This window comes from Micromesistius poutassou (genome assembly GCF_964030765.1).
Source record: "Micromesistius poutassou genome assembly, chromosome: 22".
Taxonomy (NCBI): Eukaryota; Metazoa; Chordata; class Actinopteri; order Gadiformes; family Gadidae; genus Micromesistius; species Micromesistius poutassou.
The window spans coordinates 11,529,365-11,600,057 of record NC_140292.1 but is presented as its reverse complement, the minus strand read 5'-3'; the positions used below and the strand labels follow the sequence as shown (position 1 = coordinate 11,600,057).

At 44.3% G+C, this 70,693-nt stretch overlaps 6 protein-coding genes and 1 pseudogene across 7 annotated transcripts; 3 read left to right on the top strand and 4 right to left on the bottom strand.

The window, feature by feature from the left end:
• Positions 1–20,566: 20,566 nt before the first annotated feature.
• LOC311367938 (ubiquitin carboxyl-terminal hydrolase 29-like) lies at positions 20,567–22,141 on the bottom strand (the record flags this gene model as incomplete). The annotated part of the gene is made up of 4 exons (XM_084486811.1): positions 20,567–20,624; positions 20,739–20,874; positions 20,989–21,061; positions 22,094–22,141. 4 exons carry the CDS (start codon positions 22,139–22,141, stop codon positions 20,567–20,569), a joined length of 315 nt encoding a protein of 104 aa, XP_084342937.1.
• Positions 22,142–30,861: 8,720 nt separating this feature from the next.
• LOC311367880 (torsin-1A-like) lies at positions 30,862–35,693 on the top strand (annotated as a pseudogene). The gene is made up of 5 exons (XR_014684231.1): positions 30,862–31,121; positions 32,533–32,798; positions 32,901–33,076; positions 33,202–33,320; positions 34,432–35,693. The product of XR_014684231.1 is annotated as a torsin-1A-like (transcript).
• Positions 35,694–35,842: 149 nt separating this feature from the next.
• On the bottom strand, positions 35,843–39,136 carry nsa2 (NSA2 ribosome biogenesis homolog). The gene is made up of 6 exons (XM_084486742.1): positions 39,000–39,136; positions 37,670–37,857; positions 37,326–37,476; positions 36,775–36,954; positions 36,250–36,442; positions 35,843–36,048 (listed from the first exon to the last, which is right to left on the bottom strand). The coding sequence occupies exons 1-6, from the start codon at positions 39,000–39,002 to the stop codon at positions 35,981–35,983; spliced, it is 783 nt and encodes a 260-aa protein (XP_084342868.1). The 5' UTR covers positions 39,003–39,136; the 3' UTR covers positions 35,843–35,980.
• Positions 39,137–39,442: 306 nt separating this feature from the next.
• Positions 39,443–45,516, top strand: gfm2 (GTP dependent ribosome recycling factor mitochondrial 2). The gene is made up of 20 exons (XM_084486638.1): positions 39,443–39,615; positions 39,703–39,787; positions 39,929–39,974; positions 40,061–40,158; positions 40,269–40,394; positions 40,621–40,709; positions 40,822–40,910; positions 40,990–41,050; positions 41,212–41,397; positions 41,520–41,600; positions 41,742–41,890; positions 42,071–42,211; positions 42,540–42,639; positions 42,991–43,165; positions 43,363–43,439; positions 43,557–43,695; positions 43,947–44,132; positions 44,454–44,569; positions 44,694–44,876; positions 45,326–45,516. Exons 1-20 carry the CDS (start codon positions 39,568–39,570, stop codon positions 45,452–45,454), a joined length of 2,304 nt encoding a protein of 767 aa, XP_084342764.1. The 5' UTR covers positions 39,443–39,567; the 3' UTR covers positions 45,455–45,516.
• Positions 45,517–45,622: 106 nt separating this feature from the next.
• LOC311367810 (beta-hexosaminidase subunit beta-like) lies at positions 45,623–51,403 on the bottom strand. Its single transcript, XM_084486640.1, has 14 exons — positions 51,048–51,403; positions 50,786–50,934; positions 50,470–50,535; positions 50,169–50,215; positions 49,458–49,568; positions 49,237–49,338; positions 48,966–49,098; positions 48,143–48,323; positions 47,961–48,047; positions 47,483–47,555; positions 46,987–47,167; positions 46,437–46,527; positions 46,223–46,327; positions 45,623–45,941 (listed from the first exon to the last, which is right to left on the bottom strand). Exons 1-14 carry the CDS (start codon positions 51,281–51,283, stop codon positions 45,878–45,880), a joined length of 1,626 nt encoding a protein of 541 aa, XP_084342766.1. The 5' UTR covers positions 51,284–51,403; the 3' UTR covers positions 45,623–45,877.
• An 891-nt stretch (positions 51,404–52,294) lies between these two features.
• Positions 52,295–58,101, bottom strand: LOC311367809 (beta-hexosaminidase subunit beta-like). The gene is made up of 14 exons (XM_084486639.1): positions 57,783–58,101; positions 57,473–57,621; positions 57,153–57,218; positions 56,660–56,706; positions 56,355–56,465; positions 56,143–56,244; positions 55,880–56,012; positions 55,299–55,479; positions 54,979–55,065; positions 54,587–54,659; positions 54,318–54,492; positions 53,747–53,837; positions 53,538–53,642; positions 52,295–52,643 (listed from the first exon to the last, which is right to left on the bottom strand). The coding sequence occupies exons 1-14, from the start codon at positions 58,034–58,036 to the stop codon at positions 52,580–52,582; spliced, it is 1,638 nt and encodes a 545-aa protein (XP_084342765.1). The 5' UTR covers positions 58,037–58,101; the 3' UTR covers positions 52,295–52,579.
• Positions 58,102–59,347: 1,246 nt separating this feature from the next.
• enc1 (ectodermal-neural cortex 1) lies at positions 59,348–66,783 on the top strand. The gene is made up of 3 exons (XM_084486462.1): positions 59,348–59,445; positions 61,325–63,146; positions 64,286–66,783. Exon 2 carries the CDS (start codon positions 61,331–61,333, stop codon positions 63,104–63,106), a length of 1,776 nt encoding a protein of 591 aa, XP_084342588.1. The 5' UTR covers positions 59,348–59,445; positions 61,325–61,330; the 3' UTR covers positions 63,107–63,146; positions 64,286–66,783.
• Positions 66,784–70,693: the final 3,910 nt, after the last annotated feature.

Below are 70,693 nucleotides of genomic sequence, written 5' to 3'. Positions count from 1 at the left end.
ATTGAAGCTTGCCACCCCCTTCCTCAAACCGTAACTGTATGTATTTATGTAGGTTAGTGTATGCATGTATATATGCAAACACACTGTATGTATATCATTTTGTTTGTTACTCTTAAAAATGTGAGAAGGGGGGGCTTGATATAAGCTGAAGCTTCTGCCCCTACCCTTTGGTCACCACCAATAAATTCATTCATTCATTCATTTCATGCTAACAGTAGGTAAGTGTTTGAATGCATTGAGAGAGACGCTCTTCAAAGCTCAGCCATATCAAACCCAGAGGGGACTGTAGTGGTGGAAGGGTCCTCTGGGGTCTCAGGGAGGGGGGCCTCATTCTGGAATGGGGGGGCTTTCTTCTTTCTTTGTGGAGTTCTGTAATTATCTCCTGAGAGACGAACTTCTCCGTCATGTGCGCTCCAGGAGGAGTTTGACTTGCCAGGGGTTTGGCGTGTGTGTGTGTGTGTGTGTTTGAGTGTTCATGGGTATTTGTGTGCCCCTTGAGTATGTGTGCGTGAAAAAGAGCCTCTCTCTCTCTCTCTCTCTCTCTCTCTCTCTCTCTCCTCTCTCTCTCTCTCTCTCTCTCTCTCTCTCTCTCTCTCTCTCTCTCTCTCTCTCTCTCTCTCTCTCTCTCTCTCTCTCTCGTTATTATTTCGGAACAAAAACAAACAGTGATTCCATCCTTAAGGGTTTACTGGAACCAGTTCAGAGACACATGTTGAACCTGACCTAGCTTTCTGCACAAAAAACCTGCTTATTAAAATATCTCACCAACCCAAACACACACAAACGAACATACGCACACACACACACACACACACACACAGAAACGGTCACTTTCTCTGCGTAAGGACAGAGAAAGATAGCTAGCTGACGACACAACCCGATCAACGTTCGATAAAACATAGAAATTCTAAACGCAAACTTTCGTGATGAAAGATTTAAAAACGTAATGCGTTCTTAAACGTCTTCTTTGTCCTCGTGCGTGAAGGTGTTTTCAGTGTGTGTGTGTGCATGTTTGTGTCTTGCGTGCATGTGTATATCTTTTGTAGCGGAATGTGTTTCCCGTGTTTTCAGTGTGTGTGTGTTTTCAGAGTGTGTGTGTGTGAGTGTGTGTGTGTGTGTGTGTGTGTGTGTGTGTGTGTGTGTGTGTGTGTGTGTGTGTGTGTGTGTGTGAAAATTAGCAATTGAGTTGAAAGGGATGTGCATGAAGTGTGTGTGCAAATAGAGAGAGATGCACCATGAAATGAGAGTATGTTTAAATACAGGCACACACACACACACACACATATATGCACACACAATTCCATGCACACACACAAACACACACACACACACACTGATATGTGTACACACAAGTGCATGCACACCGACACACACACACACACACACACACTGATATGTGTACACACAAGTCCATGCACACACACAACCTCACCCATATATGTTTACACTAATAGACACAGATTATATATATACACAAACACACTCACACACATTCATACTCTAGACCACAGGTTATATATTACAATAGGTTAGGACGGTGGCTACACTAAAGTACTACCAGCTACGTATTCTCCATTCTAACCGGAAATGGGAAACTGGACTGGTCGTCATGGAATAAGGTTGATTCATCCATCCATCCATGTCAGCAAAACACACACACACACACACTTTCGTTCTGTAGCAACAATACCAGTGGCAATACAAGTAGATTGTAGGAGAGAAATATGTAGAGAATATGTATATTACAATAATGTATATAAATATTGGTCCAACATGAGGAACTGTACAATCAATCTGAATGTGGTGACACAATCACACGCTCAGGAAACTGCTGACAAAGCAAAAAATAAAAATAAATGTGTGTGTGTGTGTGTGTGTGTGTGTGTGTGTGTGTGTAAAGGATGGCTGGTCTCAGCAGCCTCACCTGGTCTGAGTCAGTCTGATTGGACTCTGGGGCTGGGGGAGGCTGCACACCTGTTGCTCGTTGACCAATCAGTGGTCGGTTCGTCGACTACTGTTGCCGTGGCAACAATACCGACGGTATGACAGTAAAAAGGGTTGAAAAGAAGATAAAAAAACGAAAACAGCCATTTTTGAGGGAAAGTTCCCACAGTAATGGACGACATGCTAAAGTGGTGCTACTCGGCGGACTCTGGCAGTTGCTAGCGTTGAAGCGCTCATGGCGTTTCAGGGGGGTGGGGGAGGGGGATGGGTGCTGGCAAAGGACAAAAATAGAAACTGTCAATCCTCGAAGTGTGAACTTCGAAAAAAAGGAAGAGAAAAAAAATACTATTCATCTTTCATCAAACGCAATCCAGAATCATAAAGAGAGAGAGAGAGAGAGAGAGAGAGAGAGAGAGAGAGAGAGAGAGAGAGAGAGAGAGAGAGAGTCAGGAGAGTCAGGCCGGAACCTTCCAGAGGGAACAGTGCGCTGGAGGAGGTCACCTTAAGAACCTTTAAGAGAGTCAAAGTGAATCCCCTGTTTGGAAACATAATAGTACTGTGGGTGCGTGTGTGTGTGTGTGTGTGTGTGTGTGCGTGTGTGCGTGTGTGTGTGTGTGTGCGTGTGTGTGTGTGTGTGTGTGTGTGTAAAAGAGAGACGACTTGTAAGGAACTGCGGTAAAGGGCAAGTGAGCATTGCATATTTAACGGACATTAAAAAGATATATATGGAAACAGAAAATCTTTTCTTCTGAGGGTGGAGAAAGCTGTGAAGGTTTCAGGACTACGGACAGAGACAGCTGCTCCATCAAACCTTACAACTGATGGAAGTAGAAATCTGATCAATTTGTGTATTTGGCCGTCAGTGGGATTGGGGTAATTTCTTATAACAAGACTTAATTAACAACAATTAACAAAAAAGCTTTTTTAAATTCAGTCCTCAATGTAATTAAGGTCAAACTTTTGTTATCCTTCTGGTTTAATTACGTGTGATATACACTACGCAAATTTATCCCAATCGCAAAATAGCCAATCAGATTCAAGAACATGAGGAGATATGATTCAACAGGCCCAGTGCTCTCATAGGAGTCATAATTACAGAGCCATCGCATACTCTATAAACAATTAGGGAAATTGAGAGGACTGTGTGTGTGTGAGTGCACACACACACACACACACCCCCCCACACACACACACACACACACACACACACACACACACACACAAATCTCCCTCTCACTCCCACTGACACATATACACACACAGATCTGCATCAGACATACACACACACACACACACACACACACAAACAGAGATGTCACTCACCCTCCTGAGGGCCACTTCATCAGAGTGAGAACAGGGCAGAGACAGGACTGTTTTTATCCATTTGTTACTGTTACTGTAAGTGACACACACCAACACACACACACTTTGATTTTTCCGTCCTAATTTTCCATCCTAACCCTCACAGGGGCCCTGTGAGGATCATGGGGAGGGGGGGGGCCCAATAGAAGAGAGGGAGTGGGTGATATGTATATGATACATAACCCCCACTCCAGCATATGCACCCTGGTCTACCCTTTCCAAGGGGCTACACGCCAAATTCATTAGCGCCAAGACGTTGGCAGGGGCCCCTTAATGAGCGGGCCCCTTAACGAGATACCCCTCAATGAAAGGCCCCTTAATGAGATACCCCTTAATGAGAGGCCCCTTAATGAGAGGCCCCTTAACGAGATACCCCTTAATGAGAGGCCCCTTAACGAGATACTCCTTCACAAGAGACCCCTTAATGAGAGGCCCTTAGAGTTAATCCATCTTCAACCTTTAAGAAAAAAAAATTTGGGGGTGAACGGTGAATCTGTGAAATTTATTTTTAAATGTAGAACATCTTCAATTCTAATTTTTAAAAAAGCCTTCGGCTAATTAGCGTAGCACCGGCTATCCCACTGATTTGTGATTGGTAACAAAAATACAAACATTGGCGAGATCTGCTCTAAATCTTCTCCGGGGAGGAAGGAAATAAATAAAGGCTAAAGCAGAAACACCCCCACAAAAAATGCTATGAACAATAAATTGTGGTCCATTGCCAAAGTACAAAAGACTACAGCGTTTGGTTATAAATAACCCACTGTGGTTTCGCTGTACAGACCGAAGAGAGTTTAGTGTCCTAAAAATATTCCATTAAACCTTCTTTGCCTGTAGCTATAGCCACATACTACGCCTGAAGCTAGCATGAAGCTAACATTTATTTTCCTTTATCCTCGTGTGTCTCTCCTACAACAAAAGTCATTCAACTACAATGAATAGAGCGTACTTTTATTTGGTTTCTTTCAAAAATGTTTCAGTTGTGTTGATCCGAGAATTTCAAAATAATTCATTTGCCAAAGGCTGATTCATCTGAAACAACAGGGGAGAAAAAAACAGAATAACTCAAACTAATGCCTGCGTTCCACTGCAATAGCTTTAGCCGATGGCTTTCACTAAATCCCCTTTGATAAATGTTTGTGTTTAAGCCGCTAACCAATCAAACTGAAGTGTGTATCCTTGTGACTAAATCATCCTCGTCCGTCTTGATCCTTCTACCGTTATTCTTTTTACTTTATTTTCTCTTACGTATCTATTTCATTTTATTACTTCATTTTATTGTATGTTTGCTTTAGCTTTCTGCTAAAGTTTGCGTCCAGAGTACTCATAGTATTCTTGGCATTGACTAAATTTTGGAATTCATTTTATGTCAGAGAAAATAGACCTAACAATTTACTTTTTATATAAGAAATATGTCTTACAATTTCCCTAGAATCTATGTATCGCTATCACCAAATGACTATTAGCCCATAGATCTGTTGTGCCAGTGCATTGAGCAAGTCAAAAACTGGATGTGCCAAAATTTCATTCAACTAAAGAGGACAAAAGCGAGATAATTGTATTTGGTGCTAAAATGGAAAGGCTTACAGTAACCCAACACCTTCACTCTATGTCCCTGAAAACCTCAAAGCCAGAAATCTAGGGGTTATCATGGATTCTGATTTACATTTCGACAGTCACATCAAAACAGTTACAAAATCTGGATATTATCACCTTAAAAACATAGCAAGACTTAGAGGGCTCATGTCCACCGAAGACTTACAAAAACTTGTACATGCCTTTATCACTAGTAAGCTTGATTACTGCAATGGTCTCCTTACAGGTCTCCCAAAAGGCAACTACAGCTTGTTCAGAATGCTGCTAATGCTACGGGAGCGTACCTATGTTCCCCGGGTCCTATGTTCCCCGGTCACGACAAATTTGCACGCTGACTCCTAACCCTAACCATAACCATAACTGTGACCGTGACCCTAACTCTTACCCTAACTGGACTGGTGGACTTCAAATCCTTGGTCAATATTCAATTAAAATATGTTACGCTTAATGCATACTACTTATGCATTCAACAACAGCGATTTTTTTGCCAGGCAGCCTCCCTGTTTCTATTAATGGTTACGGTGTTCCCTTTGTGAGTTATTATATGCTTGTACTCCTCATAGACCTCCACAAGCAGCTTCTGTTCGCCGCTGGAAAAGATCCCACTCAGTCCTTTTCGGACATTTGATCCATGATTCGACATTCATGGTTCTGGGCTGGTTCCATATCTCATGAACGCGCGTAATCCAGGATAACGTTAGCCTGGTTTGAACTAACCTGAGCAAGGCGCGGCTGAACTGCCTTGATGGAACGGCTTTAGCCTCAAGTGGAAGTTGGCGCTAGTTCTAACTGGGCTTAATCAACTAATGGTAAATGGATAAATAAATGGTAAATAAATGGATGAACTATGGATGAACTAAGCGCCTTGTCTCTTGCTGGACTGTTGTTAGATCAAACTCTGCTGTGGGGTGTTGGTGGGGTGAGTGCTGTCCGTAGGGAGGATTAATCACTACTAATCTAGACCAGTGTCTCTCAACTGGTGGGTCTCAGACTTGGATTGGTCATGGAGTGTGTGGTCCAAAAAATTTACTAATAATAATAAAAAATGTTTTTTTTATTTTTTTCTTCCGCTTCTTCTATTTCTTTATTGCTAGAGTAATGTGGTTTGAATACAGGTAATACAGGTCACTAATGATTAAATCTTTAGCCTTGTAGCATAATTGCTTAAGTTATATTTTGTCCAAATTGACGCTGCTGATTCACTGTGCCTCATTGGCTATATCCTAAGCCAATCAGAGTGATTTTTACAGTCCATCATCACTATCTGCCTAAGTCATCTACTTAGGCCTTTTTGACACTAAATACAAGGTGATTTCAGTGTCCCTGTCTGTTTCAATAAAGTTTTTAGACGGACGGGTTAAAAGATAAATAACTAAACATAAACGCTCACACTTGAAGCTGGGGCGAGACGGGTAAATGAGTGGACTATTATCAAAGGAGATGAAGGCGTAGCTCCGAGACGCTAACGCTAACCTGGGTTGCTAATGGCAGACGCTGGGAAAACTAACAGAATCAGCACAATTGTTTGTGTCTCGGCTCAGAGCGCTTATGAAGAGAGGCAGGAGTCACAAACCTCCTCAAGAGACTAAAGCAGGTGGGGGGAGGGGGCTGAACATTTTAGCTGTATGCAATTGAAATCATGGCTTCATTCAAAGAGAGAGAAGAAAGCGAGAGTGTAAGTGTGTGTAGGTGGGGTGCGGTGGTGGGGGAGGTGGGTGAAACAAACAACGTTATTTCAGGTGAACACTATAGACGAGAGAGAGAGAGAGAGAGAGAGAGAGAGAGAGAGAGAGAGAGAGAGAGAGAATTGTGAAATAAGCATCAATAACTCTGAGCATTAACGCATATTTCACGCACACCAGTCTCCGTAGCGGTGCAGCGCCTAGCAGTGCGGTATCAAGCTAGCAGCTGGTGTGGCCGTGGGCACTGAAACACACACACACACACACACACACACACACACACACACACCAGGGTGGTGTGGCTCAGAGTGCTGTGGTTAAGACTCATTGCCTGGGGGCCCCTGCTACCAAGTGGCTGTCAATTACACAGACAGACAGACAGACAGACAGACAGACAGACAGACAGACATTCATTGACACAAACACCGGGCACACGCATACACATGGACACACAAAAACTAACACAAACATAACACCTGGCAAGAGAAAGAGAGACAATCATTGTGTCTCTCATGCATACATTTGCGCGCACACATACACACAAACACACACACACACACACACACACGCCAAACCCCTGGCAAATGAAACTCCTCCTGGAGCGCACATGACGGAGAAGTTCGTCTCTCAGGAGATAATTACAGAAATCCACAAAGAAAGAAGAAAGCCCCCCCATTCCAGAATGAGGCCCCCCTCCCTGAGACCCCAGAGGACCCTTCCACCACTACAGTCCTCTCTGGGTTTGATATGGCTGAGCTTTGAAGAGCGTCTCTCTCAATGCATCCTACTGTAACTTAATACGTAATAAATAATAATATATAATAAATAATAAATAATGAAAATATTAGAAGGGGCAGGGGAGAAGGGGCGGGATTAAATAAGTGTGAACTTCTTCCCTCTCCTTTTCGAACATGTTATTCCTATCCGCAAGTGGTTGTTGTGTTGAAATGTTTGAAATGAAAATCAATCAATCAATAACTACTGTTAGCGTGGAAAATAAACATCGCTTGAAAAAAAAACCGGAAAGATAACAATGGCCTGAACTAATTAACGCCCAATCCTTCATTTTCCAGAGTGAATTGTAATAAAAAACGTTGTTGTTAACCAACCTCTTCATAGCGAAAGGCAAGGTCTTGTAAATCGTCTAAAAGAGTGGTTTAATGTGGGTCAATAGTTATTCACACCGCATGTTTCATTGGACCCAGGGTAAATTCTGTGTTATTGTGAACTACTTAATCTCTAGGTGTTATCTGATTGATGTTTGTTTAAACAAAACGTGTGTTGGATCCAAACTATTGGCCTGATTCTGGTGTCAGAGTTTGGTAAAAGTTGAGAAACGATGACAGAGGCTATGAAACTCTCCTGGAGCCGTCACCTTATCGTGGTAATACTGTTCAACTACCGCCTCATTTGAGGTAAGGGTAAGTTCCACCCTTACCTCAAATGAGGAGGTAGTCGAACGCTGGAAGGAACACTTTAAGGAACTCCGACTAACACGCCCTCTATGATGGAGGCAGAGATCGAGGTTGATGGTGATTCATCGTCAATTTCCCTGGTGGAAGTCACTGAGGTAGTTAAACATCTCTGCAGTGGCATCGATGAGATCCAGCCAGAAATGCTAAAAGCTCTGAACGTTGAGGGGCTGTCATGGTCTATGACATGACATCCCTATTCAACATTGCGTGGGAGTCTGGTACAGTGCCAAAGGAGTGGAAAACCGGGGTGGTGGTTCCCCTGTTCAAAAAGGGGGTCTAGAGAGTGTGTGCCAATTACTGGGATATCACACTTCTCAGCCTCCCTGGTAAAGTCTGTAAAGGTGTTTGAAAGGAGGGTTTGGCCAATCGTCAAACCTCAGATTGAAGAGGAACAATGCGGTTTCCTCCCTGGACATGGAACTACGGACCAGCTCTTCACTCTCGCAAGGACCCTGGAGGGGGCCTAGGAGTATGCCCATCCGGTCTATATGTGTTTTGGGGATCTCGAGAAGGCGTATGACTGGGTCCCCCGGGAGAAACTGTGCTCCAATCTCTACTCTGACAGCGAGAGCTGTGTCCACGTTCTCGGCAGCCAGTCAATTCCGTTCCCGGTGGGTGTTGGCCTCCGCCAGGGCTGCGCTTTGTCACCAATCCTGTTTGTGATATTCATGGACAGGATGTCGAGGCGTAGTCGTGGTGGGGAGGGGTTGCAGTTCGGTGGTCTTAGGATCTTATCACTGCGGCCTGTGACCTTCAGCACTCAATGATTTGGCTGGCTGCCGAGCATGAAGCGGCTGGGATCAGCACTGCTAAATCTGAGGCCATGACTCTTAGCAGGAGACCGGTGGATTGCCTACTCCGGGTAGGAAATGAGTTCTTAGCCCAAGTGAAGGAGTTCAAGTACCTCAGGGTCTTGTTCGCGACTGATGGAGCGTGAGATTGGCTGGAGAATCGGAGCAGCTGGGGCGGTATTGCGTTCGCTTTACCACACCATTGTAACGAAAAGAGCCGCAAGGCAAAGCTCTCGATCTACTGGTCGATCTTCGTTCCTATCCTTACCTATGGTCATGAGGGATGGGTGATGACCGAAAGGACGAGATTGTGGGTACGTGAGTACCCTTTCCCAGGCTGGTGGCCAGGGAAAGGGAAGTCTGGGGCCCCCTGCTTGAGCGGCTGCCCCTGTGACCCAACCCCGGATAAGCAGAAGATGATGAGGATGATGAAGTTGAGGCTATGAAACTAAGTTTTGATCCTGATGTATAATCTGATGGGGGACAATGGAATCTAAATAGCTTCTAACTCAATTATCTTAAAACACTGTGACCATTTCAAATGTCAGTGTCATCTGTCGTCGTCATCTTTTTAATGGAACATGTTGAAAAAAAGTTTAAAAATCTTACGCATCTTACTAGATACTTATCAAGAGGGGGGGAAGCCAAATAAAATTAAAACTTGTATCTGTTGGGATGATGTGTACAAATCCTGGATCTTTCCAGATTTTGAGCTGTACATTTCTGTATTCTGTTTAAGTGTGTCTTATGATTAATACAGCTAGTGTTTAAATGTTTAATCCACTCATCATCGATGCATTTCTAAAAAATAACAATATGGAATGGCACACTGCGCTACAGTACATTAATTTTGAAGCAAATGCCAGGCAATGAAAATAACTCTTTTTCCTCCTAAAACGCTATTGTAGCAAAATCGCAAAGGTTGTGTTTGTGTAAGTTTTTGTTTCTTTTCCTTTAACAGCACTGCTGTGTGTAAAAACATGCTGGCAGTTTGACACGGCAGTGACAGACCGTAGAGCGGTGGTGTGATCCCACAGCCGGACCAGCCAGCCAGAGTTGAAGAGGTGTAGTGTATCACAGCGGAAGCAAAGCATTACAATGATTGACAGGTGGTTAGCTTGGCTCTAAGATCCCCCCCTGCTTTACACCTGATAAGTCCCGTCTTCAAGGCAACGCTGACTTTAAGGCAAGACAACTTTATTTATATAGCACTTTTCATACACGAGGCAGACTCAAAGTGCTTCACATTGAAACATAGTCATACAATAAAATGTAATAAAAAAACAAACCCGACCATGACTGAACCTCCTTCCTCGAGGACTCATGCTGCTGACTCTCAGAGTACTGTTACCAGAGCAACAACAACAACAACAACTGCTGCTGGATCTAACGCCGTGGTGGATAACGACCACGAGGAAAACAAGTTACAGGACGGAAACAACAAGCAGCGCTGCCTCCTCTCCTGATTCATCTCATTGTGAGGATCTGAGGCTCGCTAACAGCTAGTCAGTGAGGCCTCTCTGGTGGTCCAGCCCTCTCTCAGTCTGCATCAGATAAAGAGAAGGACCGGAGGCTTCCTCTGCTTTAGAGACGGCTCTGGTTCATGTGAGGCAGCTGGTTGGAATACTGCGGATGGTTACGATCAGGGGGAGAAATGTGAGGAGTGAGATGGAGGGAGAGGAGTGAGATAGAATGAGAGGAGTGAGATGGAAGGAGTGGAGTGAGATGGAGGGAGAGGAGTGAGATAGAAGGAGAGGAGTGAGATAGAGGGAGAGGAGTGAGATGGAGGGAGAGGAGTGAGATGGAAATATGCAAGGACAGCAATCCAAAGTTCAACAAACTGAAGAGAAATGTGTCACTGATGGGGAACTCAAAGCTTGTTTGGCGGTGCAGTGAGAGAGATGTCGCTGTGTCTTTTTCAGTTACAAACAGAGAGAGACAGAAAGACCGTCTGCCTTTCATCAGCAGCGGTGTGGCTCATTAAACGACCATCTGGTGACTGACTCATTCACCAGGAGGCCACACACACCAGCTCCACACACACACACCAGCACCGTGTTCCACACACCAGCACCGTGTTCCACACACCAGCACCGTGTTCCACACACACACACCAGCACCGTGTTCCACACACCAGCTCCACACACACACACACCAGCACCGTGTTCCACACACCAGCACTGTGTTCCACACACACACACACACACACACACACACCAGCACCGTGTTCCACACACACACACACACCAGCACCGTGTTCCACACACCAGCACCGTGTTCCACACACCAGCACCGTGTTCCACACACACACACACACACACACACACCAGCACCGTGTTCCACACACACACACACACACACACACACCAGCACCGTGTTCCACACACCAGCACTGTGTTCCACACACACACACACACACACACACACACCAGCACCGTGTTCCACACACCAGCACCGTGTTCCACACACACACACACACACACACACACACCAGCACCGTGTTCCACACACACACACACACACACACCAGCACCGTGTTCCACACACACACACACACACACACACACACACACCAGCACCGTGTTCCACACACCAGCACCGTGTTCCACACACACACACACACACACACACCAGCACCGTGTTCCACACACACACACCAGCACCGTGTTCCACACATGCAGTCTACGTTTCGAGAGAGAGAGAGAGAGAGAGAGAGAGAGAGAGAGAGAGAGAGAGAGAGAGAGAGAGAGAGAGACTTAAAATACATATTTTGAAGACGTTTACCCGGGTGGATTACTGGATGACAAACACAATCATATGAAGCCGGGAGGTGAGGGAACATATTTTTTTACTACTTACTGAATCCATGTATGCTTTAGTAAGACGCCTGTGTGCTTTAGTAAATGGCCCTTCTCTGTTAAGCCCTACTGGCTACAAGCTACTATTGGCGACTAATAATTGCCTACTTGTTGATTACATATTAAGGGTTTGTAATGTGTAGTTATCTAGCTATTAAAGCGTGACAACTACCCGTTCTGAAGTTTGAATACAACTTTAATAATTAGACTTCTGTTAGCATTCTTTAATTCACAACACAATCTAACTATGCCTTCTGTTATTGATTTGATTGAGCGAAATAAAACATACTACACCTTTAAATACCCACACTGAATATGCTAGACTAAGATATGTCATATTCAGAACAAAAATAAATGTATTGTGCGCAGTGGGAAAGATTATTATCCTCGCCCAGAGACATGGGTTTGAATCCCAGCTCCGGAGATGGTTCAAATCCTAAATTCCTAAAGCCGGCATGTGAGTCATTAAAAGCGTGCATGCAATGTGTGCGTGTGTTTCCGAAAGTGCGCATGCTTTAGAGAAGCATTTTGTCACCCTCTTAAAGTAATGGCCTAAGTCATATTTTCAAGTTGTTCAGAAAACAGAAAAAACTGAACCATATATAGAGTATAATATACTCTATATTGAGCATGGAGCGCTACGTTCTGTGTGCTCCGTTTATAAAATAAGAAATCACCCAAACATGTTTCACAAACAATCTAAATATTTAGAAACATGCAAATGTAAAAACGTTAAAAGTCAAGTCCTTCTGAGTCATCGCTCACTTGAGTCTAAAGTCGTGAACACCAAGTCAAAGTCAAGACGAGTCTTTTGTCAATGGAGGTCTCCCTCCCTCGACCCAATGACTTTGGGTCATTACAGAGAGAGATGACCCAAAGAGAGAGAGAGAGAGAGAAGGGCGAAAAGAAGTGTACTGAAAGGACCGGGATGGTGTACTGAAAACCGCCAAGTGTGGATCGATGCACACTTTTCGTACTCAACGGCCGCCATCTTAGCTACGTAGAGTTCACCGTTCAAAGCGGGATGTTTATTGCGGGGGAGGAGCCACGGCGGCCGTCGAGATCGTAATTTCCGGTTAGTGCACCACGGAATATTGGATTTGGAACAACATGTAAATCAGCGCACTTAGTCAGTGCGGATAGTGTACTACGTTTAAGTGTACTCATGGAAGTATGGATATTGGAACACAGCACTCGAGTCGCTGGTAACCATTGTTTAAAATTGTTAACTTATAATTATGTATTTCCCCTGCAATAATCCTCTCCAATTAAGCATGAGTGTTCCTTTTCATTCTTTCGCCCACATAGTGATTAAGTATTGTCCACAACGACGACAGAAATAATAGTTATTATCCTATAATGGCTAACATATAATCAGGGCCAAGTGTGATCAGCCGTTACAAGCCGTTTTGAAAATCTGCCTCTTCTGACATCACAAGTGGGCGTGTCCACCTAGATGTATGACGGATAGATGAGCAATGTTTGCTACAGTCCACTGGGTAGGCTGGTAGACTGATCTATCCAGCCTACATCTAGGTGGACACGCCCACTTGTGTTGTCAGAAGAGGCAGATTTTCGGCTTGTAACGGCTAATCCCACTCACACCGGGTGGTATAATATGTCACCTTTAAGACTCAAGACTCTTTAAGACTCGAGACTGAGATGAATGAGAAACTTTAGTGTAGGAGTAGGTCAGAAAAAGAGCTTATGCTGGACTGTGTAGGAACACACGTTGTGTATCTATACATGAGGACAATCCTCTGATCCTCTGCCGCTGTGCGTATGTGACAGTGTGTAGTGAGTGAGTGAGAGAGACAGAGAGTGTGAGTGCGTGAGAGAGTGTGAGTGAGTGTGTGTTGCAGTTGTGATGGTGTGTTGGTAGGACTTTGTGACTTTGGGAGGACGTCTTGACTTTGTGGGGTCCGTCGACGGTAACGCTAAGCTAAGCTAACGCTAACCGGCCGACAGACGCTTATCTGGAGTTGGTTTATCAGCCGCTTGGACCGCAACGCTCCGATGGAAAATGACTCATTTAACCTCAGACACACACACACATGCGCACACGCACACAACTGGGTCAACCCATGGAAGAAGAAGTTTCCCATCAGGCTAGGGAGAGACTGATTGCAGGATGGCTAGCTTTGTACATCAGAAATGAGAAGCGCTAAAACTGTGTGTGTGTGTGTGTGTGTGTGTGTGTGTGTGTGTGTGTGTGTGTGTGTGTGTGTGTGTGTGTGTGTGTGTACACTTTTCTATCAATATGAATAAGAACCTGTCAATATAATAATGATCACTAGATTCAAACCAGATGTTCACAGTTCAACATATACCATTGCTCAGTATCTCTTCTTCATTGCGCTCTTGCATTAAATAAAAACAATGTATAATGCATGTGACAAAAACAAAATATATTAATTTAAGTGTTAAGTGAATATCTGTTGAGTTTGTTGGCATTTGTCCCACACAAGCAATAAGCCACCAAAGAATATAGCATAGCACTTCTAAAACAAGTAGACTTGACTTTGTTTTGCGAGATCTAGACTTTGATTTGGGCTCTAAGGGACTGGCTGGCGATCGGGGTGGTGGATGTGCCCTGGAGATGGTGGGTGGGTGGGAATTTGAGTGCTTGTCCGTGTGTGTGAGGCTGCCGGGGACGACATGTGCCCTGGAGATGGTGGGGGGCGGGGCTAGAGTGAGAGTGCATGTTGGCCAGCGCTGCACCGGGCAGGGTGCATGTAACAGGTCCTTGGACGGAGTCAGGGTTGTGCTTGGCAAAAAGGCGGTTTTAATCGCAGGAAGTCATAACAGTGTAACAGTAAACAAGATCATAGCACGTAAAGCAGCCTGGTTGCTGCTAGCCATTGTCCATGCAACAGCCCTCGTTCATGATGTCCTCCACCTACTGCAAGACAAAGCAGGCACATAAATACACAATGCCTGGCAGGTCTGATTGCGCGCCGGTGCCGGCAATCAGACCCAATCAACCCGGCAGACCTTAGCCCTCACACTAGAGAACCAGACCCTTAGCCCTCACACCAGAGGACCAGACCCTTAGCCCTCACACTAGAGATCCAGACCCTTAGCCCTCACACTAGAGAACCAGACCCTTAGCCCTCACACTAGAGGACCAGACCCTTAGCCCTCACACTAGAGAACCAGACCCTTAGCCCTCACACTAGAGAACCAGACCCATAGCCCTCACACTAGAGAACCAGACCCTTAGCCCTCACACTAGAGAACCAGACCCTTAGCCCTCACACTAGAGGACCAGACCCTTAGCCCTCACACTAGAGAACCAGACCCTTAGCCCTCACACTAGAGAACCAGACCCTTAGTCCTCACCAGGCTTGGAATTTCGTCATTTTAGGGGCAAGGCCATTTGGCCTTCCCGTTCACATTTTTTTTAAGGGCACAAAGGCCACATGACAGGGCACAAAGGCTGTTAAATTACGCTGGTTTAACCTTTCAGATTAATACCTTAACATTCTCATTCACCAAGAAACATTAATTATGTATTAAAACACGTGTCACTTAAAACAATAGAAGTCTATAATGGTGAATTATAGTTGAATAAACATCTAAAGTTAGATAAATATAATTTCCACTTGCCTGATGATCTCCAATAAGGATGTGCATGTAACCATCAATAACCTGCATTGAAAAAAATTAATTAACAATAGTAATAGAAACAATAATAAATACATAAACAATTGTAACTGTTAACTTTTAATACATATTCAATGTATTAAAATGTATTGAGTCTCTTACGTCATCAGCCAGCCAGTTAGACTCATGTGTCCGGAAAGACGTATCAAATATTTGATATGGCCCAGCCACTGCTTCCACTTGGCCATGATCTTCAGCAGCCCACAGCATTTCAACTGAAAGCACAACATGAATGTTAAACCACGAGGCAAGGAGAGTCAACGGGAACTCATTTGGACCAGAAAAATGTTGAATAAACAGCTCATATAACAGTGTTTGTCCAATCTTGTTTCATTAGGGATGTTCTTAATATATTAGTTTCCGTTTTTTCATTTGTCAAGCAATGGAACTTACTTTGAGGAATACACCATCACTATACTTAATCTTCTTTACACACATCTGGAGAAAAGTGGCGATCATGCCAGGTTGCTCTTTGTTGATTTCTCCTCAGCATTTAAACCTCACTTTCTGACTGAGAAATTACTGAGCAACTTCAGCCTTGATCCTAGCGCGAATAGTCGCATCTTGGAAACAAGACAGCAGACTTTAAGATTTAGCCACACCTACCGCCCAGGCGTGTGAGAAGGCTGAATGTTTTAGCGCAGTGATTGTTTAACCTGCTGGGGTAGGCCTAGGAAGGTTACAGCAGGTGTAGCCTACTTTGTACTTCATTCTTGAAATAGACCTTTTACAATAATAAAAACTATAATATAGATATTTGAAAATCAGTACATTATGCATATATTGTTCAGTAGTAGCCTAGTAGCCTATTATGGCATATTATTTAATTAATGTTTTCCAATGTTGTATTGTGATGCTTTGTTTTGCTGAATTAACACTCTGAGCATAAGCAGCGTTGGCTGACTTTCCCGTCCACCGTTTCCCACTGGACCATAGCCTTCCTGCAGCACTGGTGTTTAAAGGGGGAGCTGGCACTGTGCTCTGCCACTGCATGTGTAGGCTTTTTATCTATATTTCTTACCGTTAGAGGTGGTGGTCCCCGAAAGGTCTGGATGACAAATGAATGTAGTGGTCTACACCTTAAATCAAAGGTCGGGAGCCACTGTTCTAGCGCACTGGTCGTGTAGGCCTATAGCCAACATCGTTACACTGCATACTTACATTGAAGACACACTTGAGGCCTTCCAATTTATTGGGACAGCCAGTAGTATTTTATTATAAACCTTTTTAGTCTATATTACGTGATCCCCAAATAATATAATAATTCCACTAGCGACATCTGTGTGAGAACAGCGACCTCTGGTGGCAACTCAGTGTAAAGAAGTCTTCTTAACTCTTCAACTGATTTCATTATGCAGCAGTAGTCCTAGTACTATATGTTATATTTGATCTCACATTCACAAAGATCAGTATTTAACAGATGGGAGGTTTGGAAGCGTGTTGGTCCAGAAGTGTATAGAGCGACTCCTCATCTTCTGGCTCTGGCGGCTAGCCACATCTGCGACCCCCATGACCCCCAGACCCTCACCGTCACAGGTAGGCTACAAGAGTCGGCAGTTGTCTGTTCAATGCAGTAATTCAGACAGAAAATAGCTGATTTTGATGCACTGGGAATATGGTATATTTGAAGATACGGAATCAGGTACAGTCGGTTCACCTAAAAAGATTATTAAACACAAGTCGTCAGACTGTTTATATTAATTGTGAGCAGTTCACTAATAAACACATAAGCCTAACCCTAGCCTGTATGTAGAGAACTGTTTACTGTCCCAGTACACATGGGGATGCTTTTTACTGAATGTTTGTAGCTACAAATAAATTATTTATATTGGGAAAATCGTTTAATTTGTCACGTTTTCATTAGTCATTTTTGTGATATGGTATAATGAAAGATTACTGTTCTGATTTCACTTTAGGCAGTTGTATCTCATTACATGTAATAAAAACATACTCTTCTTCTGTCCTACGCCTCAAAGGTCCATAGTCCGCTCTAAGGATGTTGTTTCTGTTCTGCAGGCTATTTTCATTCTGTTAGGCCAGGCATGTCCAAGGGGTTAATTTTATATGGCCCGCGGCTCCCTTACAAAAATGTATTATTCATGTCTCCAACTTCCAAACGAAATTTTTCATTCATAAAAGTTGAAGTTGCAATTTCTCAATTTCACCTCATGGTGGCAGTGTAACAGTATGATAAAACAAATGTTGGTTTATAGTGAATTTCCCCAAATGTTTGACCTGTAACATGGTACATTATTTATTTAGTTCCACTTGTCATTTATTGTTGGTTCCGATGGGGCGCTAATTGGGGTCGCACACGCCCAGACTTCCTCTCGTTTGGCAGTTTGGAAAGGGGCTAAGTTGGATTTATGAGTCCTACATCATAAAGGTTTTGTTATAGCCGTTGTCTCATTGTTTTCATGACACATACAGTATATATTTTTCATGGTGTATGAATGTTTACTATGGGTTCCGCTGTTCGCGGATCGGCAAATATGCAAATGAGTGTAATAAGATCCGAATTGAATGAAAGGTATTCAAGTAGGAGCTAACGGGCTAATGATGCTGTCGTAGGGATGTCAGCGCTATCTCCAACGGCCCGCGTGTGACGCGCCCTGTTGTCCTAGGTTACAGGATAAATGCTGTCAGATCCGTTCCACGTCTCCTCTGCATTACCGGCCAACTAGTCACACGAAGACCTGTGAACATTAATGTAACAGGCTGATCGAAGTCTGTTACAGCAGCACCGTTCTGGCTCTGGCGGCTGGCCACATCTGCGACCCCCATGACCCCCAGACCCTCACCGCCACAGGTAGGCGACAAGAGTCGGCAGTTGTTTGTTCAACGCAGTGATTCTGACAGAAAATAGCTGATTTTGATGCACTGGGAATATGGTATATTTAAGCAATAGATCACGACAGGCTGTGGTATACGGTCATTATACCACAGTTAAGGGGCGTTGTCCGTCCCGGCGCAGCGGAGGGACGGCGACCCCCTTCACTGTGGTATAATGAGCGTATACCACTGACTGAAGTGATCTATTGCTTTTATAAAACGGTTACGTAAGTATGGCGAAATGAAAGTCATAGACGCCCTCAATTTTGAAAAAGCTAGAAAGTCGGAAAAGCATTTTTTTAACAATACAAAAAAGTAGTCCCTCGTGGCTGCCGGCAAAGTGTACGGCGGTTGCTATGCAACACACTGTGGCATCCTTCAGAGAGAAGGCTAGAGACGGTAGCTCGGTTCACCGGCAATTTAGCCTACTGTCGAGTTCACTCTGGCACTGTGTGCCTATTGCTTTACAACATTTCCACCCTCTCCATCAATCAACATGTTTTTTAGGCTTTAGTGAACTATGGCTATGCTATTGCTTTTATATATAAATGAACAACAGTTCAAGTTAGGCGCGGAGTGATACTGAACTCCGTAAGCTGAACGGGCGCCATAGCTGTGTGTCTACGCTCATTATGCAACAGTTGGGAACCAATCAGATCGCTTGATTTAAGCCACCCGATTTATATTTGAAGATACGGAATCAGGTACAGTCGGTTAACCTAAAAAGATTATTAAACGCAAGTCGTCAGACTGTTTAGCATATTAATTGTAAGCAGTTCACTAATAAACACAGAAAAGTCTCCATGAAGCTTGTTGGCTACGATGACTGTGGTTGTTGTGTGTTGGTCCGATATCACGGTGCGCTCCAGGCGACCCGTAACTCGTGTCTCCACAACCTTCGACCCTGGAGCGGCAGTCAAACCCGTAACTCTCCACCGTCAACTCGAACCAGATCCATCTACTGCCACTCACAGCTTCTGACGGCCCACACAAACAACACGGCGGCCTCTGCTGGTAGGCTACTATCTATAAAGTCAAATCAATCGGTTGGTAGGACATGTTTTCAACGTCCATACGGCCTTTTCATGGGAGAGCCATTTTAAGTCCTGGTAACTAATCCGAGGAAATGATCTATTTTGATCTTTGATTGTTGTTTGGATGTTCCTCAAATCTACTGCTCAAACGATGCAGAGATGTGGTCGATGTAAACCTGTGTTGTGTGGTTGATGTGATTAAAGGGTGAGGCTGGAGACTGAAGAAACGGACCAAACACACGAGATGACAAGTAAACACATTTATTAATGACCTATGTTATTATGATTTACTCTGGTGATTATTATTGATTATATTATTGAAATTATATTAGTATTACTATCATGAACATTTTAATTGTTATTATATTATTTATACATCAAACACATTATTTAGAAAAATATAAACCAGAGCCAAATTATCATATATTAGTTCCACAGGTGAACTTATTTTTAGTTACATTATATACAGTGCTATTATGTTATTATATATATACAGTTTATATATTATTCACAATTATTATTATTATTATACATACATAATAATAATTAGGGATGGGCATGATTAATCGATCATTGATGGTTAATAATTTTGTCGATCATGTGATATTTTTATCAGTCAAAAGGAGGTTGTGTTGCGATTATTATTTGAATAAGAATAAAGATATTGTCTTTTTGAATTGTTTCAAAACGTTTAAGAGGACCAAAAGTTCATTGTTCGGCTTTTACGAGTACCGCTTAGGCCTACATTTGTTATTATTTAGTAGTTGTTCCCTTAAATTGGTTTGTATGATTATTGTTGGCGATAAGTTCTTATTCTATAATACAGATTTTGTCTTTTTGAATTGTTTCCTGTGTTTAAGAGCACATTGTTTGTCATTTACAAGCACTGCATAGGCATCATTGAGAAAAACATGCAGTATTTAGAATTGTCTACCACCGGGAATCTTTTAAATAGCCTATAGAAAGATAACGATTCAATCGATAATTGATTGTTAATTTTTATCGATGATTGATCAAGAAAATATCTTAAGATGCCCATCCCTGATAATAATATTATTATTATTATACATAGTAATAATGTGCTCCTCATTATTATTATTATTATTATACAAAATAATAATGTGATCCTCATTATGATCAGTCTTAGCGTCCACAGAGGGGGGCTGAGGGCCCCTAGAGGGGGCTGTAGAGGGGGGGCTGAGGGCCCCTAGAGGGGGCTGTAGAGGGGGGCTGAGGGCCCCTAGAGGGGGCTGTAGAGGGGGGCCGCAGGGCGTGGCCCCTAGAGGGGGCTGTAGAGGCTCCACCAATCAGACGCTCTCCTGGGCCTCACAGGTCTCCGTCTCTCTGGGCTCCAGACGGCTCCTGGTCTCCCTCTCCTGCTCCGCTGGTGGAATAAGACAATAAGGAGTCAGTCTTTCAGTAAGTTCAGTGAGTAAAACAGACTTTGAGTTTAAAAAGTTGCATTGGCTGTTGTAGAGAGTAACGTTTAAAGTATCACCTTAGGACGTAAAACAAAATGTAGGCAGTCTTCTCTCTGGTCCTCAGGACCAGCGTCTCCGCAGGCGTCACGCAGGCGTCGTTGAGGGTGAACCATCCGGCGCCGTCCTCTGCAGCGACGTCACTGATGTAGTGACCTGGGGGACACAAGACATCCATTACCTCACTGTCTCCCAGCGCGGGACGGGTCTAGTGTCTAACGCATGTGCCAGGTACAGATGTACATTCTTCACTATGAAAGCTTCAGTTACCGGTGTCGATGCTCTTCCCGAGGTGAGAGACCATCCCTGACAGACGGTAGGCGCTCTGGTTGCTGTGGTCCTTCTGTAGAGAAACAGGATTAATTTGTCAGAGAACCTAACACTTACCCTACTCTACCTAAACACATGATGAAACAGAGGGCATTTTTACACTGCCAAGCAGGTACGGTCGCTGCTTGGCAGATGTTGCAATTTCACTGTCTTGCCTGTGTGAAACCGAAGGGGTGTATTCCCCCTTGGTCAAGGAGCCGGCTTCCTGGGTTCATTGGAGCAGGCGGGACTACGCACGGAGACCTCTTTCCAATAATTTGCACACTCCGAATGTTTCTTTTTCTTTTGTTATTCAAGCCACTCACATGCAAGAATGAGTAGAATACATAGAGTGTAGGCTACAAACGCCATTAACTATTTACTAGTGCAAAAACGCCAACACATTCCCTATTTTGCTGACCACATGTTTGTTATCCTGACGAAAGCCTGGTAGGGAAAGTTCCTTTGCTTCTTTCGTAGATCGTACCATCTTTCTCAGTCTTTGTTAATTGCGACCACCTTCCCTCCCATGATGGTCAGCAGTTCGCCGATTTCACCGTCTCTCCAGGTAGAACTACTCATATTGATTTCGCTGCGTTGTCTCTGTTGTAGAGACAACGCAGCAACACCTCTACCCAGGTCCTGCCCCTAGTACCGCAATGTCGTCTAATTGCATTTACATGAAACTGGAACCCCCAATATGTGTAGGGTTCCAGAGGTGACATTGGGGTGTGAAATCAAGACTGTATATTACCTCGGTCACTGTCAACTCGCAGACCATGCCGGGAAAAAGTTTCAATTAGGACAGGCATATTTGGCAGTGTAAAAACGCTTCAAGCTTCTCTGTTACATCCTCACTTGAATCTGTCCATGTTCTGTCCCACTTTGTACTACAGCTCTCCCTCTGCCCCCTCTCACCACATGCCCTTCCTGAAGATCTCTGTCCCTGTCTCCTGCACTGTCAAGATGATCCACTGCTGCTGAGAAACATACCAACAATCATGTTTTGTACACAACTGACAAACCCAAGCGGTGAGGCATGAGATCTCAATCTCTCTTTTCTTACCCGTGTTTGCACTTGGTTTGGCTCCAGGTGCGATGTCCCACTCTCCATCACTTGCTCTACAACACATTCCATTCATCATGATTAATTGGATATTGAGGATCATAAGTGAAACACTAAAATGATTTAGTGTTTAGTGTTTAAGGCTTTCCTCATCTCTTACCTCAATGGGTCCATCCCAGCTGCAGCACCCTGCTCTCCGACGAGGGAGGCCAGAGACAGCCACGGAGGAATGCTGACGGCATCCGTCACCTTCCTCAACCGCGCCCCGTCATGGTGGAAGCGCTTCACGTGGAGCAGTAACACTCTGTGGACACATACATGGTTCATCGTTAGATGGCTGCATGCACACACGCGCCCGCACGTATGAAAAGGCTGCTTCAAGGCAACATGGGAGACAACAGACTCCGGTTCGTGGCTCACCTTGGCAGAGTGAGGAAATGCCGAACCACTGATGCCTGGCGTCCGGAGCACTGCCGGCAGGTGCACTCCAACTCTGAAGGCTGAGGGAAAGTGAGTATCAATGGCCCAGCGTAATGGATAAGCGATTATTATTGGCTAAGGCAGAGTCATGTTTCATGGTAGCCAATCGGAGCCAGTGTTTTTACACACAAGCCAGGATATGCGTGCCACACGCACACACGAACACCAAACAGATTCGATGAAGCGGTAGCAAATGGCAAGTCCAGAGCAATCCGATGAAAAGTTGGCATTTTCAAGGTGGCGATATATAAACACTAATTCATTGAGGTCAAAGGCAAGAACATGCATGTAAAGTGTACATTATGTCCCGGAGCGAAGACTTTGTTGACGCATCTAATGAAGCATCTCACAACGACACACATCTATAAAGCTACTTTTTTTTTTTACAGGCTTCGATTTTATTTTTAGGCTCCGATTTCCAGCCCTAAACACAACGGTGTACTGACTTTGAAGTAGAGTTGGAGGCCGGCTGTCAACGACGGCTGGAGGTCCAGGGACAGGTGGTTCTGCTCCTCCTCCTGGAAGACCTCGTCTCCACAGCTTTAAGACGGGCAGAGATCAGAACATCTTAAACCGTTACAACACAGCAGACCACATCATGATGCCAAAAGTGGAGCAGTGATTGACTCTGATTTCCATCATTGAACGATGGAGGCACTATAGTGGTACTATGTGACATGAATAATCCATTCAACAGAGTCGAGCGTTACCTGAGGCAGGTGCGGACACACTGCAGTCTGAACTCAAAGTTCTGGACGGGGCAGATGTAGCTGGGTGACGCGGAGGTCTCCTGCAGGGTCTCACCTTCCATCTTCATCTTCATGAAGAGGAGGAGCAGGAACTCATGAGCATCCTGTCAGAAACCACAAGTTCAGTTGACATGTGTTCACTTCTCAACCGCTGCATTAGCCAAGAGATAAGGAGTCATCGGCTGTACCTGCTCAGAGCAATGCTTGTACTCCTCGTTGAACTCAGCCAGACTGCTCTTGATGGACCACAGGAGACGGCGCTTGCCTTTGTAGGAGCCCTCACCCTGCTGGGATTTATAGAGCTCCCCCAAGGACCTGGGGAACAGCATATGAAGACCAAGGGCATTAAGTATACTTAATATTGTACAGTGGAGCATTCAATTTGACAGTAAATCGTCCAAGCTGTACTGTAGTGTGTGAGGGCTAAGGGTCTTGATCTCTTCTAGTGTGAGGGCTAACTGGTTCTCTAGTGTGAGGGCTAAGGGTCTGGTTCTCTAGTGTGAGGGCTAAGGGTCTGGTTCTCTAATGTGAGGGCTAAGGGTCTGGTTCTCTACCTCAGCAGCTTCAGTGTGGTTCTTCCCCGGGGGCTCCAGAGGTCCTCCTGCCCCGTGATGTCCCTGCAGAAGCAGGGCAGGCTGTAGAGACACTGCAGGGCCGCGTTCAGGAAGCAGCTGTTGCCAATGTTGGGCAGCCTGGAGAAAACACATCCACATCATTAGTCAATGTACCAGCCTGTAGGATTTAGTAGGGAATATTAGGTTTGAAAGAAGAGACAAGTAATGTGCTTGAAGTGTAAATCTCTACAAATATAACCAGAACCCCTTAAACTATGGACTATAAGGGGGTGAAGGCATCAGCGGCCCCAAACAGAGGCTGCTTGTATTCATGTTTATTCTCTAAAGAAGCAGCTTCAGAGATGTCCTTCCTGTATCTTACCCTCGGGCCTGCTGGCGTTGCTGGGTCTTTCTCCTTCCAGAGGAGGCCCGCACCTGGCTGCTCTCGGCCCGCTGAGGCTGACTGCACCACACAGGGACCAGGGGAACAGAGAGGGAAACACAGCCATGAGGAGGAAAGTAACGTCACCTGTTAGCAAAATGGATTCACTCATTCATCGGTTTCTATTTGATGTCTAAAGCCTGTCCCGGTGACGTACCGCTGCAGAGATGAGAAGACTGGTGGGGAGGAGACATCGCTGCTGCTGGGGGTGGTGACATCTGGAAGATTCAGGATTCCTGTTGGAGAGGGAGAGGAGGGGAGGGAGGGAGAAGGAGACACAGTTATTGGGGAGATACCAGAGGACAGAAGAACAGGAGCAGGGAACAGAACTGGGACGGATGTGGCAGTGGAGACAGGAGAAGATGGGGACGAGAAGAGAGAGGTGGGGCGATGAGAAACAGGGAGGGATGTAGTGGGGGAGACACAGGAAGAGGGGAGAGATGTAGTGGGGGAGACAGGAGAAGAGGGGGGGGATGTAGTGGGGGAGACACTGGAAGAGGGGAAGGATGTAGTGGGGGAGACAGGAGAAGAGGGGAAGGATGTAGTGGGGGAGAGAGGAGAAGAGGGGAGAGATGTAGTGGGGGAGACAGGAGAAGAGGGGAGAGATGTAGTGGGGGAGACACAGGAAGAGGGGAGAGATGTAGTGGGGGAGTAAGGAGAAGAGGGGAGAGATGTAGTGGGGGAGACAGGAGAAGAGGGGAGAGATGTAGTGGGGGAGACAGGAGAAGAGGGGAGAGATGTAGTGGGGGAGTCAGGAGAAGAGGGGAGAGATGTAGTGGGGGAGTCAGGAGAAGAGGGGAGAGATGTAGTGGGGGAGACAGGAGAAGAGGGGAGAGATGTAGTGGGGGAGTAAGGAGAAGAGGGGAGAGATGTAGTGGGGGAGTCAGGAGAAGAGGGGAGAGATGTAGTGGGGGAGACAGGAGAAGAGGGGAGAGATGTAGTGGGGGAGACAGGAGAAGAGGGGAGAGATGTAGTGGGGGAGAAAGAGGGTTCCCTCTGTGTTAGCGATACAACCACAGAAGGGGCCGGGCAGTGGTCAGCTGCTCCTCCATCTTCCTCCATGGCGCGCTGTTTGAAGAAAGATGAGAATTATTTATAATATCACAATATTTTAATGATGATGGGGAAAATAATTATGATACATGATTGATTCAAAAATCAATAAATAAAAGAAAACACAAGCAGTTATTAAACATATGTTCAAACTTTTGAACTACTATTACTATTTGAATTACTATTAATTATTGTATTGCACACACAGTATACAATATGCTGTGGGAATGTTTAAGCCAATTACCAATAGAAAATAAATGACAAAAAAGTAAAGTAGATCGATATAACACAATATATAACCACAGCAAATACAAGCTGATTTATCATCTATAAGACTTGAGCTCATTTCTCATACTCTTCTTTTAGCACCAACAAAGTCCCGGATGTCTGCTCCTCTCCTCTTGCCCATGTTGACTCTGAATGAAATATAATCAGAGTTCAAGAAAGTAGCCATTAGATAGGCCTTCCATTCATTCCAGTTTGGGATTGCATTTATGTAATTACCCGATGAGTAACCCGATATTTACGGCCAACACTGAAACCTTATTTTAATAAATTACATTAAAAAAAAACTGGCCGCAGGCTGCATTGACCCTTTCTAAGGGCGCACTCCATAGTTGCCCTGTACCGTACAAGTCCGATTGCCCCCCACTGTGCCGCTGGCCTGTGCTCACACTAGGCAATCTCAACTGGGCCTTAAATGGTCACTGCAGCCTGCGGCCGTCACAACGTCCAGGTCGCTAACACGTGTTCAAAGAACAACAAATAAGAAGCTGGCGACCAGATGTTTGTTTTTAAAATATAATTGATTAAAATAAGGTTTCAGTGTTGGCCGTAAATATCGGGTTACTCATCGGGATTATTACATAAATGCATGACCAATAATTGTATTGTTTCATAATTTGATTAAAGGTTTCCATCGCAACCTCAAGGAAAACTTCCCAGGTGTAACATTCAAGAGTTATGATTAAGATTTCATTTTACCTGTCTGGAGCAACAGCCACCGATGTTTGCTTTCGTCTTCGACAAGTAGAGTCAAGTAGATATAATGATCAACCAACGAATAATTAGCAACAATTAGCAACAATCAGCAAAGACAACCTGGGGCAGCGTGTGTCCGCGTGGAGTCTCAGTTGAATGAGGCACTGATGCTGTCGTCAAGGGGACCTCAGCACCTCTCAAAACAAGCCTTATATGGTACGAGATGGATTGTTTTAAATGCTAAATGTTACGGGATGAGACGGTGATGTGGAGATCCATCTCATTACCTTATTTGGTAATGAGATGGCATTTCAAATTAATCGAATAAAGGGATGGATGCTAGCCTATCGTTATAATCATGCTTCATATTGTATTATTATCGCTAACCATCGCTGTCCATCAAGCATGGTAGGCCACCTATGTCAAAGTCTGCCCACATAATCATAACAAATTGAAAATGATTGAAAAAGAAAGATAGGGTTTGATATGAAACATTGAGGGCCAGATGTCTCCGAGCTCTGACCTCAGGGGCCCGGGCCACCTCATCTGCTCAACTACTAGAATAAGACCCCTGCTTGCTAGGATTCCTTAGTGGGCCAACAGGGGGCGCTATTGCCATTAAATAATATCCCAGTCAGTGTGAGTCCCACATGATTGAAAATGTGTTCCGCTCTGTACAATTAATATCCAATACAGAATACAATGATTTGCAAATCATTTGCAACATATATTCAATTAAATACACTACAAATACAAGATATTTAATGTTCTAACTGATAAACTTTGTTGTTTTTTTGCCAATATTCACTCATTTTGAATTTGATGCCAGCAACATAAAAAAAAACTGGGATAGGGGCAACAAAAGACTGGGAACAGGTTAATTGGAAACAGGTGAGTGTCTTGATTGGGTATAAAAGAAGCATCCCAGAAAGGCTCAGTCGTTCACAAGCAAGGATGGGGCGAGGTTCACCACTTTGTGAATAACTGTGGGAGCAAATAGCCCAACAGTTTAAGAACAACCTTTCTCAACGTGCAATTGCAAGGAATTTAGGGATTTCATCATGTACGATCTATAATATTGTCTATAATATTGTATAATATGTTTCAGTAAGCAACAAACTGTACAGTTTAAGCTTTCATCAACCGACTGCTATTGCCATCTTAACTGCATAATCTTTTTGTTTTTTACACCCATTAAAATATATTACAATCAAATTATTTAATGTATTTTAAATTTAAACCACAGACAGAAATATTGACACTATCAATTTGAGAAAAATGTGTTTTATGCCAACTGTGCGATTGTACATTTCTGTTTGTCATGTTCAGTCTTTGTCTTGTGTCTTATGTCTTGGGTTTAGTGTTTGTTCTCCCCCTGTCCACAAGAGGTCCGTAGACTTTTCCCCTCACTTCAGTCCCTCCTCCTCGCCCCGATGGTCTTGGGGTGTGTGAGAACGAGTAGGGGGTTGGGAGGGCGGCTGGAGTGCCGTGGTCTCTGGGGGGATCAACGCCTCTGTAAGGACCGGGAAGAGGAGGCCGAGATGGAGTCTACATTCTTGACAGCCGATTGGCAGTTCTAGAGTGCCCCCATCACTTCAAGGCCAGTGTAGGTGAAGAGCGTTGGGTAGCGCAGGTTGGATGGGTAGTTGTGCCGAGCAGAGGGTCCTAGGTGGCGTCTTCTCCGGTTAGATATCCTGAGGATGGTTGAGCTACGGCACAAAGCTCCGATGGGCGGGAGGAGAAGTAGTTGTCCTCGATGGACTCTCACTGAGAGACTCCCTGTGTCTTTGTTTGACCACGTCTTTGGAACATTGGAACATGAACAATAATAATCATGTACTGACCTATGGTTAGCACTCCACATGCTGAAATATAACTGTGGAAAATCAAAGGGATTATATTGTAAAATAATGACCTTTATCATTGGGGATTTGGGTTGGCTCTTTCCTAAATGCCTTCATATGTGAAGAGAATGGTCTTATGGTCTGATAATTTATCATACGTTTCAGGACTGTAATGGTGTCCTTTTAACAATGGACAAGGGTGATCAATTACTTAGGGAAAGTATGTTTTTATCCATTGACTGCTATTGTGCGCCTTAACTCATAATTGTAATGTTTTTCCACCAATAAAAGTCAATTTGACTTCAAGTGATTTCATGTTTTTCTACACAACAAATTTGAGTGCTACCTGCAATGTGCAATTGTACATTTCTATGTTGAAGTTATTGAAAAATATTTTTATTTCGATAGGCGGTTTGTTACATCATGTCTAATTATGATTAATTGTATATTAGCCTACTATAGCTATATTGAAAGGTATAATTTAACCGTTTGATTCCAATGCATAACCTGGTGGGCGTCCAAAGAGCTCAACCTTTTAATACCAAAAAATAAGTATTTTCAGATGTTACTCCAGTATAATTAAAGTGCAGTTCAATGATAATTAAAAAAAATAAGTAACTATTTCTTATAACTCATGTAAAGTCCTCCATTTTGAAACAAATGCTGACCTTCAGTTTCAAACATTAAATCATCTTTTTCAATTGACCGCGACTGTATTTACTGTGCCTTATTGTAGCTCTGTTCTAACTTCCATCAGTGCATGAGGGACAGGTTTCAGAGCTGTGTGTTGGTGTGTTTCCACTCAAAAAGGGAGATTATTTGTGTTGGCTACCACTGACAATAGGGCTATAGCAACCGTACCACCATGCAATATATTGTAGCATATATATTAAATAGATACTACTTTATAACTACTTGAATAGATATCCTTAGAAGTATAGCTGCAGATATTACCAGTTAATGATGTTGGCAAAAGTAGGCCTAGCAGAACAGACACAGACACACACCTTGTGAAGTTATTGTAATTTGTCATTAAGTGGCTACGCAGTATTAATTATGTTGTGAATTCCGAATGGGCTGGTTCTTCAAACTACTTGGTACAGTCGCCTTATGACTTCCAAGAGCGCTCCACACAATGGGTGAGGTAACCGACGAATGACAGCAGTTGCTATCTGTTTCCATTCTGATAACATCCTCATCCAGATGAGAGAGTGTATACTAGGGAAATAAATCAATGCCATAATGTCTTGTATTTTAAAAGAATCGGCTAAATTAAGGAAATCAAAAAATAAACACATTTGAATTCATAACATCCGAATATTATGCTTTGAAAACGAGGTATCCAAAATAATTGATTTTGAATTTACCTCTTTGAAATTGAAATGCAGCATTTTACGTTGTTCAATTAAAAAAAGACAATTTCATAAAAAAAATAAATCACTAATTCAGATAGGGCCTCATCATATGGCACATCAAAGCAGAAAGGGAACAACAGAAAGGGAACACTTTTTAGCTTAATGCAACAGCTTCATGAATCAGAAAATGCACATAAAAACCATCAACTTCTCTCTATTACTTGTACAACCCTTAAACAAATATTTTTTTCTGTACGTAAGATTGGAGAGGTAGGTATGCTTCATAAGAATTAAACCACAATCCAGTCTGTCAACATGTTGAGTAATGGAGACATGTTACACCCTTTCTGAAATTGTAGCAGGAATGCAGAGGTGTGTCCTTGTGGGGTGCCAGTGAGATGTTTTCACGAAGAGAGAAACTGAAACTAGTCGATGTTTTGGGATTGATCCGCCCACCCCTACGCAGCAGTGTTTAAGAAGTTAGTATGCCAGCAAAAAACGTTGTGAACCATATTGTGGTTTTATATATTCAGTATATTCAGTTTACCCAGCAGGCAAACTGAATAGAAACAACTGACTATAAACAAAACCATGATCATGGACGATATAAGTACGCTTGGGTAAACTCTGAGTTCTTAACTGTAACATGCAGAGACATTGAATTTGATGGCAGCTGAAAATAAGTTTTGCCTAGCGTCAGTGATTAAAATGGTGGGCGCCGATCAAAATAAAGCTGCTAGTTAAATGAAACTTAGGTTGGTTGAATTATTGTAAATAATAATGCTTTATAGATCTATGTTTGGTAATGAACAGTGTGACGTATGGGTTATTTAAGGGAAGCTTAGTAGTGAGCTACTATAAGTTGGCTGAAGAGCCAATGGTTACGGGGATTGTTATGCTGATACTTGTAGCAAGCAAGTTAATGTTTCAGTCTCATGTTATTTCCATGCTATCCCATCAAAGTCGTTGGGTCAAAAGGGTGTCAATCACATTTGGCTGTTTGTTGTTGGTTGTATTTGGTTATGATGTGAAAGAATACAAGTAGGCCTACGTTCACTCAGTACGGTATAAAAGTATGTGATAAGTATGCCAGCGAAAGACGCTGCGAACCATATCGTGTTTTCATATTCCCAACAGAAAAATAAATGCGCTGCACCAGAGTGATCAACCTGATTATGTAAACATGAACATTAGTCAAAAAACATTGTATGGTTTATGGGCATATGTCTAACTACTTCATCGCTGTAACACTTCCTGATAGCACCAGACCATCCGGACTGGTTTGACAAGTGACCGCGCCTGTTGGCTCCGACACGGACCAGAGTTAAACTAATGTGTTCTGGTAGCTCAAGAGGGGACACTTTGCTTTCACATCACATTCTTATCTTATTTAAAATGAATTCCAGAAATCAACTCGGAGTAGGCCTACTTTTGCTGATGTTAGTGTGCACTGGCAGGACTGATGCTCTGGGATTCTCTTCTTTTACAAGGATTCTCAGTGATTGGTATAACAAATTAACAACCCCCAACGAAGACTGTAACGGGGTTTGGATTTCCTTTGACAAAAGAGGTAGGATAAAACATTAAAGGGCTGCCATGTAGGAGTGTGTCTTTATTATTTCCTCTGTTCAGTTGTCATATTGAAAAAGGGGAAGATCTTTTCATTATTTATCCATTCGTATTTTGAATGCTCAGTGTATTTTCAGAATAACTATACATCAAACGTTTCCCAGTTCCATCATTGTTTATCTTGGTTCTTTAAGTCCTACTATGTTACAGCAGACCTTCTGTGGGGAGGCGGCACAGAGCCTGGGTACGTGGCCCAAAAAGTGACCGACCGTTTTTGTAGTAAAAATAACCTGTTGATAAGGACTGGATAGGTTGTAATAGGGAACAGAGCAGGTAAATAATGCAGTAATTATTTTTTTATTTTACAACTCACTCGTAAATCAGGTTAATTACAAATAGTCTAGTTCCCAAATAGGCCTATAATATAGCTTTGACAGGCTGTGCTCCTGTTGATGGTAATCCTTATTTGGCGGATGACCACTTTATGGCGCCAAGACGATAGTTACATTATTATAACACTAGTTCTATGATTGTAAGTGATGCCTAGAGGCAACGCCTGGAAGATCACAGCAGGGCACCAGCATGCGGTAAACCAGTTCCCACAGCTAGCCACTGTCAAGAATGTAATATAATATATAATAATAATTTATAAATTATTTTAGTCTGTGCTTTATTTTGACCACATGTTTGAAGATAACATCAGTACTCATTGGACCACTATGTAGTGCTAACACCAGTTATGAATGGCTTCTTCTTCACATACTGGTCAACACAACACCATATAAGGTTGTATGAGTTTGAAGATAAGTCAGACACTACAAACATGGCCTCTTTGCCATTTCCGCCCAGGTTTACCTGGGTCAATTAAAACCTGTAGGCGTGGCTTATTTACCACTCCGCCCACTTCCAAAATAAACAGAATTCTTACCTGTGTTTGATAGACCGAAACCACAATACAACAAAGGATTCAAATTATTTTTTCTTCAGATGCAAAATGGATTCCATCCCCTCTGACTTCTTGGGAACTACAAGGTAGTGGGAGTAAAACCTTTGAAATCACTTTTAAGAGACGACCACAACAGGGCGCTGGTGCTCTGATGAACATAGCTCTTTAGGTACGATGTACTGCGTCTTTTATGTCTTAAACAGGCTAGGAAAAATATTCTGCTTCAGGTCGGTATCAAGTTGGAGCCAACCGCCACAGCTTCCAGAGGCCACCAGGCGCTACTGTTGTGGCTGATGTGGCGGCGGCAGACCCTCCTGATCTGAGTTCACACATACAGTTTCAAAATCATTGACTAGGGATTATTTGATTATTTCACTGTTAGGACCAATGCCGATGACTAAGTTATGCATTATTACTTGGCATCTCAAGCAGCTGTGTGCCTTTTTCTTTGCCCTTTCACTTTAAGGTTTGGAGGATGACCTGGGAACAAATCTCTTTGGTCAACACATAGCTGCAGAGGTCATCATGAAAGCTGTGACTGGATTCATGAACAATGACAACCCACAGAAGCCTCTGGTCCTCTCTTTCCATGGGACTGCTGGCACAGGAAAGACTTTTGCCAGTCAGCTGATTGTCAAAAACATCTACAAGAAGGGGATGGACAGCCGCTTTGTCCATTACTTTAACTGTGCACATGATTTCCAGCATGCAAGTCAAGTGGAAACCTATAAGGTAGTCTGAATAATGTGTTTGTGGTTCTGCAGGCCGGTGCCAGTAGCAGTTGACTGGTGCATGTTGTCCATTCTCTAATAGCGGTCTCCCATTCCTCCACAGTCTCAGTTACAGCATTGGATCAGAGGAAATGTCACCAACTGTGCCCGTTCCATGTTCATCTTTGATGAGATGGACAAGATGCATCCTGACCTGATTGACAGCATAAAGCCATTTATGGATTACCTTCACAAGCTGGATGGCGTGTCATATCGGAAGGCCATCTTCATCTTCCTCAGGTGAATACATTCAACGTTATGCATAGTTCAATTTGAACAATCGCGATTCCTGGAAAAAGGGTAGAAAAAGTCTTATGCACCTCATGCACAGGGGACTTAAACATGTTTGCTTACATTCCTGACAGTAATGCTGGGGGAGAAATCATCAGACAGACCACTTTGGATTCCTTGAATGCAGGAAAAGAGAGAAAGGAAATCAAACTGAAGGACGTGGAGAGGGCCCTCTCTTCATCTTTGTTCACTCGTAAGTCTGATACTTTAAGATGAGTGTTCTGTGAGGCTGGAGGATGTTCTTTACTGTCATTAGTGGCCGTCGCCATCGCTTAACGGACAATATTCACACCCTGATGTAGGGCTGGGAATTGGCAACAATGTGACGATTCAATAGTATTGCGATATTTGGGCCATGATTCAATATTATTGCCATTTTGCGATACAGCAAGTATTGTGATTCCATTCTGCGATGTTCCATTACAAAAAAAATGGAAAATAAGACTGCTCATATCACTTCAAATGTCACATTTAATTCTGTGAACAACATTATCTTCTACACATTAACTGAAGTGCAAAAACTTAGGAGGGTAGTGCAAAAATGTTGTCCTTAAACATTCAGGACACAGGACCATAGTAATTATTCTCTGAAAAGGAGACCTCTCACATGAATGCTGAGCTCCCAGCACATAACTTAAAATGATTTAAATACAATCGAGTAACATAAAGCAGACATAGTAGAGTAACATAAACCTGAGAATATCATATAAATAACTTAGAGCTACCTTAGAGTAACTTAGAGCTTCAATCAAAAAATAAACAAAAATGTGTACTGCTAGAGTCCAGTCCTTTTGTCAAGGCCATCAACCAAAATGTTAAATTAACTTATGCGAATATTGGCATTTTTGCTCAGAAAAAGGAGTTGGTCAACATGGTACATTGAAATCTAAAAAAATAAAAATAAAAATAAATATTGCAATACTTTGTGCTACTGTAATCGCTATAATTGCGTGCGCAAAATATCGTGATACTGAACAGAATTAATTTTTTTCCCCCACCACTACCCTCAAGTATACTATTGCAATTATCCCATGGTTACCAACTAAATAAAACATGATTATTATTTTACGTGAATATGCAGTTACGTCTGAATTAATGATTGCCTTATTTTAATTACAGCTTCTATGACAGTTTAATGACAGTTTTTACCAAGCTTTCAGAGATAACAGATTAAAAATTGCCTATTTGCTATTCGGCTAACTGGCATGTTTACATAAATGCACTCAATGTGGACTCTCTAAAAGTCATGGTTATCATTTTATATTCAGCTTTACATCACACAAATGATCATTCACTTTGTGCAGGTGGAGAGAATAACGTGGTGGACTTCTTCATCCCATTCCTGCCCCTGGAACGCCGGCACATTGTCCAGTGTATTATGGCTGAGATGGAAGCCATGGGCCTCAAACAAGACCATAATAAGGCCTGTGACATGGCAGATGAAATCGTAATCTACTATCCTAAGGATGAGGGAGGATTCTCACGCTCGGGTTGCAAGACGATTGCCAGCCGGCTGAGATACTTCATGTAATCAAACACATGATGGTATATATATCTAAGGTTCACATCATTATCAGTGGGCGGGAGTAATTATCTTGATTAAAAAAACCTCCTTCAGCCAATCAGCGTAGCACATCTGACACCATCATGTGATTGATAACATGAAGTATACCAAAAAAGTATATATATCTATGGATGTGGACGGCTTGAGGTCCAGACTGATCCGTGTAGTGAAATAGAATGTGGGTTCCAACATCAGAACGATCCCAAGGCTATAGTAATAATCCCATTTTGTCATCACTTAACTTCTAACCCTAATGGCTCACCAATTATTTAAGATCACACATAATGCAAACTGAATAGCAATGTTGTAATAATTGAATAATCACAGAGCTTGATATTTTAGGTTGTGTGGTAACTGCAATAACACATTAATGTTGTACTTCCTGATATTGGTAAATGAATAGGGTTTTTTTGTGACATCATGTTCTGGCCTATGGTTTAGAACTAGAAATGAAGGGATCATATTTGTCAAATGATGGCCGTGGGTCATTTAGGTCAGTGGTTCCTAAATGTAATTCTTTAGGTGTACCACAAAATTGTCACCAAGACCATTTTAATTCACAGAAGTCATATTCAAAAAAATATGTAAAACATGTAGGTAGAAAATAGATAAATTCAAATGCAGGGGTTGAGCAAAGTGCCAGCACTCCCTTTACACACAATTAGTACTGCATGAAGGCCATGGCCAGTGGGAAACAGTGGAAGAAGGTCAGCATTAGTGCTTGTATTCCGAATGGGTTATTTAGCCAACACAATTGAATACAAATATATAAATTGAAAATGTTATACTGGAAAACATATTTGAAGGCACAAAGCAAACCTGTTTTTAAACAATCCAAAATACATTTACTGAACAATGTGTCTATTATTGGTTGAATTTATATATTTTATATTATTGTAAATGTGTCTATTTCAACAATAAGATCCCACCTACCACTGGTTTAACAATGATAAAGGTCATCATAAGAAAACGAATTTGTTGAAAACTATTTTCTTCATGTTGGTACCAACCCTGGGAAATATTTGCATACTAATTAATGGCAACCAAATTCTTTAATATATATTTTACCTTATTATTTTTCCTTCAAGTTGCTTCTTTAAAATAGATCAAACTTGCCAATACCATCTTATTTAAAGGAAAAAAAAAACTAGTGCCAGAACAAATGACTTATTTATTACAAATGCTGAAAGTATTTCAGATTCCAGCCAACAGCAAGCCATCCATAATCCATATCATGTTCAGTAATCCAAGTGAGAAGGGTCAGCAGTCCGTATGAGGCAGGAGTCAGTTTACACAAGCAGCACCGCGTTGATGCAACCGTCGTTCTCTGGATTATTGGTCACCTGGGCATATTTACCTGGTAAACAGACAAAAACACAGGTTGTGTTACATCACTGATAACACTCAGCAATGAATCATATCCATAACCATCAACATGCACAGCCACATGATACAAGGCCGATAGGAAAGGTGTCACCGTGAGGTGGACCAATCTGGCCTGGCAAGACAGAATCTGCTACCGTTACAAAAACATCACGACCGGGAGAAAACCACTCACCCCAGATGACCTTTCCTCCTTGTGTGACAAGCCCCAGCTCGCTGACGTTGACCTCCACGACGGTTCCCTTGGTGATGACCCCCAGGCTGGTGTACAGCGGAGACGACGGGTTCTTCTTCACCCCCAGGATGGGCAGGCAGAACGTGGCCTTGAGCTCTGGATGAGTGACGTGGGCCTTCTTAAACCGCAAACCCTGGGGTCGTACGGGGGAAAGAGCAATGAACCTTTATTATCTTCTTTGAATGGTATTGTATCGTCAAGAGGTCGACTGCTTTAATCAGTAAAGCAGATTAAATGAACAAGATATGCCCTTACATTTTGGCAAATAAGAGTTTAATTTTTTTTATCATTGAAAATCAAAAATGTTTTTATTCAGATGGATTGTTCAGAATGGTATTTGGAACCAATAAGCCTATCGTGATATTTACCGTCATCGTCAATGACCCATGATTATCGGGACAGCACATTTTCTATATCGGCTAACGATAATTCATACACTTTTTGAAGCGCTGAAGAAGGGCTTACCATGGGTCTGATGAAGCGCTCGTACTTTGGAGGCTTTCGGGTGAAGCCGTCGCCCACGAAGCACACTTTGGTGACCATTCTCTTCCACGCCTTCTTCTGCCTCTTGCCGGTCTTGATGACTTTGAGCACCTCCGTCTCGCCCTGAGCGCGCACCTTGGGCAGGGGAACCTCCCATTTACCCTGCAGGGGAGGACACGGGGCAGACAGCGTTACAGCGGACCCTTTGGCAGCCATATCAAAACAGACACTGTGTAGGTGCTAAAGTAAGATGCAGTGCTGGACAAATTCAGAAGTATGATTGTTCAAGTGGCCATGTATACTTATGTGTGTTTTTGTATTTAGCACAAGGACAAAAAAGTTCCATGAAAATGTACAATAAAGACACAATCCATAAAAACAAATGTTTGCTGCCATACAGCGATTATTACAATCAACAGGAGCGTCATCCCAAACGAACCGATTGCTCATAATCTGACGAGGTGTCGTCACAATGCCACAATAGAAAAGGCACATTATCATGTCCTGCCTAACCCAGATGAGGCATTACTCACAGCCTTCTCTTTCCTCTTCTGTTTGATCATGTTGGACAGGACTTTGGCGCGGGACTGGCCCTCTCTGTCCAGCAGGTAAGCAGGAACCGCTCCCTCTGGCGTCTTGTCATCGTTCTTCTGTTTCGTCTTCCTCTGCTCGTGCATTTTGAGGCTGGGAGCGTTACAAACAGGAGTTATAGCAACTATACATGGACTCAGTACATAATAAATATCGTTATATATTTAAAAAAAAATAGCTAGATCCATTCGTTTTTAAATTTTGTAATATGTTGATATTATTTCAGTTTCTCCCAAACCATTGACAGACTAATGCTTGAGGTTGAGAGCAGAGGGGTTCTACTCACGTCTTCTTCATCTGGATCTTTTCAGAATGCCTCTGCTTGTGGTACAGCTTGGCCTTCAAGCCGATCATCTTCCTGGCTTTGTGGGAGCGCTCGTGGACCTCACGGCTCTCCTTCTTTCTCTTCCTCTCGTGATGGTCCAGGCGGTAGCCATGCCGCTTGCGACTCAACTCAATGTGCTCGTTCTGAGGCTATAGACAGGAGGAAGACTTAGTGATAAACGTGGCATCTTTACCAAGCGGCTCCTATGAAATAGGTATTGGATTGCGTATGCATATATTAGCCGATATATAATGTGCAACCTTGGTGCAGTTATAGTGCATTGTAAAAATACATAGAAATAACAGGAAATTGTATTAACATGTTACAGATACAGCCTTTTTAAATTAGCATTTTGTGCAGTAGACATCATTAGAGCAGTTTTAAAAAAAGTCTTGAGGTTGGTTAAAACTTATGTAGCTTTTCTGTCTCTTGGTCAAATCAATTGAAACACTACCCTCCACACTAGTTCCCTCATAAAACACTAAAATAACACGTGGCAAATTACACTGAGTAAAGTCACCGAACTGTTGAGGATGGTAGCTCAAACTATTGATTCAAATCGTCCTGTTATTAACTGTTTCATACTGCAAAAACAAACGACCCTCTAGAAATGGATTTGGCATTGCTATCTATTTTATCACTTAAAACACAAACCAGTAAACTTGATACATGATTGATTACATCAAATGAGGATAGCATTGGGGTAATGCTTGGAATACATATGTGAAACCTACATTACCATTTTCTTTTTTTAAACTGATCTAATGACGGGAATTGAAGTGGTTGTCTCAAAGATTTCCGTTTCGTTCTCTCTGGCGACACCTTTGGCGATAAGCGCTACTTCCCAAGTTCCCATAGATCCCCACCGACACCTAGTCGTAACATTCATAACACTGCAAATCAAAAGGTCTTTCACCAGTGGGTCATGGGCTCATTGGGCGATAGATGGTGATTTAACAGACACGTTAAACATGTTGTTGACATGGACGTCTTCGAGACTCCCACTGTGATCTACCCAAGGAGAACTAACCCTATAACAGCAGTTCAACAACCAAAGAACACGTGGACAGGCCGTACTGCGAGTGCATCATTTCGTATTTAGTGATTACTCTCTACAGATATTGGTAAATACTTCATATAAAAGTATTATCATCCCTTCACAGCTCAGTCCTACGACGAAGAAAACAGACGCGTGATTCTCTGCCACATGTCGGATAGCACGCTAAGCTAACGTGGTTTACTATGGGACATACCAGCAATAGTTACACAATATAAGAGACAGAAGGCTTACCATGTTATCTTAGATGTTGTGTCTTACTATAGAAAACGTCTGCACGAAGACGACGTCCCACTGATAGATGTTATATCACTGTTTTACTTTCGGGCTTGGGTTCTAGGTGTTGTTTTCCCCAAAGCCGATGTCTAGAGGAAGTTCGAGTTTGGTCCGTAGGTTAAAGTGTCCGACTTTCAACCCTTCAGAAGTTGCAGACAGTTACGATATATTTTGCCTTGATTAAAGTAATTACATGATGTAATGTTTAAAGTATCGTTCGTTACTCTATGTCAAATAAATGACATAGAGATGTCCTATTTATTTAGATATATGATAGTGAAAGGTTCTCTATACGGAACTATGTATGAGGCAATTATGTTCCTGGGGACGTATTTTGAAAGTACGCGTCAAAGCCGAAAAGGCATGGATTTGACATTCCAAATTAAATGTGAAGGAAAACTGAATTAGTTTCCACATATGGGGGGTTTATTACATGGTGGTTATGACACATTATCATGTACTGTGTAATATCTGTCATATATGAATTCCAGGTTTCCCTCGCACATGTAAATAGATTAAACCTTTAATGACTATGCGACTCAGGGGCATTGGGACCTATAGCATGATGATTTGGGTAAGGAAGTTAGTTATCTTTATCTTACTGCCTCTGATTTATTATAACATGCTAATGAATACTGATTCTTTTTTATTTGATTTCCAGGGAAGGCATTTATTAAAGCACGGGTTTCAGATCTGCAGCTCGAGGGCGAGCTGTCAGATGAAGAGATATTATAGCTTTTTGCCAGGTGTGTTTGTTGTCTATTTAACTTTAGTTGTTTTCGATTTTTGATAACGTGATTTAAATATTTCATTCATTTTACCATAGTTATTTGTTTATGTTTTGCTTTGTTAATAATCAAATCTATCCACCAATCGTTTTCAAACAGATAATGTCAAATCATTGCGAATGGTTGCCAATCCAGATATATCCAAGTAAGTTGTTATTCTGCTAATAGTAGTTTTTAGCCTCGTTGGAACCCCAAGATGGGTCTGCTTTGACCTCCAATCTTCTTGCTCAGGATCAGAAACATCGGCATTATGGCCCACATCGATGCCGGGAAGACAACCACCACAGAGAGGATGCTCTACTATTCTGGCTTCACACGGTCGTTAGGAGGTGGGTCAGACAGGACGATCTGGAGAATTGTCTGATCTTATCATCATCATCAACTTGAGATGTCTCTCTCTCTGTCTGCCTCTCTCTCTCTCTCTCTCTCTCTCTCTCAGATGTTGACGATGGAGATACAGTTACAGATTTCATGGTACAGGAGCGGGAGCGTGGGATCACCATACAGTCTGCAACGGTCACCTTTGATTGGAAAACACATAGAATCAACCTAATAGACACCCCAGGTAAGACCTACCTCCATAAAGAAAACACATAGAATCAACCTAATAGACACCCCAGGTAAGACCTACCTCCATAAAGAAGGAGATTAAAAAAAAATGAAACAGTTGCTGGCATAGAAGAAAATGGCATTAAAATGGAGAGTTATAATGAGGTACTTTGTGTGTGTGTGTGTGTGTGTGTGTGTGTGTGTGTGTGTGTGTGTGTGTGTGTGTGTGTGTGTGATCTCAGGACACGTTGACTTCACACTAGAAGTGGAGCGTGCTCTTCGTGTGTTGGACGGGGCGGTGGCAGTGTTCGATGCGTCTGCCGGAGTAGAGGTTCGACAATCTGATTCGTGCCTGGAATGTTTTCTGAGGTTGAACTAACATGTCGTGTGTACAATAATTAGGTGCATTTACATGCTCTTTGTGGTCATTGGTTTGGCAATAGGCTCAGACGCTTACGGTGTGGAGACAAGCAGAAAAACATCATGTTCCCTGCATTTGTTTTCTCAACAAGATGGATAAACCTTCAGCAAAGTAAGTCAACCTAACAACCTGATGGGTTATTTCAAGAGGAATTTTGAACATCTCAATAAGTCTATCGTCTTTCCCTCAGCTTCAGTTTTTCCATTGAGAGCATAAGGCAGAAGCTGAAAGCCAACCCCCTCCTCCTTCAGGTGAGTATTCAAGCGAAAATAGCAAGAATTAAAAAACATAATACATACATGATCATTACTGAAATACTTGATCCGAAATGAAATCCCAGACTTTCCCATCTGGGATAAAAAAACGACATGTCTTATGTTGTCTTAAATGTCAACACAACTGTGTCTTACAGATTCCTGTTGGCGTCGGTCGAACCTTCACAGGTGTGATCGACTTGGTAAGCAACCAGCAAATGATATGGAAGGCAGCGTCACGGGAGGATGACGGCCGAGGGTTTGAGACCAAACCCCTCAGCCAGGTAGAGAACCCGGGTCTGGTTCAGGAGGCAGAGGAGGCAAGGGCGGCTTTGATTGAGCAGGTACTTCAACCTTCATCCACATGTATTATCATTATTATTATATTTATTATGTTGTATTATTCTCCAAACAGATCAGAAGATAATATCGTCATCAAACACTATGCTGATGTATTCCTTCACAGGTGGCAGATCTAGATGACGAATTTGCTGAACTATTACTCACTGAATTCAGTGATGATTTTGATGCCATTCCCTCAATAAAAGTAAGCATTGAAGCATTTGTTCAGAACATTACGAATTCATCAATGATGAGGAAATAGACTCTGGAAAACCATCAGTTACGTTTTCGTGAAATATTATGGGACAGATATGTTTGACCGCACGTACCTCATCCGTGTCCTCAGCTCCAGCAGGCCGTGCGGCGGGTGACCTTGGCCCAGAAGGCGGTCCCTGTAGTCTGCGGGAGCTCTCTGAAAAACAAAGGTGTTCAGCCTCTCCTAGACGCAATCACTGCCTACCTCCCGGCCCCCGACGAGAGACACAATGACCTGGTGTGAGTGCATCCTTCCATGCCATTGTTTGACAAACCCCAACTTCAATTAGCACTATTGATGTTTCTCCATGAGCAGCTACACTCTAGTGGCTTAAGTTGTAGCTACAGTTATTGCTCTATCCTTTTAAAGACAACAGGGCCAAAGTGCACCACATTAAACCACTTTGTGTCACTGTGCAGGCGGTGGTACAAAGACGATCTCTGCGCCCTGGCCTTCAAGGTGGTCCATGACAAGCAGCGAGGCCCCTTGGTGTTTCTCAGGATCTACTCAGGCACCATGAAACCCCAAACGGCTGTCCACAACATCAACAGGAACACAGTGTAGGTGGCGCTCTCTAGACAACAACGCATCATTTCACATGGAGTGGCATGACATGATCAGTGACGAGCGATCCTGAAGGATTTCGAAAAAAGGCGGAGGATTTTTATTTGAATACATTTTCAATGTTATTGTAAAAGCTGTTTCTGTCGCCGCTTTTAATCATGTGACACAGTGCTGCAGACTATATATGAATAGTGACTATATATAATATTTCCTCACGCAGCATACCTCTACAACGGGTTTCGTAGCCCAAGCAGCGGCTTGCTGTGTAACGCCCGGCGTTGTGCGACCAACGTGTGTTTCACGAGTGCGGTTTCTCCTTCGCAGCGAGAGGTTGAGCCGGCTTCTGGTGCCGTTTGCCGACCAACACGTGGAGATCACCTCCCTGACGGCGGGAAACATCGCGCTCGCTGTGGGACTCAAGCAGGTAGAGGCACCACGCCGCAGAGGCCACACGCTTGGCTTGGTTACGAGTCAAGGTCAGTCGTTTGCCTCGTTGCTCTGAGGTGCGGTGGGGTGAAGACAAGGGGGACGCACAGAGAGGTCTCCCGCTAGGCTCGGTACTTACGGAACACGTCCAATGAGCTTCTGGCAGTGCGGTGGATATCCCTTATGAAGCCTTGTCCGTTTGTCATCCTCTAGTCTTGCTCTATAGTTAAACGTGAAGGCCATTGTAAGTGGATACCTGTAGTGTCGCGTGATCTTCTACTAGCAACTTCATATTGTATCTCCATGTGTCCTCTATTGCTGTAACAGCATTTCTGTCCTTTGTTTGTAGACCGTTACCGGGGACACCATCGTGTCCTCCAAGGCTTCTGCAGCGGCGGCCGCCCGGCGAGCCAATCAGGACCGAGAGCTGGGGCCCAAGGCCAGCGTGGTCCTGTCTGGGGTGGAGGTCCCCGAGCCCGTGTTCTTCTGCTCCATAGAACCCCCCACCATGGCCAAGCAGGCCGGTCAGTGTGTGTGTGTGTGTGTGTGTGTGTGTGTGTGTGTGTGTGTGTGTGTGTGTGTGTGTGTGTGTGTGTGTGTGTGTGTGTGTGTGTGTGTGTGTGTGTGTGTCATCGCACTATATTGTGGCTGGATTATAATGAATCCTATTTGAGAATAAAAGCTGTTTGTTTTAATGACCTTTAATAACCTTTATTGACAGATCTAGAGCATGCGCTCAACTGCCTCCAGAGAGAAGACCCCAGCCTTAAAGTCAGGGTGGACCCAGACTCCGGACAGGTAATACCATCACACATGGCATCGCCTGCTTCATAAAATCCTTTGCAGATACTTTATACTCAAGATCGAGGTCAGGAGTTGAAAAAACTGAACATTTTCCCCAATTTCCTCCCTCAGACCATTTTATGTGGGATGGGCGAGTTGCACATCGAGATCCTCCATGACCGAATCAGAAGGGAGTACGGCATCGAGACGCACCTGGGGCCCCTGCAGGTGGCGTACCGGGAGACGGTTCTGACCCAGGCCTCTGCCACGGGTATGATACCAGAGAGGAGGAGGCCATAGAGGCTAGGGGCCTTTGTTCAGCGGACGCTTTTGTTTTGAAAGTGCATACAAATTCACAACTGCTTTGAAGTGCTACGATACAGAAACCAAACGTTGTCGACCGATGGAGAGACACGAAACTAAAAGAATTCAAAAAGAATTCAATAAGATATTTATATTTTTTATAGTCTGCGAGCCCCCAGGTGCTGCCTGGCGTTGAGCGTTGCCCGCCCTCTGTTCCAGAAACCCTGGAGCGGACGGTGGGGGAGCGGAGGCACGTGGTGACCGTGACCCTGGAGGTCCGCCCCCTGGACGAGGCCTCGTCGGGGGACGCTTGTGACCTGATCTTTGAGGAGGAGGCGGAGAGGCAGATGTCGGCGGACATGAAGGACGCCGTGGACAACGGCGTGCGGAGCGCGTACTTCCAAGGTAACGTATGAACTTATCATCCTCCACGAGGATTCATGTTCTTTCCCTTTTTATTATTAAATGTACTTTTTAAAGGCATAATATCCAACACTTGTGTATTAAAATAGCAATTCCAGCAATGGTCAAACCCAGAAAAACGTATAGTTTTATTCACGTTTACGGCCCGTTACATTTGGTTTCATGCTTCGCCCTTAACCGCCAACTTCTGCTGAAACACGCAGACACAGATATCCAGCGGAGACCTAACGTATTGATAGGCCACTACTTGTACTAGATGATGTCACCAAAAACCCACAGCTGTGACTCTGCTTCCTGCCCCAGGTCCGTTGCTCGGTTACCCAGTCCAGGGCGTCTCCACGGCGATCCAGAGCGTCAGCCTGGAACCCGGGACATCCTTGGCCATGGTGTCCGCCTGTGTGTCCCGCTGTATGCTTAAGGTACAGCAACACACACATACTACTCTGTGTGTGCGTGTGTGCGTGCGTATCCACACACACACACATACACACACACACACACTGCAGGTGTTGTGCTGAGGATACAGCTTTGTCGTTGACGCAGGCCATGAGGCGGGCGGGGGGGCAGGTCCTGGAGCCGGTCATGTCCCTGGAGGTGACGGTGTGGGAGGCCCACCTGAGCTCCGTGCTGGGGGACCTGGCCCAGAGGCGCGGGGCCGTCCGGGACATCCAGAGTCGCCATGACAACAAGTTGGTGCTGGCCACCGTTCCTCTGGCCGAGATGATGGTGGGTTACGGATGACCACGCACGCACACACGCACACACACACGCACGCAGCTTTTTAAATGATATATATATATATATATATATATAGTTATTGAACAGCGTTGTGGAATACTTCATTCTGATTGGTGAATCCCATTCCATTGGTGTGTATTGTTTTTCCACGATGGGACACACACCTCTGCTTTTTTAAGTTTCTAATCAATACGCATTCAACATTAACAACTGTAGAAACCAAAAATGATGCGCTCAAAGCATCACGTGTTTTTAAGTTCAGCTGAATATGTCGATAATAAAGTTGAAAGTCAGATATTGTATACAAAAGTCACTTATATCTAATCATTGTTGGTAGCTGTGGCAGAGGCCGAACAAACAACTACGGGCTGCCCCGTTATGGGAACACGATAGATATGAATCCTCCTAAATGAACTGACGGTATCTTCTTGTTGAAGGGCTACTCAACGGTCCTGCGGACGCTGTCCTCTGGCAACGCCACCTTCTCCCTCCAGCTGGACTCGTACGAGGCCATGAACCCGCAGCACCAGAGGAGCCTGCTACAAAGACTGGCTGGGCTGGCCTAGTCACTGTCTCTCGCCCTCTCTCGTTCTCTCCATACGGCAGAGTGTGGACCGCCCCAGGGATTGGATTGGCCCGCTTGGAGGTTCTAAGGATTAAGTCACACGATGCTCTGAAGAACATGTTCAGATTCTTTTGAATGTTAAATAATGTAAATTATGCCCATTTTATTGTTAATAGCACATACAACTATGAATACAGTATGAATTCACATTTATTGCAAAACCTATTTATTAGAAAAAGATAATCCAGTTCAGGTATTCACACTGAATCATAAAAAGTATTTTTTATAATGATTTATGAGTATTTTTAGAACTTTCTCAGTGGCTGCCGTTAAACATACAAATTTGGCTATGAAATGAGCATTGACAATTTATAAAATAATGCATGACTTGTTCGTGTCCTCGGTCCATTCTTGTGCTGCTCCCTCAGATCCCTTTATACTCATGACGGCAGAAACCTGAAAATAAAGACTGAGCTTGGATACCGCGCCTTTAAAAGAATAGAAACATAACAAATATATTAGTATAGGCAACACATTTCTTCATCCTGATTTTCTGATTAAATGTTTTACATAAAAAGTAATGGATTATCTGGAAAGATGTATATTTCTCCCAATACAGACTTCTTTAAACAAAAGAAGATAAATAAGGTGACGTTAATAATAACGTCACCTTATTTATAACAACCAGCAAAGAAAGAAACATGTAGAAACATTTTGCACGTGTCCTACATATGCAAAGCTTCACGCAAAGAGCCACTCGGTCACTCACTCCACCATGCGGCAGCGGTGCTTGGCCAGGCGGCTGTAGGCGTCGTTGACGTCGGTCACACCCTTGGCGCTCCACAAGCGCTCCCCCACAGCACTGGCGCGAGGCCTGCAGCCGGACGATGGACCACTCATTACATGTGTGCTGCTGACCCAATCAGGGTCAGTCTGAACCAGTCTCACCGGGAACAGCCGTTAGGGTTTAGGAAGAAGCGTACCACATCCTCGGCATCAGATTGGTGGAATCCACATACTCGCCCCACATACAGGCCTCTCCACCAATCACCAGCTTCTTCTGCTCGTCAGTCCCTGTGTAGAATGCATCAAAACGTGAGTTAAATAAACAACACATTAAGTGCTGTGACTGCCCACTCAAGGTGACGACCTTTGCTCAGGTTCATTTCCTAAAATCCACCCTTGACCACAATTTCTAAAGTCACTTATGACCCATAAGAAAAAAAACATTGATTGAAAACTATTTGTAATGTTTCATCCCAAATCTCAATCAATAACTTTTACATCTTAAAAATATGCTGATGAAAACAACAAACAGGACTTATATATATATATACTATATACATCAGCCAATAATATCCTGTCAGTCCTGGGTTCCCCCCTGCTCCTCATAACAAACCTAGCGATCCTGTTTGGTCCCTCTCACACAATCCACTTAAATCGTACAGGATCGACAAACTCTTCTCCCTGCGTAACGTCTCGTTCCGCTGACTGGAGAGGGTCAGTTAAAGCCACGTTGCAGCCGACACACACCTGTGAAGTTTTGGGGGTCGGCTCTGTAGAGGCTGGTCCAGTCCTGCCCGTAGGAGATGCGGTTCAGGTACCAGGGGGTGGAGAGAATCGTCTTGTAGCCCGACAAGGTGATCTCGGCCATCTCGTTCTGGTACTGCTGCTGAGTTCCTTTCCACACGTGGATGAGGGTGTCCGGGTTCAGCTACGCAGAGGGCAGCAGAGAAGCAGGGGTCATGGTAACAGAGCGCCATTCATGAGACGGTTTCACCTGAAGAGCCACTGGTTAGAAAATGATTGTGGTTACTTGGATGCTTTTCATGTTATGTTTGATGACATGAAATGAGGTCTGTCGTCCGATAGTTTCATGAAAACACCATTCCTCATCTCAACTTTTTACCAATGCTTCATGAAATAAACACTGCTGATGATAATACAATAACTTCATGTAATAGAATAAAGAAGAAATAATGAAATGATAAATCAAGAGGGAAGCAGAGACTAAATCTTTACTCCTCACCTTTACTCCGTTGTCGTATACCTCCTGCCATATCATGTAGCCTTTCTGAGTGGAAGCGACGATATCCAAGAGCCTGAATATATATAATTATTACAATTATATATATATAATTACTAAATTAATACAATTGGAAACCTTTCATTTTTTCTTTCCACATTTTTGATGGTAATAACACATACCTGCGTTCTACCTGGTGTTATTTACATTCAATCTGCTTCCTACCAACATCGATCCAATTCATGCTCCATATTTAATGGTACAATACAATAGGATGGGAGTATGCATGAACATTTATCTCATATTTTTATTTTATATGCAGGCAATATGTAATAAGATGGAGGTAACGTGCAGGTGTTATGCAGTAAGATGCAGGTAATATGTGACAACATTCAGGGATAATGCACTAAGATGCAGGTAATACTTTCTCATGAATTGTTAAAGTTGTGAGGAGGTCAGCTATTGATCTATATCCACTCACTTTTGGATGTAGAAGGATTCTAGTTTAGAGTAGTCCTGTCCAAAGCTGTGCTGCTCCATGAACTTTGTAATATCTGGGTTGGACTTCCTGTGGATGGGGGAAGATTCAGAAATACAAGTTCAGATTAACTTCAGTGACCAAGTTCTGTTCTGTTCTGCAATGAACTCAACCTCAGCTCTTACCAACATTTGAAGTCCACCTCGTCCCCTCCCAGGTGAACGTAGGGGTCGGGGAACACGGCGCTGATCTCCTTGAAGAGCAGGGTCATGAAGTGGTAGGTGGTGTTCAGGATGGGGTTGACCGGCCCGAAGGTGCCAGAGGGAGTGGAGCCGGAGTAACACGGCGTCAGCAGGTCCTTCTGTCCTGGTAAAGACAGCAGAACAAAACACTGGTCAGTCAGACTTCCTGTGGATTTCCCCCATCCACAGGAAGTCCGACCCAGATATTACAAAGTTCATGGAGCAGCACAGCTTTGGACAGGACAACTCTGAACTAGAATCCTTCTACATCCAAAAGTGAGTGGATTGACATAACTCAATGGCTGACATCCTCACAACTTACAAATTCATGAAAAAAGTATTTTGATTCAATAATATCCTGAGTGTAGGATCCACTAGGGCCACACACTAAGGCCTCCTACAAAAACCTTGATCAAGAGAGTCCGGGATTAATCCAAACAGACCAGTGAAACACGTGAGGCTGGCGTACAATGTCAGCGCACAATCAAAACAGGAGTAACAACTGCATGAGCAACTTTCCATTCAGAGCAGTGCAGACTAGCTATTAGAAATCAGGAAACAGGTTAGACTAGTACAGGGTCAAGTGCATCGTAGGAGCAAAGCGCCGTCTAATTTCTTGGTTCAAAAAGACAACGGCTGATGAGTTCACGTCCTCAGAGGAGCTGGTTCTCCAGGGGTTTTCTGGAATATAAGGCCGGGGTCGGCAGGATCCTATGGAGCTGAAGCATCGGTGTTTACTCATCGCCAGCAAACGTCTTAAACCCACCTTTGCCCCAGGACTGCGTGTGTCCCGGCGTGTCAAACTCTGGGATGACCCGGATGCCCCTCAACCGGGCAAACGCGACGACCATCTTCACGTCGGCGGGCGTGTACACGTGCGTGTACGGGTGGTAGGCGCCCTGCTCGCACAAGTAAATAAACAATGAGACCACAAAAAAACACTGCAGCTTTAAGCAACACAAAGCTGAACGATCTCCAGCAATATATAAACATACGGAATGAAACTAAACCATGTTGGCCGTGAGTACGGCACTGACCATCTGGCTGAGCTGGGGGAAGGTCCTGCTCAGGTAGGGGAAGGACGGGTCGTCCACGATGTGCCAGTGGAACACGTTGAATTTGTTCATGGCCATCGCTTCCTGTCAAAGTGATATCAGATCCAGTGAGCACACACACTTGTTGTGGGATGATAATGAGGATTGTGCTTTTTGTGAATAATGTATAACCGTAAAAGGAGTAATGGTCGCTAGAGACTTACCAGATTAGCCAAGATGACTTTAATAGGCAAGAAGTGACGAGAGGTATCCAATAAGACCCCCCTGTGTTGAAATCTTGGGAAGTCACTGATCTCAGTGAGGTTAATGTTTCTCTGAAATACACAGTCAAAATTACAGTTAATAAAGTTAATAAATGTTATTTCACTGTGTTTTACATACTGGGACTAGTAAAGTAAACATCCTCTCTAACCGGAAAAGCAGTATGATGATCGAGTACATGATTCAAATAAGCTTAGCATTCATGGGGATACAAATGTTGTAAAATTGCATTATCATTTGTACACCATTTTGAAAATAACAAAAACCAACAAAAATACTTTGAAAAAATAAAAAAGCTTTCTATCTACATCCAAGCTGAGGGATATTCTCTAGTATCTCAACAAACGTATAGTGAGGGTCGATGTAGGCCGATGAATGTCCTATGCAGGCTTTCCACAGTAGGTCTATCGCTAACATCTACCATTCACACCATCACCCCAGGGAACTGAACTGGACAATAGCAGACATGCTGATGTTGGACCAGTGCACCTGGTCACACCAGGCTCTCAATACCACCTTTATTATAGCCAATGGGATGCTAGTAATAGGAGGCTGCATTACTGTCATTTGTTTAGAAGTCTCATCACAAAGCTTCTTCCTTTCATCACTGGGTGGAAATATAAACTAAAATGTTCAAAGAAAGAAATCCTTACAGCGCCATATTCATCTTCATACAGCAATTGGCTGAACGTTTCGAGACCTGTCGAGAAAGAAGCAAAATATGACGGTTCAGAAGAAACAAACTAGTTTTTTTTTTTTTTTTTTTAATCACAGCCTAAAATAATTGATAACGGTTTCACAAGCTCACCACGTGGTGAGCTTGTGAAACCGTTATCTTGTTTGTGTTATCAATTATTTGAAAATCACCGCAGACATACCAGGTAGAAACTAACATGACACTTGGCTTATCAAGGGGGGCCTGTGGATTCACATTTGAAAGAAGGCCAGACCTACCTCGAAGAGCCCCCCACACCTTTGATGCCTTCAAGACAGCATAGGGCTGGCTCACGGACAGCTCATCTGCACAGACACCCAAAAGTTATGCACATGTTCAATTCAATACAGACCAAAATAGGCAACACACTCATACTCAAGGTATAGCAAAGTTTGTATGTTGCTTTTTGACTCATATATATAAATAGATCATATATATAAATAAGTAAATAGATAGGCCACAACAACAAATGTAGGCCTAAATCAAATTTGTAGCCTCGTCTGCATGTTATTTAATTATTAGACCAACATTGAGGGGAGGGAGAGGTAGACTCACATGACTCGTCCGATGTCGCAACGGGGTAGGCGTCACACTCCGAGTCAGAGGATGTGATCCACACATGCAACTGCGATAGTTCAGATGGATCTCCAAAGCCATTCCTTTGCCCTTTGGTTCTTTCGTTGGGAAACATGTATTCATAATACCTGCAGATGATAGTAAAGAGTTTCAGTCCGCACTACACAGTGGTTGTATCTGCTGATAAGCCTCAGATGACTAGCAGAGAACCATAATAGCCTACTAGTGATATATTTCGTACCTTCTGTAAGCATTTTGGAGAAGGCTGCAGCTGGGTCCAGCAGAGGACTCGTCCGCGTCCCGGATCTGGAAGCTGGAGCCTCTTATTTTTAATGACAACGATGAGAAACGCACTTTTTGTGGCAATGGCCAGAGAGAGCCATAACTGGACTCCACAGCGGTGTCCGGAGCCCCGCTGTGCCTACTAAACCCCTGGGATACAGTCACAATGACAGACACGATGGCAAACGTCAGCATGGCTTTACGACCTGGAATGGACCGTCGGTAACACAGTCAAATCCAACCCATTTGCGAACTGAGAAAGAGAATCCCTTAGCTGGACCTAGAGGCGTGCGCAAAGTTCTGGGCGGGACTTAGCGCGGAAGCAACACAATTAAAGAAATACAGATGTTCCTGTAGGTCTGTGGTGCTGCTGCCTGCTGCAGGGATGAGCTCCACAGTGTGTAAGAAAGGACTAACTAATTGGAAACGAGAGTATCTTCTCTTCATTGTAATTAAGTGGAGGATTGTAGAGATTGTAGATTTTATTGCATCCTTAACACATCATTTAGAAGTTTAAACAATGAATCGCATTTTGATTTAGCTTCTTAACCTTAAAAGCTGTAATCTCATGTATTCAAAATAGATTATATTTTTTTATTGTTTCCCAAAGTGAATGAGTAATGCTTTCCTTTGAATTTTCTTACGATGCTCTTCTCAAAGTAACACATATGTTAACTCATCATAGGCCCTTAAGACAGACATTTAGGCATATATAGGCCTACCAGTTAAACCCCTCATAGCATAGACCAGTATAAAATATTCTAGACCACCCAGAACTATATTAGACTGGTTTCATCGAATAATCTTTAAAAGGAAAGGTAAATACCAGATCAGACTTGCATAAATCAGATTTGAACCGTTGCAATAAACATAGGATACATTTACTATTTCAAAAAGCTAGCTAAATCCCTCCATATTACCTGGGGGTATGATGCCCCATCAGAACGTTATCACACTGGTTTCTTCCACAAACCTATGAAGGAAACTTTTTTTTGCCAGATCAGATTTCAGAGAAATGCATAATAATGTGCCTGTTGCATTTGAGAGTTAAAGTAGCTATTACATTCACGTCCCACTGTAAATTATTTGCCATATCTGATGTGACCGTAGCTATTCTGGTTTCATAAACAAAACAGATTCATTTAGACAGCTGTTCCCTGGTTGGTTTTTGCCGTCAGACACAGGTGTGTGAAATGCAACACTCCATTCACTATTTCAATGAAAACTTTATTAATCCAGAATCATACAAACATTGATATAAAAATATTGATCCAGCATGAAAGAACTCCGGAGTATGCAAAGATTTGATGGGGAATCATGTAGATAAGATTACAGAAGGATCCAATGCAGTCATTTTAGAAGTGATGTTGAATGTAAAAAAAATGTTATTCAGTGCATCAACATGAGAGATCAATCTCACAAAAATCTCCAAAGAAAACACATGATTGTGTGCGTGTGTCTGTACACACTTCCCTTTTCCAGGACCACACATCAGTTGCCTTTATACTCATGTCGGCAGAAACTTGTGAACAAAGGCTCAGCAGGGATCCCACGCCTTGTAGGGAGAAAAAGAAAACACAAACAAATGTCAGTCATGATCACGGTCTGACAATTAAAGCATAAACTCAGCCATTCATGTTAAGATCTGATTAGGAAACAATAAGGGAGAAGTAAAAAAAAAACAAGCAAACAAGCAAAGATTCAAGCAAAGACCCACTCCGGAGGGATTTGAAGCTGCGCATACTGCTACTGGTGCCAGTGTGTCCTTGTTGTATCACACAGATTTATTGAAATGCAGCATAGCCTTTCACTAACAGTAGCCAACTATCACACAGTGGGTTCTTGTGCTGCTATGCTCCGAAAATAGCAGTAAAAAGCAATAGTAACTAATTTATGACCCAACATTCTGTATTGTTGTTAGGCCTGGGCGATATGGCTGAAAGACATATCACGATATAACTTGATCATATTGATCGATATCATAACTATTGATAATTATAATGACCTAAAAAGACTAGGAATCACCATGCTGGATTGAAACACTTCTGTTTAACACTTAATATGACCTTCCACTGTTCTTCATTGATAAATACTCCAATGTCGATACAATAATGAAAAACACTCAAATATTGCAAATAAGTATGGAAGCGTGTTTGTGAAACAAACCCAGCTGCTAGATATCGGTGGTCCAGTCTCTTATCGATACATATTGAACGTGTTTTATATTGATATTGATCAAAGGTCTATCACGATACGATAATTTCAGGCCTAATTGTTGTACCACATTTCTGGTGACATTCTTTCAATTGACTATTTCAGGGTTAGAATGAAAAGTTATATGTTTAAACAAAAAATAATCAACTTTTTTACAGAATCCCAAAATGTGAGGTCCCTGCCAATTCCGACCCTAAAACCAAGTACATAAACACAAGACCGCTCGGTCACTTACTCCACCATGCGGCAGCGGTGCTTGGCCAGGCGGCTGTAGGCGTCGTTGACGTCGGTCACATCCTTGGCGCTCCACAAGCGCTCCCCCACAGCACTGGCGCGAGGCCTGCGGCAACGCATAACATGTGTATCACAGGTCAGTCTTAACCAGTCTCGACACTGGGAACAGTTGTTAGGCTGGGAGAAGGGAGAAGTCTGGATTAAGCGTACCACAGCCTTGGCGTCAGATTGGTGGAATCCACAAATTCGCCCCACAGACAGGCCTCTCCACCAATCACCAGCTTGTTCTGGGCATCACTACCTGCATAGAACGTCATTATTCAAATGGGGAAACCCAACTGCTTCGCTTCCCCCCCCTGTGCACAAAACATGAACCAGGTTAAGGAAGTCTTCCCTTTTCCTTTCTATTAAAAAAAACATACACTGTGGCCCGAGATGAAGCTCTTTAAAGGTGGTGGTGGTTATCAGTTCCCATCACCGCTACGATAGGAGTACGTGAGGCATACGATCATGGCACTTAATGTACGCACTTATTGTATGTTGTACGTCCTGGCACTCAAAAAAGTACTTATTTGTGTAGCAGCATCCTTATCCTAGCTATCTTTGTTGTATACAGGGAATGGGTTAACCTAGTGATGGTTAGCGCTTTGCACTTGTTTCTATGAACATCCTTTACTGTACCGACAGCGATATTGTTTCTCCTTCTTCTGACAAATGTACTTCTGCTTAATGCCCTCAATGTAAATGTGAATGATCCCGTAGGACACGGCGGAGCGCGGACCTTTGAAGTCGAGTGGCTCCACCTTGTAGTAGCGCTGCCAGTCCTGTCCGTAGCTGATGTAGTCCAGGTACCAGGGGGCCGAGAGGATGGTGGTGAAGCCCGCCGCCGTCACGTTGAACAACTCCTCCTGCAGCTTGTTGCCCATCCACACGTGCACCACCGCGTCGGCCCTCAGCTGCCGGGGTCAGGGCGGAGCACAGAGCACAGTCACAACGTACCCGTGGGCGGCGCACCGGAACGACGTCCACACACACACACACACCAAGTACCTTCATGCCGTTGTCAAACACCTCCTGCCATATCATGGAGCCTTTCTTCGTTGCGGCGACGATATCCAAGAGCCTGTGGTTAGTATTATTATTATTATTATGATGAAGTTATCTGGAGGTCAGACACAGTTGGTGAAGCAACCCATTGTTCAGATCCTATGATAACACCGCACTTGTTATCACGTCCAGATTATGGTTAGAGCCTTCTAGCTGATTTACACGCATTAACCAACCTTGCTCTGGTTGGATCATAAACAGATTCTAGGTGCATGTAGATCAAACACAACCTAATTTCCCTGTCTATTTTACAAAATATCGGATGTCTTCAAACATTAGCACTGAAGAGGTCCACTGTGGAGAATGCTTCTTATCGTTTACTTTCATCCACCCACTTTTGGATGTAGTATGATTCCAGTTTGGCATAGTCTTTTCCTAAGTCATGCTCAGCCATCCACTTCTGAATATCTGGGTTGGACTTCCTGTGGTACAGAGAAAAACACACAAAAGCTTAAAAGTTTAAACTGCCATTTTTGTTTAGATAAAATAGAGACAGAAAGGGTTAGACATCTCGCTCAAGGATGCCTACAGGCAGACAACAGGGTTCAAAACCTTCCAGAGCCTTTTGGCTGAGAGTCAAACACCATAACCACTAGACAATCCCGATAAGTTTTCTAATTACCCTTCAATGAATAAACCAAACGTCAGCTCTTACCAACAGCTGAAGTCCACCTCGTCCCCTCCCAGGTGAACGTAGGGGTCGGGGAACACGGCGCTGATCTCCTTGAAGAGCAGGGTCATGAAGTCGTAGGTGGTGTTCAGGATGGGGTTGACCGGCCCGAAGGTGCCAGAGGGAGTGGAGCCGGAGTAACACGGCGTCAGCAGGTCCTTCTGTCCTGGTGAGGTTAAGCCGTGTGTGGGGGTTGTGCGTTTTAAGTTTGACCATTTAAGCCGGCAGCATACAACATTCCATAATTTAAGACCACTGGGGTCTCCATGGAGACGGGAAATGAATACAAATTTAAAAAAATCGGTACGGATTTCAGTTAAAGTTATGAAAGTCTTGGAGGTGCAAGAACTGCCGAAATAACATTTTGGTGAAGTTTGCCCTCTTTTGTTTTCTGTGTGCAGTCAGTTTGTTCTTATGACCTTGCCAAATTTGTTTTCCTGCCGTCTGCTTTAGACTCTTGGAATACACCAGCACTTAACCTTGATTGGTTATGTTTATTCTGAATAGCAATTTGTCACATGATGCAGAACCAGCGCAGACCAGATGAGAGTGATCCAAAAACCCACCTTTGCCCCAGGACTGCGTGTGTCCCGGCGTGTCAAACTCTGGGACGACCCGGATGCCCCTCAACCGGGCAAACTCGATGATCATCTTCACGTCGGCGGGCGTGTACACGTGCGTGTACGGGTGGTAGGCGCCCTGCTCGCAAAAAATAAAAATAAAAACATAAGCAGCTGCCGGTCATGCGAAGCTGAATTTTTCCGATGCAAAAAATAAATACAGTTATGAACCAAAATAAAAAGGCGTCGCGCTTAAGTACGGCACTGACCATCTGGCTGAGCTGGGGGAAGGTCCTGCTGAGGTAGGGGAAGGACGGGTCGTCCACGATGTGCCAGTGGAACACGTTGAATTTGTTCATGGCCATCGCTTCCTGTGAACACATGTGGTTTAAACGTCAACAAAACACCCAGAAACTGAACCACCGAATAATGAAATATGATATAGAGCCGACTGTAAAAACTAGGCTGAGGCTGGACCTACCAGATTAGCCAAGATGACTTTAATAGGCAGGAAGTGGCGAGAGGTATCCAGTAAGATGCCTCTATGTTGAAATCTTGGGAAGTCAACGATTTTCGACGAGTTGATGCTTTTCTAAAAGGTTTACAAAGTGGGAGTCAAAACCAATGCACCTGCACAGGTTGATGCATTACAATGTTTCATTCAAACCAAAAAATAAATGTATTACACCGGCCATGTGGCAGTATATCTATGCAAATAAAAAGTACAATGCAGGATTTGTTTGTTTGTTTTCTTTTTAACAAAATATCTACAAATATTAGACTTACAGCCCCATATTCATCTTCATACACCAACTGGCTGAACGTTTCAAGACCTGTAAAATACATTTGGCTTCATCGTCTGTTTTTAAGGACAAGGCGTGATTGTAGTCATGTGTCATTTTGGAGGCAACGTATAAAGCCAACAGACACCAGAGGTCAGCTTTAAGATAAGATAAGATAAGATAAGCCTTTATTATTAATCCCCTGAAGGAAATGCAGGTGTCAAAGCAGCAACACAGCAATGAGAATGAAACCCAAGGTATGCCTAGAGGAGAGAGTACAGAACCAGACAAAGATAATGCAAACATGAATAAGAATAAAAGATGAGGTAAAAACACTGAGAAGCTGGCCCTAGATACCGGCACAGTATCTCTGAACGAGTGGACAAATGAACATATGTGCAATCTGTCAATAAATATAAATATGTATACAGGGTACTTCATGTAGGCCTAGTTTTGTATGATTGCTAATTCAAATCAGGCAGAATGAGAATCCCTACCTCGAAGGGCACCCCACACCTTTGGTGCTTTCAGGATTGCATACGGCTGGTCCACCGTCAATTCGTCTGAACAGAGATGCAACAGTTGTCAACAGATTAACAATGGGTCCTTTTCACAGTAGGATTAACAAAAGCTCATCAAATGAATTATGTGTCGATTTATGCATGGCAGTGCAAAGGTATAGACAAGAATAGTCCAGTAAATATACAGTGACCATGCTGGTGCTAGGATGACACAGACATTAATAAAACCGTCCTAATGTTTAAATATATTATATTACATTACCCTGCAATTACACAACAACAAGGAAGTCACTCACATGACTCGTCAGAGGTCGCTCCGGGGTGAGCGTCACAGTCCGAATCTCCTGATGTGATCCACACCTGTAGTTCCGACAATTCTGATGGCGCCGCTTTCCTTTTGAAATGTCCAGTCTTTCGTGCGTTGGCAAACACGTATTCATAATATCTGCAGATTATAGTGGGGCAGCAGTAGGAGCTACAATTAACATTTGGCTCTTCTATTTCGCAACCCCCCAAAAAGACCCTTCGTTCTTATCAGACAGCGGAAAAAGGAATAACCACATGAAACACTACCAGCCGTACAATACAAAACATACGCTGTCTTACCTTCTGTATGCATTCTGGAGAATGTTGCAGCTTGGACCCGCAGACGATTCATCGGCGTCCACCACCCTGAAGCTGGAGCTCGATAGTTTAAATGAAACCTCAGACAGACTCACTTGCTGGGGCAGAGGCCAGAGAGAACCATAGATGGATCCTTGGTCCACGCTGACGGTTTCGCTGTCAATGTCATCGTATTGAGATCCCTGACATACAGCCACCGAGAGCAACAGCGCAGCGAAATTCAGCCCAGCTAACATGATGACATTCCCGTGTGAAATTAGAATAACACCAGCCTGACTGTCTGCCGCACATCCAATGTAGTTAGAAAGTGGGAGGCGCTTAGCAAAGCGGAAGAAGCGCTATGGGCACTATGAACCACTCTGAAAGCTGGGAATTTACATACACAATTTAAATAAACTTCAAATCCCAATGTTCACTCGTGTTTGCCTGTGAACCAGACGAATATGCGTTCTCTTGTTGCATTTAATCTTGCAGAAATATAATCTGAAAAATAATTATTATTTTATTGATCTGGCAATATCATGTGTGAGAGTTTATATTTTACCCGGTTGTTTTTATATATGAACGCAAACTGGAGTCGAAACGTAACATCACAAATTTGCATAGACATGCCCCTCTTAAATGTTGGTGGAAACATTTACAATGTTTTCCGACACAGTTGCGACCTCATTTGGCGTTGAATATGTTATTTCGGATTTTCTCCCGGCCTCGAATCTTCTTGAGGGCGGGGCGAAGCAGCTTCGTATAACATCTCAACCCCACTCTATTGTCCACTAGGTGGCTCTATTGTCATTTAAGTCCTAGTTTACGCCCCACTTACCAATTGATATGACTAAATACTGTAAAATACAGGTGTGCACTGTTAGATTAATATTATTTTGTTGATTTTACGTTTATATTATTTATCATTTTACTATTTACAATAGGCCTAGTCCTGCTGCTACAGAGCAACAACATCAGCAAACCCCCCTCTTCTCTACAATGAATGAATGAATAGGCCTACAATAGATAGACCTACGATATGATTTAAAATACAGGATACTTTAATCGTTTATCAATGGTTCATTAGCACCTTATTTACATTGAGAAACATTGCAGTTAAATCTTCATTTAATTTGTTGTTGTTATTGTTGTTATTGTGATTGTTGTTGTTGTTGAATGTTGAATAATATTGTATGAATGTAACACAATTCAATTCACACAACTCAAACCATGTGTAAAGTCGGCCTCCCCAGTAATTCCTCTAGGTTGCTTCAGAAGGCGGTCCTCCTCCTCCTCCCTCCCTCTCCTCCTCCTCCTCTTTGTAAACACTCCCATTGATCCACAGCACGGAGCGCACAGCCGCTCACACTCAGAGCAGCGACGCACGAGTCCGCTGCTGGTCATCCTCACCAGCCTGTTGTCTCCTAGTCCAACTTGTGATCGGGAAATTAGAAAATATTGCTAGAACCCAAATGTCAAAAAGGCGAATTTAGGCGATTGCTATCGTTTCTCTGTGATTGTTCATGTTCCCACTGCATCGGAAATAAGCCAGGATTATTGTCAAGCGCAAAAGAGCGTCGGAACCAGCATCGTGGCTCTGCTAGAGGCGGCATGTTCGAGGGCGAAGACGGACAGAATTGACCTCCTGCTTTCACCTAAAGAGGTAAGACACACACCAGTAGCCTGGACTACGGCATTGATCTGATCCAATCCTACATTCGAATGCAGGACATTTAACACGTAGGCGGTCTTGTTTTAATCACAAAACAGCCAATGAGGACTTGTAATCTATATTCCTTTATTATAGGCCTCTTTAAATGATCCCTGTATGGAGAAGACATTTTAGCCCATACCCAAGGTTTAGGTCAACTCATTAGGAATATAATAGTGTATATTCGTTTGAGGGTTAATATCGTTTAACCATCATCTATGGTGTTTTTGCGATCCATGGTAAAGATTCACCGTTTTTTTTTTTTTTTCTGTTTACACCCAAGAATGCTCTCCACGCACATCTTCAGACCCTCAGACATGAGGCCATCAGGTGGACCAGCGTGTTGCTGCATAGCGTCCCCGGTTTGATCAGCACCACGTTGGTGGCTCATCTTTGGGTTTAACACAATTAACTCCACCCCTAGAGATCTGACAGCTGGTTTTGGATTACAACCTTGCATCGCTTACAATACATTATTTCCCCCAAGTGTATTCGGTCTTGTTCTTCCTATAGCCTACCACACCGTCAACATTTTGTTTGGGTGTTCCTTAGTTTAAAGACTCTCCCCTCGGCACCTCTTCCTTTGTAATAACCATGGTCCACCGTGAACACCTGGTAATGATTTAGAACACGTCTAATCGACCCGATGGAGAGGCGGAGTGTGTGTGTGTGTGTGTGTGTGTGTGTGTGTGTGTCTGTGTGTGTGTGTGCGTGCGTGCGTGCGTGCGTGTGTGCGTGTGTGCGTGTGTGTGTGTGTGTGTAGCCTATACCGCACAGTGAATGCTGCGGTGCGTCCCTGTGGTTAGATCTTTCACTGAGGGCCAATTAGATGATTATTGTGATACTCAAGACAATGCCCGAGGAATGTGAAGTGGAGACAAGAAGGATTTAAAAGAGTTTAAAGGCCTACTCACAAATTGTCATTTGTGTTGAATAGATTCAGTCGTTTCTGTAGCAAGTGTCCTAATATAATTATAATAGCACGAATAGGTTATCTCAGGTAATATAATCTTATTATATTTACCAGACTACTTAGTAAATAGCTTGTGGAAATGTGTGGATTTCTTTCCACAAAATAATTATTCTTGCCCTGATCACATCGTAAATCAGATTAAGTGGAATTCAATCCAAATTCCCTAAAATGCTTTTAAATTGTTAATTGTGTTTGCGGCAGAGACGGTTTTGATTCATTGAATGTCATACGTGGATGATCCTACGTAGCCAAATCGTTTGTTATGGGGGGCTATAACAGGTGAAATCATCAAGTGAATGTTAATTATGTTTATGTAAAGGTGGTTTCAGTTTGTATATGTCGACCATGTTTAACATGTTTATCTATTGATGTTCCTCAATAGAAAGTGTTTGGAAACTCTGAATAGAAACAATTTAATGGGCTTTAAAGACCCGGAATCTCTGACAAGTTTGGCATGAATGCACTCAGAGCAAGAACAATGACAGTTACCTCTGAAGACGTGGAGAGCAGGCAAGCCCCAACCGCCGTCTTGCTAAGAGGGCTATAAGGCCAAACTAATTCCTTTTTTGAAGTGGTCTAGTGTGCAGGTCTTTCTTGTAAGTCATGGTGAGTGAAGAGAATAAAGGATTTTCGGTTCTTCCTGTGGTACCTCCTCCTGCATCTTACAAACTTGAATCAAACTTCCTGGAGTACAAAAAAATACATTTTGATCACACAAGAAGAAACAATTTCTCCCAACTCTGATGTATATATATATATACCATGATAGCTTCAACACCTGTAATTGTACATGCAAATGGTTTTACTCCAGCATAACATAACAAATAAAACTCCCTCCTTTCTTTTTCTTTTTTCCAGGATTCAATGAAAATGTCCGTGTGCGTCCACGAAAACCGCAAGTCGCGTGGCAGCACGGGCTCCATGAACATCTACCTGTTCCACAAGTCGTCCTACGCCGACAGCGTGCTCATGCACCTCAACGCGCTGCGGCAGCAGAAGCTGTTCACCGACGTCCTGCTGCACGCCGGCCGCCGCTCCTTCCCGTGCCACCGCGCCGTGCTGGCCGCCTGCAGCCGCTACTTCGAGGCCATGTTCAGCGGCGGGCTGCGGGAGAGCCAGGCCAGCGAGGTGGACTTCCACGACTCCATCCACCCCGAGGTGCTGGAGCTGCTGCTGGACTACGCCTACTCCTCGCGCGTGGTCATCAACGAGGAGAACGCCGAGTCTCTGCTGGAGGCCGGCGACATGCTGGAGTTCCAGGACATCCGGGACGCCTGCGCCGAGTTCCTGGAGAGGAACCTCCACCCGACCAACTGCCTGGGCATGCTGCTGCTGTCCGACGCCCACCAGTGCATCAAGCTCTCGGAGCTGTCCTGGAGCATGTGCCTGAGCAACTTCCCCGCCATATGCAAGACGGAGGATTTTCTCCAACTGCCCAAAGACATGGTTGTGCAGCTTCTGTCCCACGAGGAGCTGGAGACGGAGGACGAGAAACTTGTTTACGAGGCCGCGCTTAACTGGGTCACCTACGACCTGCAAGGGAGGCACCCCCACTTGCCGGAGCTCCTGAAAACGGTGCGTCTGGCCCTTCTGCCGGCCGTCTTCCTCATGGAGAACGTCTCCACCGAGCCGCTGATCAACAGCCAGACCAAGAGCAAGGAGCTGGTGGACGAGGCCATCTGCTGCAAGCTGAAGATCCTGCAGAACGACGGCGTGGTCAACAGCCCGTGCGCCCGTCCCAGGAAGACCAGCCACGCGCTCTTCCTGCTCGGAGGCCAGACCTTCATGTGCGACAAGCTGTACCTGGTGGACCAGAAAGCCAAAGAGATCATCCCCAAGGCGGACATCCCCAGCCCCAGGAAGGAGTTCAGCGCCTGCGCCATCGGCTGCAAGGTGTACATCACGGGCGGCCGGGGCTCGGAGAACGGCGTGTCCAAAGACGTGTGGGTGTACGACACGGTGCAGGAGGAGTGGTCCAAGGCGGCGCCCATGCTCATCGCCCGCTTCGGCCACGGCTCGGCGGAGCTGAAGCACTGCCTGTACGTGGTGGGCGGGCACACGGCCGCCACAGGCTGCCTGCCGGCCTCGCCGTCCGTGTCCCTCAAGCAGGTGGAGCAGTTCGACCCGGCGGTCAACAAGTGGACGATGGTGGCGCCGCTGCGGGAGGGCGTGAGCAACGCCGCGGTGGTCAGCGTCAAGCTCAAGCTGTTTGCGTTCGGCGGCACCAGCGTCACGCACGACAAGCTGCCCAAGGTGCAGTGCTACGACCCGCAGGAGAACCGCTGGACCGTGCCCGCCTCCTGCCCGCAGCCCTGGCGCTACACGGCCGCCGCCGTCCTGGGCAACCAGATCTTCGTGATGGGCGGGGACACGGAGTTCTCGGCGTGCTCGGCCTACAAGTTCAGCAGCGACAGCTACCAGTGGACCAAGGTGGGGGACGTGACGGCCAAGCGCATGAGCTGCCAGGCCGTGGCGTCGGGCAACAAACTGTACGTGGTGGGCGGCTACTTCGGCACGCAGCGCTGCAAGACCCTGGACTGCTACGACCCCACGCTGGACGCCTGGAACAGCATCACCACGGTGCCGTACTCGCTCATCCCCACCGCCTTCGTCAGCACGTGGAAGCACCTCCCCTCCTGAAGCCCCCCCGCTCCTCGACGCCCCCCCTTCCCCCCGTGAGGTAAGGAGAGCTCCCTCTCTGTCGTCCCGCTTCGCTGGACGCGTGGAACATTGAGAACCAACCACGACTGGGGATTGTTGTACATTTAAAGATGACTAGGTGTCGATCGTGTGCATCCCGTTCAGTCAGATGCGTCTGGTAGTGGTGGATGCTAGGACGGTGTGGGTTGTCGTGTGAGTGATGGCGAGGCATCCGTTTGGTCATCCGTTTGAGCACGAGGACAGTGGAAGGGAAACGGAATACATGTTTAGAGGCTGGAGGCGTGGGGGTGGGGGGGTAGGCAATAAGACAGGCTTCAACTAGCAGCCGACAACATCCTGGTGAGACTAATCCCCTCTCAATTGGCTCCTCTTGAAGAGGTTAGGGTCCTGCACCACATGAGAGGGTGGCTCCTCCCGCTGCGCAGGAGACCTCTGGTCCCCCACCCACCCCCACCCACATACCACCCCCCCCCCCCCATCCACATACCACCACCCCCACCCCCCAGCCCGCTAGTTCAGACTTTAACCTCAGATCAGTGAGATGAGAACGCAGCAGAGCTGAGAGAGGGGAGCTGAGGTGCGTCTGAAGTCTTCTGATCCCCCTGAATGAATAAATACGCGCACACACCCGCATGCACGCACACACACACGAAAATATATGATACGAAAATATATTTCACATCCGCATCACATTATACCACACATACATCGTACACAATGCATTGATGGACCTTTTAAAGCCGGCTGTATTTTATATGGATTGCCTGAGTGATGCCCCAATCCCCGGTGATCCTCCAGGTCTACTGGTGTCTCAGTTAAATCCGTTGATACGACAATACATAGATGGTGTATAATTCTACTGCTACCAGGATACCAGTGTTTTTGAGTAGCAAGTAGTCATCATATCATTTCCAGCTCTCTTCTCCTCCTCTTCTTTGCTAAATCAAGAGTAAGCATATCATGGCATAAGGCCTCGTCCCATTAAGTTGCACCTAAATTGTGTGAATGCGTTAAGTTATAGCTGAAACAATCTTATCTAAGATAGCCACATTGAACAATTTGACTAATATAATATGTACTGGATTAACTATTAATGTTTCACGTTTTTAATGTGTAATCTGTGATCTAATGTGTTTTATTGTGTCTTCTTTTTGTCAGATTCCACCATTTTGCATCATTTACTGGATTCCAACTGTGAAGGATCACGCTTAAACTTCCTGTGCGACAATGACTCATCTCTGCTGTTCGGAAAATACCCCCAGAAAAAACAAATGACGTCCCCACACCTGACTTCATCTTAATGTTTCCAATGTGCGGACATTGATGACAAAGAACTGTGCTCTGAATCCTGGAAGGATTGAACATAGGTTTGTGTGTACTCTCCCATTTCTGACCGAACATCTGGGACTAATCCAACACAGACAAACCAACCAAACAAACCGCTGCTTATTGTATGAAATGCAAAATCTAAATTTCACATTGCATCTTGGGCTTTCAACATTCAAGTCATGCAAATGCATAGTATCCATTGAATCATGAAAATGCTTGTGAGGATGTGTCCTGTTTTCTAAACTTGTTCTTCTATGAAATGAAAAGAAAAGAAATGAAACAAAACAAAATCACTCTCTTTTCAGAGACCGTAATCAATTGCATGTCGGATGTACTATTTCAATCACGAGGGGATTAAAACCAAGAGAGAACGTGCTGTGATGTGGGACACGTTACAGAAAACGCTTTGGGAGGCCAGCCAAATCATCAAGGGCACAAGAAAACCTTCGCTATTTTTTATTGGACTCTTAACAACTCTGCTTTGTTGCACCGTTCACTCCCCCGCCTCACCGCCTTGGTGGTCACATCCCCCCCCACCCCCAAACGCTGGCGAAGCAAAGGTCCTTGTATGTTCTGATCTCTGGGGGTCTCACACTTGGCTGTGGTCTTCCCACCCTCTGGGTGTTTTTCTTTTCATAGATTTACTGTCACCAAAGGTCATGAGGTCATGGGGGTCTTGATCAACAGCACCAGCTGATGTTGAGGATAGATCAGGAGTCCGGGTGGGATGGGGGAGGGTTGGCGGGTGAGGATTGTGGAACCGTCATTGGGTCATGACCTGTTGAGCTGTTTTTGCAGCTCCCCCGGCCCCCCCCCCCCCTACTCCCCCGGTTTGAAACAGCTATGATCTCAGCTAGTGCACACCGAGGGCAGTATTCACACGTTGGGTTCCAACAAAGGGAGCCGCTGCTCTCCTTACGCTCACAGATACCACGACCACCGATGAACAGCGATAACAGGCCGCCTCACGCTGTCAGGGGGTCTTTGGTCGAACCCCTGGATTTAACAGGCGCTATGGTGGCCCTAAGTGATGCCAGGAACTGCCCTCATACTAGAGATAAATAACGTCACTTTAACCTTACCAGAGATGAGTCAGCTTTTTTTCTTTTTTTTAAACCTGCTGCAATGTTTCTCCTTAAGTCTTAATTTATATGCTGGTGATGACGTTCACTAGCGATGCTATTTATTCCCTCTCGGCCTGCCCTGGTGTCGGTCCAGGGTGTGTGTTGTTTTATTATTTTGTATTATTATTATTATTGTCTGTCGTTTGCACAGTTCTGTCTCCCTGGGGTGCATGTCCTCGTTCAAAGACGACACAGACAGACCAAATCTCTCCTGTTCTCCTGAATTATACAGAACATTACATGAGGCAAATGGTTAAAACTCTGCTCCCCTCTTGGCCCACATCCCAGAGTGGAGGCATATAGTACATACTTCTCACATGAGTAGTATCAGTATTTTACTCCCATCCCGACTACAGTCCAAAGCCGCCATGGGCCTCCAGAATTTCTTGCGACGCGACAACCACACGTCAGGCAAGCTAATTGTTTTAGTGCGTCGCCAGCCCACTATCAAAGCCCTAAAGTATACAGAGCGACCCCAACGCGGGCCCAGCCGTCCCCAGCACAGCTGAGCTGCTCTGTCGTGACACCGTTCGGGGTGTCACCCCCAAAAATCCCTAGTCTTCCTCCCGGCTCCCATGCATCCATCACCAGGCTGATGTAGAGGTAGGCTCGGTTCTGAACACGCTGATGAACGCAGACGCCATAGTACTTTTCCACTATGCTGCTGTTGCTAATGCACAAAGACAAAAAAGGAAAAAAAACGCCCAGCAAGTTTGTAATGACTACAAATGCACAATGTCTTTATCAAAAAGAAAAACTTGCTAACAGTCATTAGTATGCTGTTGTGTATGTACTTCTATGTAACCCAAAACAATGTTGTCTTTCATTTTAAGTCAGGTTTCTTTTGTTGAACCTTTTTTTCCTCCCCTCTAGAACAGAGATTTGTGCTAGAGCCAATCAGCGATGAAGGCCCTTTGAATGTACAACTCATTGTTGACTTTGCGTTTTTCGTTGTTTCCAACCTTTTCTCAACCTGCATTATGTGTCCACTTAAACTGGATGTCATTGGAGCTTTGAGCACATTCTGACTTTACATTATAACCTGATGTAAAGTCAAAAAGAATTCCCTGTCGATATGTATTGACTTTTATGTTTTTATCATTTCAATGTTTCATTTTATTTATCTTTTTAAAAATGGCATTGTTTTGTACATGTGGATTTTTTTCACAATGTGAAATTCATGGCTTATAGTAAACATAAGAGTTTTTTCCTCTTGACTGTAATATTGGTGTTTGGCTCTTTTTTCGTGGCATTCATACTCGATTAGTTTACATACAGGATATTTACAACACCTAAAACCCACCTCATATAAGGTGTGCAACGGGCTTTACATAGTATGGCTTTAGATAGTATAGGCATCCTACCCTCCTCAACAGCATTAGCAAATAGCGCAACCCTACTCCGGTGCGCTCATCCAAAAGGTATTTCTATGCATCCTGCATAGATGCTTACTCATTACATGCTTTACATATTTGAAATAGCTTCAGAGTGAGCGCCTCGTAGGACTGAAAGCGGCACACAGCCCTACGCCCGCTTCGCTGTTGTTCTCCAGAGCCCGCGGGGGACTAAAATAGTTGTATCTACCGCTCTGAATCGGCTTTGTTGTTGTGAAAGCACAGGCAGAGAGAGAGAGAGAGAGAGAGAGAGAGAGAGAGAGAGAGAGAAGAGAGAGAGAGCAGAGAGAGAGAGAGAGAGAGAGAGAGAGAGAGAGAGAGGGGGGGGGAGGGAGAGAGAGCAGAGCGAGAGAGAGAGAGAGAGAGAGAGAGAGAGAGAGAGAGGGGGGGGGGGGAGGGAGGGAGAGAGAGCAGAGCGAGAGAGAGAGATATAGAGAGAGAGAGAGAGAGAGAGAGAGGGAGGGAGAGAGAGAGAGAGGGAGAGAGAGAGAGAGGGAAAGAGAGCAGAGAGAGATAGCAGATAGCGAGAGAGCAGAGAGAGGGAGAGAGAGAGAGAGAGATGCTTTCTCTTTGGCTGTCAAGTCACCGTGGCAACTACGACCTTTATCTCCAAAGTGTGGGGGCTGGGGTGGAACATCCCCTCACCCTCCCATGCTATGCTGCTTACCGTCTCGCCCTCCCACCCCCTACCCTCCCCTTGCAGCCCTCTCCGTCGTGAGGACCCCCTGCGGGGCGGACGCTCCCTGGTTCTCCCCGGGGGTCCTGAGAACCCCCACCGGCCGGCCGCATTCCACACGTCCTGAGGAGTCCGCCTCTGTCCTTTGTTTACATCCCCCCCTGCCAACTTCACCCCCCCCCCCCATCCCCCCTTCCCCCACCTCCCCTCAGAACGGCTGGGCTCAGGGACAGGAAGTGGGGAAACTCCCGTTGAACTGGTTAGCCGCCCGGCCCCGCGTGGGTCAGGGACAGATCAACAAGCAATTAGCAAAGGAATGAGCGAGATAGCGGCTGTTTGACACGTCCCGCAACAACAACAGCTCGGCGTGTTACCAACGTTATCATCCGCTCTGTATCTCAAACTTTATCTCTCGTATCGGACTCCCTTTTTAACGGCCTGAGCCATTAGGGGAGGGGAAAACGGTGGTTGCTGTTAAACAGCAACGTGGGGGGGGGGGGGGGGGGTGTTCTGTCAGAGGCTCCTGTGTTCTCGCCCGGTCGAACAGACTCCCATTAATCACGGCAGGAAGGGGAACTTCCTGTCTACAGCAAAACGGGCTTCGTCTAAACATACCAATGAGGGTCCGTCCCTCCGCGGCGCTGAATCCTAACGAAGGCGAGCTGCCGGGGACGGCAGCGGAGGTGGTGGGGGGGAGAAACGATAAAGCACTCGGTTGGCATTCCCGGAGTGGACCTGCTGCATGCCCACATGTGATGAGAACATCAGCCCTCAGCGCACCGCAGTCGCCTGGCAACACGGAACGTAACCCTGGGTTCTGCCTCCCGCACACTCCGCGCGCGCGCACACACACACACACACACACACACACACACACACACACACACACACACACACACACACACACACACACACACACACACACACACACACACACACACACACACACACACACACACACACACACACACACACACACAATGCCTTCTTCTACTTCTTACCTTCTTTTGTTTGGAGACACGGTCTTGTGCATTGTGTGTGTGTGTGTGTGTGTGTGTGTGTGTGTGTGTGTGTGTCGGTGGGTGTGTGTGTGTGTGTGGGTGTGTGTCAGTGCGTGTGTGTGTGTGCATGCATGCATGCATGTGTTTGTGTGTGTGTGTGTGTGTGTGTGTGTGAGCACGTGCGTCTGTGCTTGTGAATATGGCCACACATTGATTGGCAAGGAATAACAACGTTCAAAACACACAATATAATAAGGTAGATATGTCGTGTTCATGTCTCAGTATTCATGAGTTTATTTTAGACGCGAGCCTCGCTCTCGGGAATGTTCCTGTTGTATGCCCACACAGGTCAGAGACAAAATGTCAGCTTCACGCTCGAATGAGTCAGATGTGGTTGTCAAGTGTCCATAAAAGTTAAATGAAAATGATCATTGCTTTAATTCCTGACTTTACTGTTACCATAAAAATATGATTAGGCCTTTACATAAATCACTTATTTGCCAGACATTAAAACTCAATTCATATCCATCCATACATAGCATTCATATAGCACAGTCAAATGTTTGGGTCATATCTGGCCCGAGCTATGTGTTTTATTGATGTATTTAATTTATATTTGATGTTTTGTTTACATTCTGGGGAGATGTTGAAAACAAATGAACAAATATCCATCCAGAAGAATGCTAAAGAATGACGGAGAATGCTAGAAAATGCTACGGGAATGCTAAGAAAGCTTAGAGAATGCGACCCAATGCTACAGGAATGCCTGAGAAAGCTAGAGAATCCCAGCACATGCTACAGGAATGCCACCGAGAGTTAAGAGAGTGCTAAGGAATAGGATTAATGTGCTTCAGCTGAACCACCCACAAGTCATTCTGCTCAATTACATTTCTTCTGAGCAATGAGAGGTCAGCGAAATGGTGTCATATTCGAGATGGTACATCTGTATTATGCATATGATTTAGTCTTCGTCATTAGATGTGTTGAATCTATTGAGGTTACGTGAAATGATATAAATAATAGTTCTATATTCATACTCGGATAATACCATACATTTCTGGAACTCTTCATTAGCGGTGCTTCCATCGTAATGTGTCTTGCTATTCCTTCCTAGCATTCCTCTCTCCTCCCCCCCCCCCCCCCCACTAGCATCCAGTGCCAGGGCTTGAATGAGAATGAATGAGTTGTAATTAGGGTCTGAAAGAAGACTGTTGAAAACACACCACAAAGACTCCTCTCTTCCTCTCTTCTTGTTTTTCCGCCCTGCGCCCGGCTCTTAATTCCATCTTTATGTCTCTTTAACCTCGCCCCCTGACACAGTCCTTAACTTTTACTGCTGTCCAGGGACGGATCTTGGGATTGCTTTGCAGTAGCGGGCTGATTTACCCCCTCGACAAACATCCAGCGGAGGTATTTTCAATCAAATGAGGACAGTTAGTACAGCATGGTAATTAAGTCAAGTCTGGGGGAGCAAGAAATATGTCCCTGACCTTGACGGGGGCCAAAAGCCCTTATGGTACGAAAAATAAAAGACCTTGCCAGGGATGTTAGTGTTCTGTTAAAGTACTTTAACGATAGTTGTGATAACACGACTCAAAACGCAGCCGAGGTGTGTGTCTTAAATGTAGACGTAGTGTGTGAGTATGTGTCAGGTCAGAAACCTAGTATATATATTGAGGCAGAGGATTAAAAAGTAAGGCTCTATACCGATGACTCATTACCGGGCTTATCAGGGCTGCAGCTGGAACACCTTATCTCTGTTAAAACGCACCGCGCTGCCTGCCGCTTCCCACGGGCCTCAACACACAGACATGGGTGAGGTGGTTGACCCCAAAACCAAAGCCCAATCTCACCTGCCTACAGCAGTGTTTCCTTGGAGCGCCTCCAGGTAAAGGACGCCTGGTTTAACCCCGGCGTGTTGTATAGTTGTATCACGATCACAGCAACACACACCATCTATATTCCATGCAACGCTGCAAACGTGGTCACGTCAAGTGCCTATTAATACAGCACGGGTGATTTAAGAAGTTAATAAATGGGGG

Excerpts from the sequence above, each read along its gene's own strand:
- gfm2 (XM_084486638.1), top strand. The coding sequence starts at position 39,568 with ATGACTATGCGACTCAGGGGCATTGGGACCTATAGCATGATGATTTGG. Across the intron at positions 41,601-41,741 it reads ATGCCATTCCCTCAATAAAA|CTCCAGCAGGCCGTGCGGCG; the intron begins GTAAGCATTGAA and ends CCGTGTCCTCAG. Across the intron at positions 42,212-42,539 it reads AACATCAACAGGAACACAGT|CGAGAGGTTGAGCCGGCTTC; the intron begins GTAGGTGGCGCT and ends TCTCCTTCGCAG.
- LOC311367810 (XM_084486640.1), bottom strand. The coding sequence starts at position 51,283 with ATGCTGACGTTTGCCATCGTGTCTGTCATTGTGACTGTATCCCAGGGG. Across the intron at positions 50,935-51,047 it reads CTCCAAAATGCTTACAGAAG|GTATTATGAATACATGTTTC; the intron begins GTACGAAATATA and ends TATCATCTGCAG. Across the intron at positions 49,099-49,236 it reads TCCCCCAGCTCAGCCAGATG|GGCGCCTACCACCCGTACAC; the intron begins GTCAGTGCCGTA and ends TTGTGCGAGCAG.
- LOC311367809 (XM_084486639.1), bottom strand. The coding sequence starts at position 58,036 with ATGTTAGCTGGGCTGAATTTCGCTGCGCTGTTGCTCTCGGTGGCTGTA. Across the intron at positions 55,066-55,298 it reads GAGGTGGACTTCAGCTGTTG|GAAGTCCAACCCAGATATTC; the intron begins GTAAGAGCTGAC and ends TCTGTACCACAG. Across the intron at positions 54,493-54,586 it reads TGTTTGACAACGGCATGAAG|CTGAGGGCCGACGCGGTGGT; the intron begins GTACTTGGTGTG and ends TGACCCCGGCAG.
- nsa2 (XM_084486742.1), bottom strand. Across the intron at positions 37,477-37,669 it reads AAGATCCAGATGAAGAAGAC|CCTCAAAATGCACGAGCAGA; the intron begins GTGAGTAGAACC and ends TAACGCTCCCAG. Across the intron at positions 36,049-36,249 it reads AGGAGGAAAGGTCATCTGGG|GTAAATATGCCCAGGTGACC; the intron begins GTGAGTGGTTTT and ends TCTGTTTACCAG.
- enc1 (XM_084486462.1), top strand. The coding sequence starts at position 61,331 with ATGAAAATGTCCGTGTGCGTCCACGAAAACCGCAAGTCGCGTGGCAGC.